The sequence below is a fragment of the Myotis yumanensis genome, unplaced genomic scaffold (genome assembly GCF_028538775.1).
Source record: "Myotis yumanensis isolate MYYU_CA2020_CCGP unplaced genomic scaffold, mMyoYum1.0.hap1 SCAF_2, whole genome shotgun sequence".
Classification (NCBI taxonomy): Eukaryota; Metazoa; Chordata; class Mammalia; order Chiroptera; family Vespertilionidae; genus Myotis; species Myotis yumanensis.
The window spans coordinates 97,971,971-98,044,059 of NW_027223753.1; positions in this window are offsets into that span (position 1 = coordinate 97,971,971).

Genomic DNA, 72,089 nt, shown 5'->3' on the forward strand with positions numbered 1-72,089 from the left:
CTGGAAAGTCTCCTGGTCTAATTAGCATATTACTCTTTTATTAGTATAGATAGATTGTGTTTTGACAATTGTAGAACCACAAACAATTATGTATATTGTGATCAAGGGTCACACTTTTAAATAGCTCAGTTGTTGTCTCAGTTTTCTGCATTTCCAACTTGTCTCAACAAGCTTTAAAAATAAGGTAATAAATGGAAGACGACCTAACTAAGTTTTTCTAGTAAGAAGCCAAAAAAAATATTGATTTCTTAAACCACTCTTTATTCCCAAGAAACTATCACCAACTATAAACTTACCAATTTGTCCAAAATCCTGTGTCACTGAATATGAGTTGCCCTCAGCCTAACGTCCTTTTTCCTTTCCTTTAAAAAAAAAAAAAAAATATATATATATATATATATTTATATTATTGATTTTTTACAGAGAGGAAGGAGAGGGATAGAGAGTTAGAAACATTGATGAGAGAGAAACATCGATCAGCTGCCTCCTGCACACCTCTTACTGGGGATGTACCCACAACCAAGGTACATGCCCTTGACCGGAATTGAACCTGGGACCTTTCAGTTCACAGGCTGAGGCTCTATCCACTGAGCCAAAGAAGTTAGGGCCTTTTTCCTTTTCTATGTGTCCTTCTTTCAAGCTCTAGGTCCACATGAAGCTTCTTTATAAACTCTTGGGGATTATGAGATTAGGGTTAGAGACAGGTCAGCTAGCTGACATGGGAGGGTGGAGATACCACCTACTTATTAAAGAAAAGCTTAGCATTGGAAAAGATAAATGTGGACCAAGAAACAAGAAAAATAACCTACATGGAAAGGCAAAATAAATCCAAGGGAAGTTATAACTTGTCACCAGCACCACCCAGTACTGGGTGCACAGCTCTCTTTTACATTTCTGTCAGCTGCCTCTCTCCTTATGCTTAGCCCCTGGCCCCAAGTGCCAGGAATGGGGAGGCAGGTCACAGCTCTGTAGAGATAATGTGGACTGTACAAGGTCACCCAGATGACTGGGGACAGCAGCCCAGTTGGAAGTAAACTTCACCTCTTTTCTATGTTAGCAAGTGGAAGTTAGCACTGAGAAGCTAACTTCTCAGTGCTAACTTCCTCAGTGCTAAGTGGTTGGCCTGAATCTCTGTCTGCAAGGCTACCTACTTAATAGTCTTTCCCTATTTATAATTTATATCTTAATATTTTATAATACATGATTTGTCAAGATATTTAGGGACTAGATTTTTAATCATATTACTTTGAGTTGCCTGTGTCTTACAAGCACTGTATCTGACAATTCTTATCTTTTTTTTTTTAAGTATCATGCAAGTTGAATTGACCTTGCTTTGGAGCAGAGTGCTTCCATGAGGGGGAAGACACCTTACCACTTCTACAGAATCCAGAGACCTGCTCTCATCACCGCACCAGCCTGTTCCACAGGGTCCTGTCACTCCTGCTGAAGCTGCTGTCAGATCTGCTCTGCAGATGATGGTTTTGCTTGGCTGGGACATGGGCCTCTGTCTAGCTTTGAGTCATTTTGTTCTCAGCTCCAAGTAGCAACTAATGGTAAGCAGAGAAATGCCCCAACACATGCTGCCCTAGGGGCTGCATTTAATAGTCATTAACAGCAGAAAAGGTAAGAATGTCTAGAATTGATGGGGAAACTTTTTTTGTTCTGGCTAAGATGCTGTAGCAGTTTCAAGTTGCCCAAAGCAAAAAAAAAAAAAAAAGAGAGACTTAACCCAAAACTGAACTTACAGCCTGGTCACCAGATAACACACACCTGCTCACAATTTGACCAGTTTCAGAATGCTGACCATCCTGTTCCGGGGCCAGTGATGAAGACATTCATAAACACCCAAGTTCCCCCACAGGGACTCAAATTCCAGGACTGCAAATCACCAGAAACCCCTTTTACTCCCTATGCACATTCTCTTTCCTTGATTCCCCTATATAAACTTTCTCCTAACAAATTTAAGAGGAAGGTGGATGTTACGGTTTGTACCTATTACCTGCATCTGATATTATTAAATGCATACTTATAATTTAATCCCTGTCTCTGCTTTCTGTCTGGGTGAGTACAGGTAACAGGAGCTCTGGACTCGGTTGACCTCCAGTTTTATTAGATCACTAGAGGCCCGGTGCACAAATTCATGCGACAGTGGGGTCCCTTGGCTTGGACTGGAATAGGGCCAAAACTGGCTCTCCAACATCCCCCAAGGGGTCCCGGATTGTGAGAGGGCACAGGCCAGACTGAGGGACCCTACTGGTGCACAACCGGGGCCAGGGAGGGACTCGGGAGGTTGGCTAGCTGGGGAGGGATTGCAGGAGGGCTCCAGGGCATGTCCGGCCCAACTCGCTGAATCCCAATTGGCCGGACCTCAGCAGCAAGCTAACCTACTAGTCAGAGCACCAGCCCCCTGGTGGTCAGAGCATGTCATAGCGACTGGTCGACTGACTGCCCCCTGGTGGTCAGTGCATGTCATAGCGAGTGGTTGAGCAGCCTTAGCATATCATTAGCATATTATGCTTTGATTGGTTGAACGGCCAACTGGTCAACCAAACACTTAGCATATTAGGCTTTTATTATATAGGTTCATATGATAATCTTCTAGGGTAGGCAGGTGTTTCATTGTGATTCAACAGAATACACAATGCATCAGGAGCCTTATAATATTTTCTATTGAAAATATTTTCCCCAGTCCAGCTGAAACTGCAAATGATTGGTTCTCCAACTTTAAAACCTTTACCCTTAGTAGTTATGGTAGCATTTTGTAAACTGTATCTTACTTAACTTTAGGAAGAATGCAGTGACAAAGGAAATTGGGATTAGAAGCAGCCCTTGGGATCTCATACTACCCAGGTTATCCTGGAATTATAGAGCTTAGTTAGGAATATTGGAGACTTTATAGCCAACCTACCCAACCAAACTACCTTTTGGGACTAAGTCAAGAAAGTGGGCAGACTCTACATTCAGCCCATGTCAAACAGGCTATAGGATTGTCACTGAGCTTGACATGCAGCCCAATTATACTTTCCTTATGGAAGACATGTTTTCCACTCACATGGAAGAAAGTAGTGAGCCTCTCTCAGAGATGAGCATCTTCTTAAGCATGTCACTTGAATATATGCTTTGCCCACTCCCTAAATCAGGTTATTTTTGGTTGTTGGATGTCCTTTCCTTCTTATGAATATTTCTGTTATTGCAATAGCGATGCCATTGTACTAACTTGGTTATTATTTGAGGAGAAAGGAGGAAAAGGAAGACCAGATAGAAACATGCCCGTTAAGCAAGTCAGAGGCCAGGATGGGTGTGACCACTGCAAGCACAGGAAACCTGAATATATAAGCTTCTAGACAAAGAAGTGTGCTCTCTTGGTTCCTAGGCGCCAGCCAGGCTCCTGTGACTCCTGTTGCAGGGGTCATGCTCCCCTGTGCCCACACGGCTCATGGCCATGTGGGATACCCATTATAGATTAACTAGAGGCCTGGTGCATGAATTCCTGCACAGGTGGGGTCCCTTGGCCTGGCTGGTGATTGGGGCCGATTGGGGCCTGTCTGGCCCAGTCCTGACTGGGCTGATTAGGGCTGGCCAGCTGGGCAGAGGGACCACAGAAGGTTGGCTGGCCACAAGTGGTTGGCTGTGTGAGTGCACTGACCACCAGATGCTTCTGTGTTGAGCATCTGCCCCCTGGTGGTGAGTGCACATCATAGCAACAAGTCAACTGGTGATCGGTTGACTGGTCGTAATGGTTGCTTAGGCTTTTATATATATATACTAGAGGCCTGGTGCATGAAATTCATGCACGGGAGTGGGGGTCCCTCAGCCTGGCCTGCACCCTCGCCAATCCAGGACCCCTCGGGAGTGCTGGCTTCTAACCACTCACCTGCCTGCCAGCCTGATCTCCCTAACTGCTCTCCCCTGCTGGCCTGATCCCCTTAACTGCTCTCCCCTGCTGGCCTGATCCTCCTAACTGCTCTCCCCTGCCTGCCTGATCACCTCTAACCACCTCTACCTCAGACCTGCCACCACGGCTTTGTCCAGAAGGACTCCAGAAGGTCGTCTGGAAGATGTTCAGTCTAATTAGCATATTAGCCTTTTATTAGTATATATATATATATATATATATATATATATATATATATAGAAAGAGAGAGAGAGAGAGACTTTAATTAGCTTGGATGCTGAACTACACCTGGTGCAACATGGAATGGAAGCTCTGGACACTGGCTTTACTTCTGTCTCTGCTGGAACCCCAGGTGCACCTTTTCCAGGACTGATTTAAGGGGTAGGGAACTTTGGAACCAGAGTGATGAAACTTCATGCAAATAAAGCTTTTCTTTTCCACATCCCATCTTCCGTGGGGGCTTCTGAAAATGCTTATTACAGAGGTATGCCAAGAATCTCATTCCCACTCATGTCTTGGAAGTCTGGCTCATTAATTCCTCCTGCAAAAATAGTAAAGCAAAGCACGATGGGTTTTAATGCATACATCAATAAGGATATTTTAGGACCGTAATCATTTGCCTATAATTCTAATTATTATCTTCACAACTGCAAATATCAAATAAATCACCCTCTCTTATTTTATTGTCACCAAAACTTTCAGAAGGAGGGAAGTAAAAACACATTTATTTACATGTTTACTGAGCAAACCAGGCTTCCTGCGGTAAAATTTGGTTTGATTTTTACTTGGGGCTATTGGTTAGTTTACTGCTTCTGGTTTCTAACTCCCCCATCATGTACTCTCCCAGCTGGTTCTTTAAACCCCAACTTTGTGCCTGCAGATCAGACCCTCTCCATGTTTCCTCCAACTAGGTCTCTCTGAAACAAACATAAATTGTTTTAGGAGAGTGGTTTTTTAAAATACAAGCTACTATTCTCGAGTAATTTAAAATTGAAATATTTATAGAAAACCTTACACAGTTTCGTAGAGGTCTGCACTAAAGTCGGCATGGTTAGATCTGCATTCTTGAGTACCTCTTCTTAGACACCTTTCTGTGGTGTGGGAACTTGCTAAGTAAGATCTGTGGGATAAGCAGGACTAACCCTGTGTACTTTGGCTCTGGTTGGCACTTTTACAAATTTGTTAATATCTGATAAAGTATTGTTGACTTTAAACAAATAAAAGACTAGATATTTCTGCAGCAAAATAGGTTTATTCAGAAGTAATAAAGAACTACAATTCAGGACATTTCGGCTAATGGCAAACAATGTGCAGGTCTGGAGAACAAAGAAGAGGAAACCTTTTCATAGAGTAGAAATGGTAGTTTGGAGAGTTATTGTGAACAGAGCTCTCCCTGTTGGGCCGTGATCCATGCAGGGCATAAGAGCTTCCTCTTCAGGCCTCCTAACTTTATATTAAATGAGATTTCTATTTATTAATTTTTACATTTCCCCCTTTTGATCAAGATCTTTTTTCTGAAAGCATTGCTGTTCAAGAATCATGTTTTTTTCTGGTTTCCCTAGCTTTTTGTTTCTCAATGCCAGTAATGGTTTTTCCTTGGTGTTTTGTCCCACATCAAAATTAAATCGCACAGATTGGAAACCCATTGTGGTCATGTTTGAGTAACAAGGAGGGGTAGAAGGAAGAACTCTCAGTAACTTTTGATCTGAAGTCCATATATTATCAAAATCATAGACAGTGGAGATCTCTGAATCATAGAGTCAGCATCAAAGGTTCGGCAGCCAACCTGCAACAGGTCCGGTCCAGGAATCTTGGGCAAGCTCTCGCATCAGATACCACCTGCTTCAATTTGGGGGAAATCTTCACCTTCAGCTTCCCAGGTGGTGTGCAGGTGCAGTCAGGTTTAAAGTGTTTTCATTAGATGTGTGTCACATGAACCTAGGAGTGTATTTCATGGAGTTTGGCAGCACAGATTTGGTTAGCAGTATCTGATAGAAGCCTTTTCTGCAAGGTTAAAGAGCATCTTTCTGGAGTTGCCTTCTTCAGTAAACAAAATCTCTACGTTGCAAATGTGTTGCTTAAAGTCTTCATCTCCCTGGAGTACACTGTGAAAAAAGGTTGCTCTGCCAGAACATGGTTAATTTTGATAGAAGCAATTAAGCCTTTAAACATTGAGATATGTCTCCTTTTGTCAGCTGTGGGTCAAAAGAGGCAGGATCCATGTGTACTGGGTGTCCTGTGACTATCTCAAAGCATGACAATATATGATTTCAAAAGGGGGTAAATCTGAGATTCAGAGATATGAACAGCAGTGTTTTGGACAAAAGTATTTGGAGAGCCTTATAATTTTTGCCATTTTAGTCTTAATAATTCTGTTAATGTGTATGACTAAATCTGGGGATGAGGGTGATAAGTGCCGTGAAAGTGTTGTAAAACTGGTCAAACAGCAGACTTGTTGAAGCGCCTGACGAGTAAAATGAGTTCCCCACTCACTATGGAGTTGAAGCAAACTTCCCCAGGTAGAGGTAATACTTTCCAAAAGCATGTTAGCCACAAAATAGGCAGTAGTGTGTCTGTAAGTGAAAGCTCCAGTCACTGAGAAAACATACGGACCATAAGTAAAACGTGTTTATATCCATGAAATAGTGGAAGCTGTATTAAATGGTTGATTTGCAAATTGAAAATGTACAGGGGCAGTGCAAACAGGCTTCCTCAGATTGTATGTTTTTGTTGTTAATCCTCACCAGAGGATATTTTTTTCATTGATTTTTAGAAAGATTGGAAGGCAGGAAGGTAGGGAGGGAGAGAGAGAGCAAACTGGTGATCGAATCCAGGTATGTGCCCTTGACCAGGAATCAAACCTATAACCCTTAGGTGCATGGGCCGGTGCCCTAACCACTAAGAAGCACCAGCCAGGGCCCTGGATTATATTTTTGACTAGTGGGACAAATGAGGTAGGCACTTTCGCAGGCTTATTATATTTCCCCACCTATATTGAATAATTAATACTATCATTGTGTCTGTGGACTAATGTGCAGTTTTAGAAGTAGGAATTGTAGTCTCTGGTAGGAATGGGTTGTTATTTGCCCCCAAACAACAGCTTTTTTAATTATTAAACCAATAATTGTTGGATTTTCAATTTTGTTTTTATTTTTCTGAGGTCAATTGTTGGGCTTCACACCAGTTTTTCTAAGTTACCATTTGGGAAAATGTGCCTGTGGATCATGACAAGGTTTTGATTGCTCTTGGTTCTGGTAGGGCAGCATTCCTTGCAGAAGTGTCAACAAGATGATGTCCCTTGGCTTCCAGAGAGTCAAACTGATAATGCCTTGGGATCTTAATAATAGCTTCAGAATGCCTTGGGGTCTTAATAATAGCTTCAGAATAGCTTCAGAGTAGGAGCTCAGATCCAGAGAAAAGACTTCCCTCAAACTCTTGAGTCAGCGAGGCAGCAGTATCTCAGTTGATACTGCACCCACTTGCTCACCAACCTTGGAGCTATCAAGGGTCTTCTCTAGATTCCTGTATGGGCCACCAAATTATGTTGACCTTAATAGGTAGACAGATATTTCTCTGCAAAATGACTTCTTGCAGGAACAACAAAGAATCACAATCAGGCCATGTGGTCTAATGGCAAAACATATGCAAGTTCAAAGAAACAAAGGAGGGGAAACATGTTTAACAGAAGAGAAGAGGAAGTTGGAAAAGCTATTATAAACTGAATTCTTCCTATTGGGCTCTGAGATCAACACAGGATATGAGAGCTCCCCCTTCTGGCCTCTTGACTTCATTTTCAATGAGGTTTCTTTATTAATTTCTGTAAGATCTTCAGATAACCTCGGCAAACATACAGCTTGTGGATATATGTATAGACCAGTAATGAGGGCCCACTACATGTTAGATACCATATGAAGTCCTGGAGATTCAAAAGAATTAAGTCACAATGATGACATTTTGGTCCCCATACAGAACTTTTTTTTTAGAACTCATTAGACTGATTTTGCAATTACTTCTTGAAGTCTTCACTTTTCCTTACGTTCATTTTCATTCGCCTGTGTAACTTTCTCATAGGTGAACCTTGGCTTTTCAACAATATTCATCAAGTTGCTATTTGGGTTTATTTCACTGCAATCTATGTAATATCCTGGGGTTCTGACTACTTTAATCAGTTTTCACAAATAATTTCAATACATATCTCCTCCCATTCCAAAGCTCTATCCCTTTTGGGGCTCCCACTAGGTTCCCATTTCAGGTCAAGAGGCACCCATTTCTAAGTTCATTACAAGAACAGGAATAGTAGCTCTCCTCTGAGTCCAGTGAGAAAGGTCACACTTCTTGACTCAGATTGCCAATTCCACACACTCCCTGTGTTCACATGGTCCCATCTCAAGTGGTCATCTCTTCACCTTGTCTTAGGTATATATATATATATATATATATATATATATATATATACCAACAAAAATAAATACACCAACAAAAATAAATAGAAGATTAATTCTAAAAAATATTTTCTACAAGGATGGCTATAAGACCCCTCTCTACTGGTTATTGAAGGATAAAAGTAATAACCAAACTTCATTTAGAGTTGATGTTTGACTTTGAAGATAATAGGTAGCCATTCTTCACCTCCCTGACAGCATCATATTTTAAGATGCAACATAAATAATTTGAAAATTTCAAATTAACATGAAAGTTTCTGGACACTAGAGTATTATAAAATTTCCAGCATAGTTTAGACTTATCAGTCATTTACTAGTAGAGATTATTTAAATACAGTTCTATCCAGAAATAGATTGGTTCACTATTAAAAATTCTATATATTTTATGCTAACTTGTTTATAGTCATTGGATTCTATTTGCTTGACTCCTTGATTTTGCACTGTTGGGGTTTTAGGAATGGATTTTTAAATTGCTTGATATAGCTCAATATTTGCTTCCCATTCAGACAGATTATCTAGTCAGTGGTCATTTTTTCAGCCATGCTGAAGATTAACCTGACTTAGTGAAAAATAATCTTTACTATTCAATGGCTCTAGGCTGGACCAGAGGTATAAAGGACAGAAAAATCTGAGAATCAAACATCTTAGCAGGAACCAAATACCTCTGAGGGAAAAGAGAAGGTACACTGTTTCCTTAATATTCTGTTGATATAGTTTCTAATATATGTGTTTGTTTCTGGAATGATGAGTCTGGAGGCAGTTCTGAAAATGGATGGGCATCTACATAGAGTATGTGGCTCAATAAAATAGCTTTTGTTTATTTTTGGTGTCTTTAGAACTGTTTATTTTTAACTCATTTTTCTAAAATTGTGAGTTGGAATGTATGAATCTAATTTTTTTTATGCACACATATATTTCATGTATACACATATTTATGTGAATGTATATAATCTATGTAAGTATTTGTATTAGTATATATAATATTTTTCTCACATTGACAACAGCAAGGAATGAAACAATATTTATTGTCTTAGTCATATGTGTGGAAGAAATATAATATGTTTATTTCTCTCATTCCTTCTTCTACCTCTACTGACAATTGTTTTGTTTTATTACAGTCATCTTGAATTCCAGGTCCAAATTGTAACATGAGATTATGCAATTAAAGTATTTAACCCATTATAAACCCTTAACAAATGGCATCATTATTGATATCAAATTATGCATTTGTCTTTCAAAAACATTTTATTTGCACAATTTTCTAAAAGGGAATATTCATAATTTATTCTTCATATAACTGACTTCATTTGCTCCTATTAATTTTGTTCTACTGTATTTCCCCACTCTTGAATTGATTATTTAAGTTGACTAAAAAATCACATTTTTCCAAGAGGGTCCATTGTTAATATATTTTATAAACCCTCTGTTGGGAAATATTGTTTCTCTTATGATTTGCATATGAATAACAATGTGAAAATTTTGAGTTGAAATAGGTAAATCAATTTATAGCAATATAGGACACTGTTTGGTAATGAAGAAGGAAGGACTGTTCCATTATAATTGGATATCCATAACACATTTTTAGCTTAAAATTTAAATATTATAGATTGGAAATTGCTTACTAATTTATTTATCTTAATTGGAACTTATTAAGTTTTTGCACTCTGTACTGGAAAGAGTTCTTCTATTAATCTGGAAGGCCTATAAAATATTGATTTGTATTTATAAAATCTGTATATCTCTCACCTTTTCTCTCATTTACTTTACTTTAAATTCTCAAATTTTGTCCTAGGAAAAGTAATTCCATATTACTTTTAATGCAGAATTAATTTTTAAATTTTCATTTGAATTTCTTTGATCTCAGAATTATTTCCCCTGAAAAATGAGTGCTCTTTAATATTTTTGGTTGAAGAACTAATCAACAATTGTTAAATTTTTCTCCTGTTTCTTAGTGTAAATCTGTATCAGAGGGAATTATTTACTATGAATTTTCATAATGTTCCCCTCCTTTGAACTGCTATATCTCCTCATCTGTATAATGATTATTTTTTTCTGTTTGCTTCCTCTTGTTACGGAGATCTATGAATGTCTCTAGTGTTTTCCAACCAAGTAAGAGTTAAGAGAGAGTGCCAGAAATTGTTGACTGGTCTCTGCAGATCCAAATGAGGAGACCTGTGGTCCTGTTTCCCACTCATAGTAACTGACAAATGGGGGAAAGCACCCTGCACTGACATTTTTGCTTCTAGTTGAAGTCCATTGCATGACTTATTATCATCTCTGCTTTCTCCCTTGGTCTCATGCCCAGGAGGTAGACTCATGAAGAAGGAACATTGATTATGAAGAACGTTCTTGGAGAGGAAGCAAGATGGCGGCGATATAGGCAGACGCGTCCCAGGTCTTGTCCCGGAGCAAACGGAGTAAGCAGCTGAAACTAATAACACCCACCCCGAATTGGCAAATTTACTCAGCTGGTGAGACGGCTTGCAGCCTGGAAGGGCAGACCTCCCCTGGAAAGGTTAAAAACCAGGGATCTGGGCAGGAAAGTTTGCCAGACCTGAGCCCAGAGGGTCGGAGGGAGACCGCATGGCAGACAGCCGCGTCTCTTGGGACAGACACAGACCCTGACCAGGGTAAGGAGTTCCGCGGGTTTGCTGGCGCCAGGAGATTTGAGATTTGGATTTTGTGATTGCGGAGAACTGAGACTAAAGGGGGCATCCTGAGGAACTGATCAGACCGTGCAGTGCCCATAAGAGAGGAGCGTTTCCCAGACCATGCAGTGCTGGTAAGAGGAGCGTTTCCCAGACCGGTAAGAGGAGCGTTTCCGCGGCCGGCCGGCGTTTGTCTGTTTCTTTGTTTTCACTGAACCCTGCTCATAGGACAGTTCGGATACAGACACTCACCTGTGCTGAAGAGAGGGTGAAGGTGCAGACGAGGGGAATCTGGGGAGAGGCTGAGGAAAGAGGGGGAGCCGGAGGAGGTGGCAGCGAATTGAGTGCTGAGACCTCCCTGGGCCCAGGACTGGGGCAGCCATTCCTCCAGAGGGTGGAATTCCTCCCCCCAGCCCCCCAGGCAAGGAGCACAGCCACACCCAGATTCCACCCTGTATGAGATAAAGGACTAAAACAAGCTGATTAGTCCCTGGGAGTTACCAGGGTCTGGCCTATAGAGGGATTTTCAGTCCCACCAACAACACAGAGCAGGGTAAGGATTAAAAAAGGATAGAGAAGCTGTATAGCCTCAGAGGCCAACCCAAAAACACTGCCACCCAGAGGTTGAGCCACAAACTAACTCTTAGGGGAATACAAATTAAGGCAGACTGGACCACAAATACGGCCTGCTTTAAAATCAGGACTGTGATTTACAACACGGAGGAACAGTGTAATGCAGGCAACACTCTCCTAAATACCTGGCAGGACCAAGGCGAACCAGGCTGAAGAGTAGAAGAACCGAAAGACCATCACTACTGCAAATTCTTTCTTTTTCTTTTTCTTTTTAATTTTTTCACCTTTTTACTAAGAAACCAATTTTTTTTTCTCTTTTTCTTCTTTTTCCATCACCTGATTTTACCCTTTCAATTACCACATTTTTATTTTTAACCAGTATTATTACTCCTACCATTTTACCATTTTTTAAAGTGCCATTTTATTTTCTCTTTATTTTCTTTTGGGATTAGTGTTCTCCATTCTATTTTCATCGTTCCTTTAGCATTAATTTTCCCTATCTCAATTCCACCTCTTTGCTAAAACCCTCTTCCTTACTTTTCCCCTTTTGGTGTCCTGTTTCTCTTACCCTATTCCTGCTCCAGACCTTCCCAATTCCCTCTTTTTACCCCCTGTCTAATTCCACCCTACTTATATATCCTATTTCCAATCTACTGCTCTAAATCCTTATACACCTATTCTTTATCCTTCTTCACTTTCCAACCATTTTTTTTTTTTTCTCTCTTATCTTTCTATTGTTTTCTTGATTGTTGAATATATTGGGCTTTTTTTTTTTTTTTTTTTTTTTTTTTTTAAATTTGTTTGTTTGTTTTGTTTTGTGTTTTTTCTTCTTTTTTAGGACTGGTTGTGAGGTTGTTTTTCTTTTTCTTTTTCTTTTTCTTTTTTTTTTCTGCTGGTTTTTCCCTTCCCTCCCCCACCCCACCCCAGCTATTTTTGTGCTTCTGTTTTCCCTTACCCCTCTGGATATTATTGGTGGTTTGTAGTTTGCATTCATCTCCAGGGATCTGTTGCGGGAATTTGTTGAGATTAGTGGCAGTTCCATTGGAGTTTGCTCCTCATACGGGGAGTCTCTTCCCCACTTCTACTTCATTCTCTTTTTTCGCTCTCTTTTTTCCCCCCTCTTTTTTCCCAATTCTATTTTTGCACTCCTTTTTTGTTTGTTTTTTTCTTATTTTTCTTTTCTGTTCTCTCTTTTATCTTCTTCTCTTCTTTCTCCCTTATCCCCTAATTCTCTTAATTCGGTTGGTCACCTTTATTTGGAGTTATTAATATTGTGAATATACTTGTGTTCAGTGCCTGGTACGTTGTGCCTTGCTCTGTTGTATTTTGTGCCTTTAAATCAACGCAGCAGATCCAAGCAACAGCAGCCCCCTGATCACCGCAGCCTCCTGATCACCACAGCCTCCTGATCACCACACCCTCTGTCTGTGGAACAGCAACTGTACGTGAAGCCTCCCCCCACCAGCCAGAAGAGCCAACACAGCTGTGAACAACACCCACCAGAGGAGCTGCTGCCAACTGGAAAGCAGCTGCTACCGCAACCGTCTGAGCAGCAACCACAACCCAAGGAGCCCCTGCCACCCAGGGAGCAGCCACTGAACACCTCAACATCTACATATGTCAGCGAGATCAAACATGGGTAGGCAAAGAAACCCCCAAAGGAAAGAAAAGGAGGACTCGCCAGAAAAGCAGCTAAGTGAGACAGAGATATGCAACATGACGGAAAAAGAATTCAGAATAAGGTTCCTAGAGTACATGCACCACATGTTCAAGAAGCAAGAAGAAACAGATGAAAAACTCAACTACTTATGCAAGAAGCTAGAAGAAACAGATGAAAAAATCAACAACTTAAGTAAGTCCCAAGAAGAAATGAAGAGTGACATAGCTTCAATAAAAAACTCCATTGAAAGTATCAACAGTAGACTGGGAGAAGCGGAGGACCGAATTAGTGAATTAGAAGACAAGGAAGCAAAACACACTCAAACTGTACGGCAAATGGAGAAAAAAATTAAAAGACAGGAGGAGAGCCTAAGGGAGCTTTGGGACAACATGAAACGAAACAACATACGAATAATAGGGGTGCCAGAACAACAGAAAGATGAACATGGATTAGAAAACCTATTCGAAGAAATAATATCAGAAAACTTCCCTGAGGTGGGGAAGAAAAAAGTCACACAAGCCCAGAGAGTCCCAAACAAGGTGAACCCGAAAAGACCCACACCAAGACACATCATAATTACCATGGCAAATGTTCAGGATAAAGAGAGAATCTTACAGGCTGCAAGAGAGAGACGGAAAGTAACATACAAGGGATCTCCCATTAGATTATCAAATGATTTCTCAACAGAAACACATCAGGCCAGAAAAGAATGGACGGAAATCTACAAAGTGATGCAAAGCAAAGGACTGAATCCAAGAATACTCTATCCAGCAAGGCTATCATTCAAAATTGAAGGGGAAATAAGAAGCTTCACAGACAAAAAAGGGCTAAGGGAGTTTATCACCACCAAGCCAGCCATGCAAGAAATGCTAAAGGGACTGGTGTAAAAAGAAGAAATATCAAGCTCAGAAAGAAAACAGCCACACACACACACACAAAAAGAAATGGCTACAAACAAATACCTTTCAATAATAACTTTAAATGTAAATGGACTAAATGCTCCAACCAAAAGACATCGAGTGGCTGAATGGATAAAAAAACATGACCCATACATCTGCTGTCTACAAGAGACCCACCTCATTAGAAGGGACTCACACAGACTGAAAGTGAAGGGATGGAAAAATATCTTTCACGCAAATGGAAAGGAAAAGAAAGCTGGGGTAGCAATACTTATATCTGACAAAGTACATCTCAAAGTGAAGGCCATAACCAGAGATAAGGAAGGTCACTTCATAATACTAAAGGGATCAATACAACAAGAAGATATAACCCTGGTAAACATATATGCACCCAATGCAGGAGCACCCACATACATAAGAAAACTTCTGGAAGATATCAGGGGAGAGATCGACAACAATACAATCATAGTAGGGGACTTTAATACACCACTGACATCACTGGATAAATCCGCTAGACAAAAACTCAGCAAAGAAACAGCAATCCTAAATGACTCACTAGATCAGATGGACTTAATTGACATCTTCAGAACACTTCACCCCACAGCTGCGGAATATACATTCCTCTCAGGTGCTCATGGGACATATTCAAAAATAGACCACATATTGGGTCACAAGCAAAGTCTCCACAAATTCAAGAAGATTGAAATCATAAAAAGCTTCTTCACAGACCACGATGGCATAATGTTAGAAATAAACTACAATAAAAACAACCCAAAATACTCAAACACTTGGAAGCTGAATAGCATGTTATTAAATATTGATTGGGTTACCGATGACATCAAAGAAGAAATTAAAAACATCCTGGACACTAATGACAATGAAAACACAACAATCCAAAACCTCTGGGACACAATGAAAGCAGTCCTGAGAGGGAAGTTTATAGCTCTACAGGCCTATCTCAAAAAACAAGAAAAAATGGTAGTCAATCATCTAACTCTACAACTCAAAGAATTAGAAAGAGAGCAACAAGAAAACCCCAGAGTGAGCAGAAGGAAGGAGATAATAAAGATTAGAGCAGAAATCAATGAAATAGAGACCAAAAAAACAATACAGAAAATCAATGAAACCAAGAGCTGGTTCTTTGAAAGGATAAACAAGATTGACAAACCCCTAGCCAGGCTCACCAAGAAGCAAAGAGAGAGGTCCCAAATAAACCAAATCAGAAATGATAGAGGCGAAATAACAACAGACCCCACAGAAATACAAATGATTGTTAAACAATACTACGAGCAACTCTACTCCAACAAACTGGACAACCTGGAGGAAATGGACAAATTCCTAGAAAAATACAACATTCCAAAACTCAATCAGGAAGAATCTAAAAACCTCAATAGGCCAATAACTATGGAAGAAATTGAAGCAGTCATCAGAAAGCTTCCAGCAAACAAAAGCCCAGGGCCAGACGGCTTCACAGGGGAGTTCTACCAAACATTCAAGGAAGAACTAAAACCTACCCTCCTCAGACTACTACAAAAAATTCAAGAGGAAGGAACGCTTCCAAGCTCATTCTATGAAGCCAGCATCACCCTAATACCAAAACCAGGTAAAGACATCACAATGAAAGAGAATTACAGGCCAATATCCCTCATGAACATAGATGCCAAAATCCTCAACAAAATCTTAGCAAATCGGATCCAGCAGTACATCAGAAGGATCATACACCATGACCAAGTAGGATTCATCCCAGAGATGCAAGGATGGTACAACATCTGTAAATCAATAAATGTGATACATCACATAAACAAATTGAAAGAAAAAAACCACATGGTCATATCAATTGATGCAGAAAAAGCATTCGACAAAATCCAACACCCATTTTTGATAAAAACTCTCAGAAAGGTGGGAATAGAAGGATCATACCTCAACATAATAAAAGCCATATATGACAGGCCCACTGCCAACATCATACTCAATGGACAAAAACTAACACCATTTCCCCTAAGAACAGGAACAAGACAGGGATGCCCACTCTCACCACTCCTGTTCAACATAGTACTGGAAGTATTAGCCATTGCAATTAGGCAAGAAGAAGGAATAAAAGGCATCCAAATTGGAAAAGAGGAAGTAAAACTGTCCTTATTTGCAGATGACATGATATTATACATACAAAACCCTAGAGACTCCATCAAAAAGCTACTAGACTTAATACATGAATTTGGCAATGTAGCAGGATACAAAATTAACCCCAAGAAATCTGAGGCATTTCTATACACCAACAGTGAACTTTCAGAAAGGGAGATCAGAAAAACAATCCCATTTACCATCGCACCAAAAAAATTAAGATACCTAGGAATAAACTTAACTAAAGAGGTTAAAGACCTCTACTCAGAAAACTACAGGACGTTGAAAAAAGAGATAGAGGAAGACATAAACAGATGGAAGAACATACCATGTTCTTGGATTGGTAGAATCAACATCATTAAAATGTCCATACTACCCAAAGCAATCTATACATTCAACGCACTTCCCATTAAAATACCAATGGCCTTCTTCAAAGATCTAGAACGAACTCTCCAAAAATTCATCTGGAATAAAAAAAGACCCCGAATAGCTGCAACGATCCTGAGAAAGAACAAAGTAGGTGGGATCTCAATGCCAGATATCAAGCTGTATTACAAAGCCACTGTTCTCAAAACTGCCTGGTACTGGCACAAGAACAGACATATAGATCAGTGGAATAGAATAGAGAGTCCAGAAATTAGCCCGAACCAATATGCTCAATTAATTTTTGACAAAGGAGGCATGAACATACAATGGAGCCAAGATAGTCTCTTCAATAAATGGTGTTGGGAAAATTGGACAGACATATGCAAGAAAATGAAACTAGACCACCAACTTACACCATACACAAGAATAAACTCAAAATGGATAAAGGACTTAAATGTACGACAGGAAACCATAAAAATTCTAGAAGAATACAAAGGCAACAAAATCTCAGACATATGCCAAAACAATTTCTTCACTGATACAGCTCCTAGGGCAGTTGAAACTAAAGAGAAACTGAACAAATGGGACTACATCAAAATAAAAAGCTTCTGCACAGCAAAAGAAACCATCAACAAAACAACAAGAAAACCCACCTCGTGGGAAAACATATTTGCCAACGTCATATCGGATAAGGGCTTAATCTCCAAAATTTATAGGGAACTCATACAACTTAACAAAAAGAAGATAAACAATCCAATCAAAAAATGGGCAAAGGATCTAAATAGACACCTTTCAAAAGAGGACATTCAGAAAGCCAAGAGACATATGAAAACATGCTCAAAGTCACTAATCATCCGAGAGATGCAAATCAAAACAACAATGAGGTACCATCTCACACCTGTCAGAATGGCCATCATCAACAAATCAACAAACGACAAGTGCTGGAGAGGATGTGGAGAAAAAGGAACACTTGTGCACTGCTGGTGGGAATGCAGACTGGTGCAGCCACTATGGAAGGCAGTATGGAGGTTCCTCAAAAAATTGGAAATGGAACTCCCATTTGACCCTGTGATCCCACTACTAGGAATATATCCCAAGAAACCAGAAACACCTATCAGAAAGGATATATGCACCCAGATGTTCATAGCAGCACAATTCACCATAGCTAAGATCTGGAAACAGCCTAAGTGCCCATCAGTAGATGAATGGATTAGAAAACTGTGGTACATCTACACGATGGAATACTATGCTGCTGTTAAAAAGAAGGAACTCCTACCATTTGCAACATCATGGATGGAACTGGAGAGCATTATGCTAAGTGAAACAAGCCAGTCAATGAAGGAAAAATACCACATGATCTCACTCATTCATGGATAATAAAGACCATTACAAACTTTTGAACAATAATAGATACAGAGGCAGAGCTGCCTCAAACTGATTGTCAAACTGCAGTGGGAAGGCCAGAGAGAGTTGGGGGGCAGGAGGGAGGGGAGTAAGAGATCAACCGAAGGACTTGTATGCATGCATATAAGCATAACTAATGGACATAAGACACTGGGGGGTAAGGGAGGGTAGTGGTTTGTCAAGGGCGGGGGGGGGGGGGAAAGGATACTTATGTAATACCCTTTGTAATACTTTAAGAGGAAAATAAAAAAAAAAAAAAAAAGAACGTTCTTGCCAAAATTCAGCACTTGTATATAATTTTAGAAAGAACCCAGGAGGTTTTAATGTGCCAAATTATCCCTGTTACACCTGTTAAAAATTAAATGTGTCACACCCCATATATATATATATATCTCGAGAGAGAGAGAGCCCCAAAACCTGTGAATGTGACGTTATTTGGAAATGGAGACTTTGTAGATATTATCAAGTTAAAATGAGGCCATACCGAATTAGGGTGGCCGTAATCCCATGACTAGTGTCCTTACAAGAAGAAGAAATTTTGGACACAAAGACTCAGAGAGATGGAAGCAGAACTAGATGTGATACATTTACAAGCCAAGGAATGCCAAGAATTGCCAGCAACCTGCAGAAGCTAGAAGAAGCCAGGAAGGATTCCTCTCCAGGGCCTTCAAGAGGAAACACAGCCCATCCAAACTTTGCTTTCAGACTTCCAGCCTACAGAACTATGAGAGAATACATTTCTGTTATATTAGGCCCTACCTAGTTTCTTCCTCTCTGTCTTGAAACTTTTAACTTTTCTGGGAAAAGCCAGCTGTCGTAACATGCAGCAGTTTTGTACAAAGTACCTCATGACAAGGGACCAAGTGCTGTCAATAGCCGACCAAGTCAACTCAAAAGCAGACATGCACTACCACACGACAGTCTTCAAGGAGACCATAGCCAAGGTCAACAGTGTGGCTGCAACCTCATGGGAAAAACTGAACCAGATGTATCCAGCTAAAGAACACTGGAATTATTGACCCAGAAAAACTGTCAATAATAATGTTTGTTATTTAAAGCCAGTATGGTTGGGTAACTTGTCATGCAGCCATGTAGAATTAATATATCTAGGTATATCACTTGGACTGCCCTCACCATCCATCTATCTCTATGACATAGACTTGGGATAAGAGCAGCAAGTGTGAGTCATTCATTCATTCATTCATTCATTCTACTTCCTCCTGCCAAGTGTACTTTTTATGGTATTACAGCAATGAACATCTCTCAACCCTTACGGTGCTTAGAGTCAAGTTATTCTGTGTGCTATAAAACTTAGCAGGCTCCTTTTTGAGGAAAGAGGAATGGACAAGAAAGGAAGGAAAGGTGCAGAACCTAATATTGAATGCTGACTTTGCTAAGTACTATTCTAGGCTTATTCATATATTTAATTCAGTTAATACAACTTCTCAAGATTTATAAGAAAATTTTGTCTTCTTTATATATAAGGAAACTCATTAAGTTATAGTTGCTTGTACATGTTTCCACAATTAATAAACAATGTACTTACAAGCCAAGTCAGGTCTGCCTTATTTATTTCTACATCACTAATTTGCAGAATGCTACTAAATTAAAATTCTACATTTTTGTTAATAATATCAATACTGCCGAACCGGTTTGGCTCAGTGGATTGAGCGTCGGCCTGCGGACTCAAGGGTCCCAGGTTCGATTCCGGTCAAGGGCATGTACCTGGGTTGCGGGCACATCCCTACTGGGGGCTGTGCAGGAGGCAACTGATCGATCTCTCTCATCGATGTTTCTAAGTCTCTATCCCTCTCCTTTCTTCTCTGTAAAAATTCAATAAAATATATTTAAAAAAAATAATAATATCAATACTAACCATCATTTTCTGAGCATGTACTACATAAAAGACATGGAATTAGAAGTTATGCACATACTATTTCACTAATAAATTTAATTTTTAAAATTGTAGCATGGCTAGGCAGAGATAAGGAAAATAATATAGTGTGTAGAAGTAATTCTGGTGAAAACTGTCTGTGCCAAGTTAGCAATTATGCTTTTATTATTATGGGTTTATAAATAGGACTTAAAATAAAATAAAAATAGAGTAATGTATTTTTACATTGCTAAAATGTGCATTGAAAATATGCCTACAAATCATACTTCTTCCCCTCTGCCTTCTGATTCTACAACAAGCACCTGTCACGTTGTAGCAGTTCCCATTTTGGAATGCATATGACAATAAATGTCTCATCATAGCCAAATGGGCAACATTAATTTTTTTCTTAGTGGTGCATAAAGTAATGGCATATCTTAAAATTGATGGCATCTTAGAACTGATAAAAGATGGTGTATATTTGAGAAATGTGTACAACACTTACTCTGTTTAGGGGAATTTCTCACATATATAGACGGCTAACTACTGCTTACTCCAAACAGAATAGAGAGAGCACCTGACCAAGGGGAGGGTTCTGTATAAGCTAATGCAAAATATGCATGGCCTTGCTCAAAATAATAAACTGGAGAAATTATCTTTCCCACTAAATTAAAATTGGTTGTCATCAAAGCTAATATTTATTTGGTATGCACCATTATTTACATACCATTTTCCCAGAACTGGTTAGTAGCTATTCTAACTTGTGGTACCCATAGCTCCTAGTTGTGAAGTATTTTGAATATCATCCCTTGTGTGGATATTAACGGTTGCATATTCTGCCTATTTTCTCCCACTTGTATGTCCTTCCAGCAGAGTCCCTTTTCATTCTCTCCCTCTGTTGTAATGTCATTAATATTTGCAGCTGCCAGACTTCACTTTCTACAATCACCACTTCCAGAATTGAGGTGTCACCGTAACTTAGGCTACACTTTTATGCCCGCTCCAGGCCTCTGGGTGACCTAGTGGTAGCCCTCTGTCATCTGGCCTAAAGCTCTTCCAATTGCCTGTGAGTACTTATTTTCTATTGACATATCTTTTTGCTGGAAACATCTGGCATAGTATATCAGTTTCCTGTGGCTGCTGTAAATAATTACCCCAAATCTGGTGGCTTCAAACAACAACAATTTATTCTCTCACAGTTTCTAGTGAGCAGAAGTCCAAAAGCAAGGTGTGGGCAGGGTTATGCTCCCTCTAGACGCCCTTGAGAAGATCTGCTCCTTGCCTCTCCCAGCTTCAGAGGGCTGCTGGCTACCTTGTTTCTGGCTGCATTGATCTAGCCTCTGCCTCCGTCTCAGACCCTCTTCTCTCTGTGTGTATCCAATCTCCCACCTTTCTCTCACAAGGAAACTTAGATGGCATTTAGGGCCCTGATAATTAAAAACAATCTACTATATAAAGATTTTTAATCTCTCTATATAAAAGCCTAAGTGACCATAGACCATTCGACTGGTAGCTATGATGCACACTGACCACCAGGGGGCAGATGTTCAATGCACAGGCATGGAAACATGGAACAGACTGATGAATCTCAGAGGGAAAGGGGGAGAAGGAGGGTGGGAAGAGATTAACCAAAGATCATATATGCATACTAGAGGCCCAGTGCACGGATTCATGCACCGGTGGGGTCCCTCAGCCTGGCCTATGGGGATCGGGCCGAAACCAGCAGTCCAACATCCCCCAAGGGGTCCTGGATTGCGAGAGGGCACAGGCTAGGCCAAGGGACCCTACCAGTGCACGAATCCATGCACAGGGCCTCTAGTTTAATTATATCTGCAGATACCTTTTTCCCCCAATAAGTTAATTTTCATAGGTCCCAGGAATTAGGACATGGGTATATTTGGGAACAGTTATTAACCTACCACAAGTAGCCTCTGCTTTCTAAACTGAATCCTTATTTTTAGCAGCTATGTTAGTTTCTAAGAGTTGCTATAGCAATGTCCCACACAGTGGGTGGCTTAAAATCATGAGAATTTATTCCCTCACAGTTCTGAAGTCTGGAAGTCTGATATCATGATGTCAGCAAGGCCCTGGTTCCGCCGAGGCTCTACAGAAGGCTCCTTCCAGGCCTCTGTAGCTTCAGATGAGCACTGGCAATCCTGGCTGCTCCTTGGCTGTGGCAGCATAATTCAAATCTCTGCCTCCACATTCACATGCTCATCTTCCCTCTCTAAGTGTTTAGGTCCAAATTTTCCTCTTTTACAGACACTAGTTATTAGGTTAGGACCCACCTTGATCCAGTACGACCTCATCTTAAGATGTTTACCTCTGCAAAGACCCTATTCTGAATAAGCTCACATTCACAGTTCTGGGTGGACATTGGTTTCAGTGGACACTGTTCAACCCAGGATGGAGTTACAAAAACTCATGTGACCTTGGGAGTTAGGGAAAGCATTATATTCCATGGCAAATTGGTAAAATCTGTGCCATTTAAGAAAATAATAGCTTTGATCCCTTTTAAATAGCTTGAAGCTTGGTTGCACTTTATTTTGCATCTTTTTATCCCTGTGAGGTTCTGATACCCTCAGACCAACTGGACTTAAATGGTGTCTCTTCCATTTACTGTGACCTTGGTCAAGTTACTAATCTGACCATGCCTTAGTTGCTTCACCTCTAAAATGAATGAATTGTGTAAGAGCACCTGCTTCATATGGTTGTGAGATTAAATTAGTGCATACAGTAAGCACTACTTTCAAAGAGTAAGCCTCCAATGAATGTAAGCAGCTAATTTGGTTGTTCCCTTAATTTGAAATGACTTAATTTGGTCTCTCTCTCTAGTAATAAAAAAAAAAAAACTTTGACAAGATTACTGATGGAGATTGTCACCCCTGTGGCAATCTTTCAGAGACATACAACTCAACATTTTAAATTACAACACATGCTCACTTTGTAAGTGTATAATTATTTAGATTTCTATGCTGAAAACAGCAAAGGGGGTGCCTATATATATATTTTTTTTCTGAGTCTGTTTAAGCAAAGGCTCAGTGTGAAACTGGGGGCTGTGGAGTTACAGGAATACATATGGGTGAGTTAAGACATCTAAGTGATGAAAGGAGCTTGGGAGATTGGGGACATAGAATTTTAAGACCCCATGCTGGCTGGAAGCACATCAATATACAATGTTTACATAACCATTTTCTTTAAAAAATATCTCCATCCTTTCCATTGGAGACATCAGTTAGACAACAAGGTTTCATCACTTTCACACTGATTTCAGCCATAGCTTAGTTGAAAAAGAGAAAAAGAGAAAGAATAAAATAGAGAAAGGAAGAATGGGAAAAAGAAGAGAAAGAAAGAGCAATGAAGAAAGAAGCTGAATGTGCAATACCTTTTATCTTTATAAATCAGGAGTGTAAGGGAGTGAGGGGATACATCCCCTTTAGATTTTCTTTAAGAACTTGGCAAAAACAAGTAGGATTTCTGGGAGTGTTCCCCATGCCCCCTCTTTGTGTGTGGCAGCTCAGAGTGGTGATGCCTTTTGGTACCCCAGTGTTTGAATGTGGAAAACATGGTCTGACACAAACCTTAATGGAGGCTTTCCAGAACCCCAGGAGGCTGTGCAACCACTTCTGCTCAGCGAAAGAAACAGGCAATACCTTCTGAGAGCTGAGACATTGTTAGTTTGCCTGGCGGAAGTAAGGAACATTTGCTGGGAATAACAGTCCTCTCCCCCCTAAAGTAGTCTTCCTATTTCACCTTCAGATGTTTTTAAATCCCTTCCCATCTCCAAAAATAGCCTTTCAAACCCTTCTAGAACACAAGGGTTTTTTGTTTGTTTGTTTGTTTGTTTGTATTAAAGAAGATTTAAAAACTAAACTATTTGGGTTAAGGGTACAGTTTGGCTACGAAAATTCCTGTAGAGCCCCTTTTTTTTAGAGCCCATTTTTAAATCTTCCTCTCTCCCTTTCTCCTAGAAATGTGAGACTCCGTGGACAGGACATTAGTTTGTCTTCAGAAGCCTCACCAAGAGAGGGGAGGGTCTGTGTCTGGGAAGGAATAAAAAGTCTTTATTTTGCACCTCATCCAAACACCCTAGCATTCTAAGCTCAGTTACCTCTATTATAGAGACTAGAGTGCAAAACTGAGACCAGAGCTGTTACAAAAAAAGCAAGACAGAACTTAATACTCTCCAAGCTTAATATTCTTTGGCCACAACTAACTATAGAGATTCTGACAATCTCCCTTCCACTTAAGGACCAGTGATTATTACTTTTGTGTCCAGTTAAATTCTCCTCTCTCTCTCTCTCTCTCTCTCTCTCTCTCTCTCTCTCCCTCTCTCTCTTCACACACATACACTCATATTTTCCTTGTCCTTTTCTCTAAGTCCCTGTGTCCTGTCATATTATTCTTTGATGACCTATCTCCCCCTCCTTCACTACCTTCAAAACATGACACAATACCCTATAGAATATCAGATTCATGATGAATACACTCCTAACACTTCAAATTCCTTATTAAATGCTCCTTTTAGCTTCCAACCTCAGCAAGAAACCTGCTTCTCTTTAGAAGAAGGCTCAATCCCTGGTGATAAGGAGGGATTATCAGGTAAAAAGTGGTTTCACTCCTTTTATGGTATCTTTGAAGACAGTGCTTGGCACAGAATGTCTTTATGTAATCAGTCTTTGCTATGCAATAAAAAAGGGTTACATGAAGAAACACTGGAAAGTTCCATCTTGGGGGAATAAAAGGCACCTCTTGGTGGCCCGTGCAGATCCGTCACTGTGTCTCTTTCATCATGAGCCTCTTATGATTCTCATTCACTGAGGACTTAGGCCCAAGGTTTTACAGTCTTTCTCTGCACCTCACATACTGCCATTAATAGAGTGATGTCTGTGCCCACAGGGTAACACCACCTGACACACAGACCTGAAAGATTCTTGAATTCTTCATCTGCAGTGGCCTTGTCAACTCAAGTGTAACACTAACCTCACTCCTCTGCCCACCCCCAGCCACAGGACTGAGAAGACTCAGCATAGAGGAGAAAGGGGAAAGGGCTGATAGTCTCCTCTTGAGACTCAGAAGTGGAGAACGCCCAGGGCTAAGATCTCTCTGTATTTAACATAGATCATGGACCATTATGCAAATTAAGCCCCGGTATTCATTTGTGAAATTCCAGATTTCCCCAGGGAAGCATGCAAATAGGCTCTAGTCTGTGGTGAGCAGTATCTATGTATTTAGTTTATTCTAAATATGTCAAAAGGAGGAGCATCAGAAAGTAAACTGAGAGTGAAGCTATTTGATGTAGACAATATAATTTACTAGCTGAGAACATAGGTTTTATATGTAAGCAGATCTAGGGGTGGTGGGTAAATCCCAGTGATAAAAAGCTCCTTCCAGGAGAAATTGGTATGATTTTAAAAATATGTATATTCATTGATTTCAGAGGGAGGTAGGGAGATGGAGCGAGAGATAGAAACATCAATGATGAGAGAGAACTATTGATTGGCTGCCTTCTGCATGACTCCCACCAGGGATTGAGCCTGAAACCTTGACATTTGCTTGGACCAGGAATCAAACTGTGACCTCTTGGTTCATGGGTCAATGCTCAACCACTGAGCTACACCAGCCGGGCAATCAGTATGATTTTTTTTTAACTTACTTAAGTTTTGTTCCTCTTCTGTAGGATGGAAATAGTGGTACCTACAGCTGAGTAGTATTCCATTATGCAAATGTTCCACAACGTTTGTTTTTATTTTCCACTCATCTACTGATGGGCACTTGAACTGCTTCCAAATCTTGGCTATTGTAAATAACGCTGCTATGAACATAGTGGTGCATACATTCATTTGAATTCGTGTTTCATTTTTTAAAATAACTTCCCAGAAGTGGAATCACTTGGTCAAAAAGCAGTTCCATTTTTAATTTTTTGAGGTAACCCCATACTGCTTTCCACAATGGCTGCACCAATCTGCATACTCCCCAACAGTACATGAGCTTTCCCTTTTCTGCACATCCTTGCCAGCACTTGTTTGTCAGTTTGATGGTAGCATTCTGGCAGGTGTGAGGTGATATCTCATTGTGATTTTAATTTGCATTTCTCTGATGAATAGTGACTTTGATCATTTTTTCATATGCCTATTGGTCATCTATACTAGTATATCCTCTTTGGAGAAGTGTCTATTGATGTCTTCTGCAATTTCTTCATTAGATTGTTGGGTTTTTGGTGTTGAGTCTTAGAAATTCTTTATCAAATTTGGATATTAACTCCTTATCAGATGTATCATTGAAAAATAATCCCAGTCAATGGGGTTGTCTTTTTATTTTATTGATGGTTTCCTTTGCTGTGCAAAAACTTTTTAAAAAAATATATTTTATTGATTTTTTACAGAGAGGAAGGTAGAGGGATAGAGAGTTAGAAACGTCGATGAGAGAGAAACATTGATCAGCTGCCTTCTGCACACCCCCCACTGGGGATATGCCTGCAACCAAGGTACATGCCCTTGACCGGAATCGAACCTAGGACCCTTTAGTCCCTAGGCTGATGCTCTATCCACTGAGCCAAACTGGTTAGGGCTGTGCAAAAACTTTTTAGTTTGATGTAGTACCATTTATTTATTTTTTTTCTTTGGTTTCCCTTGCCAGAAGTGATATATCAGAAAAGTTATTGATATGATAAATGTCTAAGATTTTACTGCCTATGTTTTCTTTGAGGATTTTTCTTTATTCTGAGTATAACATTTAAGCCTTTATTCTATTTTAAGTTTATTCTTGTGTATATTGTAAGAAGGTGGTCTAATTTCATTTTTTGCAGATATCTGACAAATATTCCCAACATAATTTATTGAATAGACTATCTTTACTCCATGGTATTTTTTGCCTCGGTTTTTCAAATATTAATTAACTATAAAAGTGTGGGTTTACTTCTGAGCTCTCTTTTCTATGCCATTGATCTGTATGTCCATTTTTATGCAAGTACCATGCTGTTTTGATTACTGTGTCCTTGTAGTATAGTTTGATATCAGGTAGTATGATTCCTCCAACTTTGTTCATTCCCAAGATCTCTATTGCTATTCAGGTCTTTTGGGGTTCCATATGAATTTTTGCAGTATTTGTTCTAGTTCTGTGAAATATGCCTTTGATATCTTGATAGGAATTGTGTTGAATCTATAGATTACTTTGAATACTATGAACATTTTAATGATGTTAATTCTATTTCTGAACATGATATATGCTTTAACTTGTTTGTAATGATTTAATTTGAAATGCTTTAAAACTTCTTAAATTTACTGAGACTTGTTTTGTGTTGTAACATTTGATCTATCCTGGGAAGTGTCACATGTCCATTTGAAAATAATGTATATTCTGCAGCTTTGTGGCAAAATGATCTGAAAATATAAATTAAATCTATTTGATCTAGTGTGTCATTTAAGGTCGCTGTTTCCTTGTTGAGTGTCTGTGTAGAAGATCTATCCATTGATGTCAATGTGGTATTAAAATCCCCTATATGACTGTAAAATCCCCTATATTACCATCAATATTTACTTTATATATTTGGTGCTCCTATGTTGGGGACTTTAATGTTTATAAGGATTATATCCTCCTGTTGGATTGTTCCCTTTATCATTAAATAATTTATTTTGTTTCTTACTATAGTCTTTCTTTTAAAGTCTATTCTGTCAGATATGTTTTGCTACCCCAGATTTTTTTTCATTTCCACTTGCATGAAAATTCTTTTTCCATTCCTTTATAATTAGTCTGTGTGTATCTTTTGTTCTGAGGTGGGTCTCTTGTAGACTGCACATATATGGGTCTTGTTTTCTTATTCATTCAGCCACCCTATGTCTTTTAGTTGGAGCATTTAAGCTATTTTATCTATGATCCTCTGTTTCTTCTTCTTTCTTTCCTCTCCTCCTCCTCCTCCTCCGTTTTCTTCTTCTTCACCTCCTCCTTCCTCTTAAAGCAGGCCCTTTAACATTTCCTGTAATATGGGTTTGGTGGTAACAAATTCCTTAGCTTTATCTTCCCTGGAACCTCTTTTTTTTTTTCTATTTTAAGTGATAGTATTGCTGGGTAAAGTAGTCTTAGTTATAGGTCCTTGCTTTATATAATTTTGAATATTTCATACCAATGCCTTCTGGCCTGAAATGTTCCTGTTGAGAAATCAACTGACAGTCTTATGGGAGCTCTCTGATAGGTAACAAACTGTCTTCCTTTTGGATTTGTTGCTTGCAAAGCATATTGGATTTTGCTCTGATGTTGTCTAAAGCTGGCCACTGGATGAGTTGGTTTGGGGCCTCCTGGGATGGACTCAGATGTAGGCCAATGTAAGATGCTGCCTGTGAGTGACCCTCCTGTTTGGAGCTACAAGTGATCCACAGTTAGTGGCTGCCTCTGCTGGGCCTGAGTGTATGTGTGAAGGACCAAGCTGTGCACAAAGGTCAGTTTTTACCAGTACTGGGCCCAGGATCAGGTCAGCAAATGTTTCAAGATACCCTGAGATCCACCTCTGCCTGCCTCTGCCTGCTGGCTTCCTGTTAAGCTCAGTCACTCACATTTTCCCTTATAATCAATAGAAAAATTGTAAAACTAACAACAGTCTTGGCTTTGTTTGATTTTATGTTTTGGCTTAAATTAATAATTTATTTGTCTCTTGATATATATACAGAGATTGTGAAATGACACTATTATCATGTCTTTAAATCTACCTATTTTCTTATTCTTATTACTAGAGGCCTAGTGCATGAAAATTGTGAACAGAGGAGAGTTCCCTCAGCCCGGCCTACACCGTCTCGCAATCCAGGACCCCACAGGGGTGATCCCTGCAGGATCTGGTCTACTAGTAAACTGACAATTGGATATCCCTCTTGCAATCCAGGACTGCTGGCTCCTGACCGCTTGCCTGCCTGCCTGCCTCATCTTCCCTAATGACTCTGCCTGCCTGCCTAATTGCCCCAACCATTCTGCCTGCCTAATTGCCCCAACCATTCTGCCTGCCTGCCTGATCACCCCTAACTGCCTCTGCCTCAGCCCTCGCCACGTGGTTTCATCTGGAAGGATGTCCAGAATGACGTTCAAAGGTCATTTGGCTGTCCAGTCTCATTAGCATATTACACTTTTATTATTATAGATTTTTTTAATCCTTACTAAAAATATGTTTTTATTGATTTTAGAGAGAGAGGAAAGGGGGTAAAGAGAGAGAGAGAGAGAGAGAGAGAGAACCATTGATTTGAGAGAGAAACATCAATCAGTTGCCTCCTGTATGTAATAAACAGGGGATCAAACCTGCAACCTAGGTATGTGCCCAGACCAGGAATCAAACTGGCAGCCTTTTGATGTACAGCACAATGCTCCAACCAACAGTCACCCACCCAGGGTTATTTTCTTATTATTTTGAATGAGATGCTAAAGGGGTTTAGATTTTCAACCAATTTTCTTCTTATTGTTAAATTCTTTGGCAAAAGAAAGTATAAAACTTAAATTTATTATTTACTAAGTGTTTATCCTCATCCTATTAGGTATTTAATATTATTTATTTGTATCCCTTTCAGGTACTTACTTAACCATATGGTTTCAAATGGTTCCCATCTCAAACTGTTGGTCATTAATCAGTTTGTTACTCCTTACCTCTTATTGCAACTCTTTTAAAATCTTCTTACCCTGGCAATAGATGGTCTTCAATTGTCTTCTGGTCAGTCCTCTTTCTTAGCATTCCTGTTCAACTTTAAATATATTTTATATTGAATAATCAAATGGAAATTAAGGAATGATGGACTATGTATTGAATTATTTGTGGTGGTTGTGTGCAAAGTACTTTACTGGCCTAAAGCATTTTATGACAGGATTTCTCCTTCCCCTCTACTCTAGACAAGAATTATTATTTCCTTACCATGCACCAACGAGTGGGCACACAGAGATTAATAAGCTATTCCAGCTTTCAAGGTTGGTCACAGTTTAAAGAACAAGATATGCAAAAATTGCAGAACAGTATGATAAGTTCTAAAGCTAATGTGTGTCCAAAAGATTAAGGCACAAGGAAAAAATAATAATTCTCAAATGTGTTACTTGAAAGTAATATTTGCCCTGGGTCTTAATGGATGTATAAGGATTTGTTAAATGAGAAGGTTGAAGAAAATGCATCTGACTAACCCATTTTGTCTTTTAAAGATACTGAAAGACAGATTTATCAAGTGTAAACTGGAACCACCTAAGAAATAGGGCTTGGAATCATTTTAAGAGTAGAAATATAAGTACTATTGAATTTTTGTTTGCTTGTTTATTTTGCAGCATATCTGCACATTAATGAGGGATAAACAAGTGATTTTGTCTTTTGTATAAACCTAAGTTATGTATGAATCAGAAGTTCCCTGGATTCTTGAACATTTTTCACAAAATTGTTAAATCCATAAGAACCAGGTTTTTTATGTTCAATAGATGATTGGCCAAGTTTTTTGTCTGTATTTTCTTATGCTTTAACTACTGATAAATGTTAATCAGCCTCTCCTGTGAAGCCACTAGAACATAATGATATATTCTGCATTTGAGATAGAAAATTGTAGGCGAAAACTAAAAGGTACTTTTTTCAACTGTGTAATTTATATGAAGCTGGCAAGAATTGTCAATATGTTGTAAAAATTAATGAATATCTCGAAGCATCTCTGTGTGTTTGAACAATGAAGCATGTGTTGTACTTGTAATTAAAACATGAATTCTTGAAGAAAGAAAAAATTATATTAGTAACAATAATACTAGTTATATTTATAGAAACTTGTCATATGTCAGGCACTGTGTTATATGCTTTACTTGAATAATTTATTTACACACTGTACATAAAAAATACTATTGCTATTTTTCATCAGTTTGATAATGAGAAAACTAAAACCAGCAGGTGAGCCAAAATTCATCCCAAACATTCTGACTCCACAGTCTTAGCTATCAACCTCTGACTTAACTCAACTGCTGCATGATATATCCTATATAATAAAAGCATAATATAAAATCGAGCTAACAGTGGAACAACCAGTCAGCAGGGTGCAGGGCTGGTGAGCAGGCAGCACCAAGCCAGCCAAGGTACATGCCAATGGGCAGGGAAAGAGGACAGCGACTGGGGGCGGCAGTGACCAGTGGTGGCGGAGGGGCTATCAGGGGGCAGGGCCAGCTACTCACCAGCCTGCGCAGTCCCCTGATTGGCCCGCCCTGGTCGCCCCCTGTAGAGGCCATCAGTTGGACATCCCCGAGGACTCCAGGACTGTGAGAGAGTGCAGGCTGGGCTGAGGGACCCCCCACCCAAGTGCATGAATTTTCGTGCACCAGGCCTCTAGTAGATATATCAATTTAGGTATAATGTAGGTTTAAAATTAATTAAAAATAATATAGCTACCTAAAAGAGCTAATATACTAGTAAAATACTCTTACTGAAAACAGGGGTAGAAGACTGGGGTTAATCCAGTTGGGATTGATCTCAGACTTCTCTGTGTGAGTGGGAACAAAGTTGAACTGCTCAAGTTCTCAGAGTCTCATTTTACAAAATGGAGCCTATGGAGGCTGCTTAGGTTCTTAAACACAGCTTTCTAGATGACACTGCAGATTACAGGTAAGATTGTACCTCACCTTGGCCAATACCATGTCCAGGAACCAATTTGACACTTGTGTATGTCGCCACTTATGAGTGTCAGGGTTCCATTTAGAAAAGTCAAATTCTTTATACACCTGTCCTTCCTGGTTAGCACAGGAAATGAAAGCTGCTGCCCTCCTCAGCTCTGTGGTCTCTTTCTTGTGTTCTTGTGTCTACCCTGCTTTGCATGTCCTCTTCCTTATCCCCTTTTCCCATGGTGAGACCTTCCACTGCCCTGCCCTCCCCAGCACCATTTCTACAGAGCCCTAGGGCCCATATTCTATAGTAGCCAAACAACAACTCAGATTCTCTCTCCTCCATCTCTCAACCCAAATCCATTTCTAACTGGTGGGATTTCAGGCTGGGTCACAAGGAGGAAGAATGATCATTTTCTGATAATCTGGAATCAGCTTCTCTAAAGTCAACAGGTTTTTAATAGTTTTTCCTCATTTCCCAGGATTGAAAGCACAGGTGCTATGGGAAAACTGTGGGGTTTTTACACTGTTAACTTACAGCACCCTTGTTATATAACTGGGCTGCACAGGAGGCACATTTATTTCCCCTTCATCAGTGAAATACTAGGATCTAGACAGATGCCGAGGAAGTTAGGGGAGGTGGAGCTACTGACTAGAAAGGTAGTGAGGCTTCTTAATGGGACCTCTGACTGTGAGCCCCATAGGGTAGGTCTTCAGTACCCAGGCAACAACTAGAACCTGAGATTTAAGAATCTCTGTTGGGCAAGAACAAAGAATACATAAAAGAAACCATTTTATTCAAAGCTAAAATAAGTTTTTTAAAATTATTTTAATATTTTATTTTAGTAAATCACAATTGTTTTAACAATGAAAAAATACAGAATTCTATAGAGTCAAAAAGTATAAATCACTCTTCACAACCCCATCACCAATACCATTAACTTCATAAAGTTTATTACTATTTACAGTTTATTGTCTATCCTAAATCTATTTTCCTAAGCTTCAGATTATATATATATATATATATATATATATATATATATATGATATATAGAATTGTTTAAAACTGGAATGTATTATTCTGCAACTCAGAAAAAATATTTAATCAAAAAACAATATTTTAGAATAGATAATGTCTTACTGTTGAAACATAACCAAATGACAATTCTATTTATATATGCTAAATAAAGACCCTTTCTAAAATAGATGTGAAGTTTCAGATATTTAAAATATCTTGAAGATAGGTTTTATTTTTTAATAAAATGGATATAAATTAATGTCTTAAAATAAGGTAAAGTTGTATGGACTTTCTGTTTCCAGTCTGACACATATGGAGCTTGGAAGCTGTCACTGCCATTCTCACAGGAGAGGAAAAGCTAAAAAAACGGAAAACCAACAACTGTTCTTAGAGCCATCAAGAACTGCGTAAGCCGCCCCCGCCTCTCCAGTTGATGAAGCAGAAGGACAGAGCTGGAGAACCATGACTTACCAGAGCAGGGCCCCAGGAGTGGAGGCCTCCATGGGCACTGGTCCTGGAGGAGGCCCACAACCAGGGGGTCAGGGGGAACTTCAACTTCATCGATGAATGAGGCTTGGTGCTGACAAGTTTGAGAGTTAAAAACTTGCAAACTTTGGTGAGCTTTCTTCCAGGAACCCTATCAGGTTCATTCAGTGAAGATGAGAGAAAAATTTCCTCATGTTTCCACCAAAAAAAGTGGAAAAGCAGTTTTTATAAATATACCCACAGCATTATGTTCTAGTTAAAAGGCATGAACTCGATGCCCTGGCCAGTTTGGCTCAGTGGATGGAGCATCGACCTGCGGACTCAAGGGTCCCAGGTTCGATTCTGGTCAAGGGCATGTACCTTGGTTGCGGGCACATCCCCAGTTGGGGGGCGTGCAGGAGGCAGCTGATCGAGGTTTCTCTCTCATCGATGTTTCTAGCTCTCTGTCCCTCTCCCTTCCTCTCTGTAAAAAATCAATAAAATATATCTTAAAAAAATAAAAATAAATAAAAGGCATGAACTCAAGAAATTATTTTAATGAAGAGGGACTAACTGGGGTTTCACTAGAGCCTAAGCAACATGGCAGAGGAAAATACAAAAATCCAGCATCCCTGGCCTTCCTGTTATCATTAAGAAGGGGACCAGGCAAATCTGAGAAGCACTTATAAGGGTTACAGCCTAGAGCACTGGCTCACCGAAAAACTAAGACCTAATCAGAAAAATAGAACACTGCCCCTGGCCACACCTTAACACTACTTCAGTAGGGCTCCAGGATAATGACAGGGTAAGACAACTAGGTAATGCAGGAAAACCTGCACAGCTCAGGTTTATTTAAGAAGCTCTAGAGAAGCCCAAAGGAGACAGAGGAGACAAAAACGATAGCAGGGAGCATTTAACCTATGAAATCTACAGCAAAAGCAAACAAAAACACAGCCTAACATCAAGGCAAAAACCATGCAACATTCCAGTCTTATTTATCTCAATTCCTTTACTCATTTGTCATGTCTGGCTTTCACGAAAAAAATTACAAGGCATATAGAAAGGAAAATAAAGAATCTGAGGAAGAGAGCAAGCACCAGACCAGACTCACATAGGACAGAGATGCTGAAATAATCAATCCAGAATTTAAAATAACAATGACTAATGTGCTAAGGGTAGTAATAGAAAACCTGGAAAACATGTGAGAACAGATGGATAATGCAAATAGAGAGATGAAAAATCTAAAAAAGAATAAAAAAGAAATGCCAGAAATAAAAAACACTGTAGAGAAGTTAAGGATGCTTTTGGTGGGCTCCTTATTAGATTAGACACAGCCCAAAACAAACAAACAAACAAACAAACATGAAACTTGAAGAAATTTTCTTAGAAATATATAAAGCTGAAATGCAAAGAGAAAAAGAATGAAGAAAACAGAACAGAATATCTAAGAACTATGTGACAATTACAAAAGGTGCTAATATACACATAACAAATGTAACAAATGTACGAATCTAATGCAAATGTAAATAGTGCAAAGAGAGGAGGCACATAGAAGAACTCGCTGTACTTTCTGTTCAGTTTATCTATCAATCTAAAACTGCTGAAAATGTAAAGCCTATTAATTTTTAAAATAGCAATAACCAGAAAATATCACATTGACAAGTAAATAAAATTGTAAATGGAACAGTTTAATGGCTAAAACAATAGCAGTGAGAATCTTTATAATATCACTTTGAGTCTAATATCTCAAGAAAATAAAATTATGCATACTATAATTCATAATTATTTAATAAAATATATGACACTTGTATTCTATAAATGAGAATACACATTCTTTTCAAATGTTTATGGGATATTTACACATTACTGTGTACCAAATTACAAAGATAATTTTACTAAATTGGTCATAGAGGTATAGGCCACATTCTTTAATTAAAATGTAAAAAAACTAAGAATTTATCATACAAATTTAAAGCCCCCAAATTCTAACCATTTACCAGTAGAAACTATAAAACATATATAACTCTCCTAAATAGCCTTATTTACAATTGCAGGCTCTTTGAATATTAATATGAAACATAGACAGATGTACTCAGAGGAATAGTCATCATCATACTTACAGTCTTTGCATTCCCTTCTGGATCAGCACACAGATTTCCTAGGAACATTCAATGCATAAATGGCTAGAAATATATTGAGATATTTACAAAAATAGTTTTCAGTAAGAATTAATATATAATATTTTAGAAATGAAATAAAACAATGTAGGTTTCCATATATTATAGTAAACAATGTATCTATTTGAAATTGTGGAGAAAAAAAATAAAGGTTCTTAATGAAAATAAAATTAGGGCTCGGCTACATTCATGAGAATGATTTTATTGTGCAATGAGACCATGTGAGACCAGCACACGTTTTTACCTCCTGTCTCTTTCCCATGAGCCGGTCGTCACAGACCTTAGCCTCCACAAGTCTGAGCCTACTAGAGATTCCTGTTGATCGGTGTGCTGTGTGAGGAGGGGTGAGGAACCAATGGGAAGCAATTTTAGACCACAAAAGCAGAAAGGGTGCTGGGCCCTTCTCTGGAGCTCAGAGAAAAGGAGGAAGTGGCTCTCAGCTCATCCATGCTAGAACAGTGTGAGCTTTCTAGAGACAGTGAGGCCAGGGCTCCACTATTGCCACTACTGACCTCGCCTCCAGCACTCAGCTCTCCCTCCAGCACTGCCCATGACAAGCAGTCCACAGCAGCTGGAAAGAGAGGTATGTTTGGAAGAACAGCTTGCATCACTGCATAGAAACTGAGAGAAAGTAGAGGGAACCCATGGGGTGGTGGCATAAAGCAAAGCCTGTTACAGCACCTGGAGACAGTGAGATGGCTGAGCAGCTTCACGGAATTTGATACACGACACAGGGAGTCCATTTTCTTTCTTTATAAAAAATATTTAAATGAACTTTATTGGTGCAAGGGGGCCCTATGAAGCAAGGTTTTATGAACTGACATATGTGGTCCCAGGAGGTCACAATGGAGAATCAAAAGGCCATGACTGCCAAAGAGGTCACTGTAGCAGAAGGACACAATGAAGGCAGACTGGCTCGCAGTGCAGCAAACACAATCAGGACAGGCCAGGGTGGGGAGGTGACAGCGGAAACAGAAGACAGTCCCTTTCCCTCCAGCTTCTTGTAGCTCTCCAGGTGAGAAAAGACCCAGCCTGGCTGTAGGAACATACACAGAAAGCAGGAGAGGAGCCCAGTGACTATGATCATGGTCCCAAGCTGCTCCCATGGAGGCTTAAAGTGGACCTGGGCACGTGGCATCAGTAGTCTTGGCCAGGCCAGTTAGACCCATCAGCATCAGAGGCTGAGCACAGACATGATGCACAGAATGGACTGTAGACAGCTGTCAGTCAGAGCTCAAGGTTGGTCATCCTCTGTTAGTCCAGTTTCCATAGGGATCCTGGGCAAGGTTGACCACATCACTGCACTCTGTTCTGAGTGATTGCTTTTTCCTGACATGACAGTTGTCACCCCCTCGAGTGTTTAACATTGGAAGTCAGCATAATCAAAGAGAATTTCATGAGTTCAGTGCAGGACTGAATAGCTCTGCTCATGCAAAATGCAAAAAGCTCTCTGGGGTGAAAGACTGGAAATTTGGAAAGAGGAAGGGTGCACTACAGAATTCTCAGAGTGAAAGATTTGGCATCTTGCCTCCAGAGACATTTTTCTTTTTCCCTTTTTTTGGGTCTGGTCCCAGCAAACCCTTTTGCAAGATAACACACTGAAGTAGAGAAGGCAGCATTACTGAAAAAATGTCCTTTCCCTCAGCCAAGACTGAGACATAAGCGCCCGGGCTTCCACATGCTGAGAACTGGTGAGAGCCAGACTTGCTGGGTTTGTTCAGTGTGAAGGGTGGTGCCGGGAAGAGAGAACATTCACAAATCCTAAAATGAAACCAGACAAAAGTGCTTGCAAAGCCAAATTTGCAATATCAAGCACACTTCTTATTACCCAGGGGAACCTTCAGAAAAGATAAGCTGCTTGGATTTTAGACAGAAAGATTCAATTATTGCAGTTGGCCTGTCCCCTGAGGCCCAGATGCCCTGTGTTCTCTCCAGCAGCTGTTCCCTCCCACCCAGGCCCATTGACCAAGGGAGGTGAAGACAGTCTTCTTGTCATAATTCACTTGTGTCTTGGCGTCTCCTAATTTTTGGCTCCACTTGTACTTATAATCAGATAGGAAAAAAGAATTTGTAATCAGACAGAAAAAAGGAATTAAAGGGAGAGGTTTAAAAAACAAACCCCATTATCTTGCATATCCTGACTGGGATTTCATGTCACCCAGAGTGTCCCCAGTTCACTTAAAGGAAGTATAAATGCTGAGAGCAAACAAGTGGAAATTCACTTTTATTTTAAACAAAAATATATACCCAGTATCACTTTAATACTTGGGGAAGGAGAAAAGGGACTGGTGGAATCAACAAGTAACAATTAAATATCATAGGTGATAAATGCAGCCATATTCTAAAACATTTGGATTGGGGTGATGTTTTGAAAAGTAAAGAAATCACTATAATAAAGAGTGGGGAAATAGAGCAGAACAAATATATGATCTGAACCACAACCTAAATCAACTATTTCTTTAAAAGAGAGAGAGAATAACATTTCTTCTGCAAAATTTCAAGAATGTTTTCTCTTCTGTTCAACTCCCTTATGGTTGTTTACCTTCTTGGTTTGTAGATACATGAATCTTCTGTTTAAGTCTGATGGTGCCTGTAGATACAAGGGGTGGTTTTGACAGCATTTGCTCAAAGCAACTCTGAATTGAAAAAGCCTTGGAGATAATTTGGAAACTACACTAAGGTTCCCAAAGGAAAGACCATCGATCTGGAGCAAGAGGACAAACCCTCCAGCTGAACACACAGGACATTCCCAGCTCCAAACTGGCAGTGAGAGGGCATGTGGCTTCTCAAGCTCCCCCCAGCCAGAGGAATAAACATGCCCAGTGGCTCCCCCTATCAAATGCACAGCGAGAATAACGCATTGCAAAGTTGTCCTTTAGGAACATGCCACATGTTTCTTAAACTGTGTCCCCAAAGCAAATTTAACAAAATAGAGTGAGCAGCTCCTTCAGCCCCATTTCCCCTTTTCTCTGCATCTCTCCCCACTGTTTAAATCCCTCTCTGTGCTGGATTTGCCTCATCTTTGTAAGTGTACTGTGGTCTCTGAAGTGAGGAGAAGGCAGTGTAAAGGAAAGAATTATTTGAGCAAAATGGAATTTTAGAGCTGCTGGCATGACAGGAGGCTTGTAGGGAGTGAAGCCCGTTGTAAAGATTTGCAAAGATGGACTGATTCACAGGATTTGGCTAATTGCCTTCCAGTTGTTCCATTATATCAAGCTCCAAGCTGATGCATGGAGTGGTCCAAGTTCAAAGCAAAACATTTTTCATCACATCAGTGTTGGCAAAACAGTGCTAGCGTATAGCACTGCAATATTAGGGTCCTTATTCTGAAATCCCATTAAAGGCAGGAACAATGAGAATTTAAACAAGGAGAATGCTGGGGAGATAGAGAAAGGAGCATAATAAGAATGTGAATTTGAGCAGATATAAGGGTGGCTGGTTATATAAGTAAAAGCAAGTGCCATTCTCCAAGAGAAGGAGGGAAGGAGGTGCCCAGATTAATTTCCCAGTAGCGGCAGCGATGACTTCAGGGGAAGGCCACTATGCCACATGCCCTGGAAGACTAAGAGCCCCAAATCTTAGTCACAGGGAGAATGGCTATGGAGCCCAGAGGGGAGGCTGCACCCCACCCTCCCCAGGGAAGTCCTCTGGAGCCTCCTCTCCACCTCCCTTACTACCTATGCATTCTCTTTCCACCACCACAGCCTCCCTCCTGACTGCTGCCAATCCGAGTGCACATTGAAGCTGACACACATCACCTTGCCAAAATGGCAAGGGTTCAAGATTCTGCCTGACCAGTATGTTCACTCTGACTCTTCCATTCTCATTGCCCATAAAGTATGATAGAAAAGGAGGTACAGCCATGGGACTGGGGGTAGGTAGACACAAGTACGCTAAGGCTAGAAATCATGGTTCTCACAGTGTGGTCCCTGGACCAGAAGCATTGGCAACACCTGGAAACTTGTTAGAAATGCATATTTCCGGGCCTCACCTCAGATCTATGGAATCAGACAGCCATCTGTGTTTTGACAAGCCCTCTGGTTTAAATTCCAAAATCACTAGTCTAAAAGTCCTTTTATAGGCTCATATCATCCCTGTCCTAGTCTCTCCCTAGAATGTGCTGCCCCTATTATATGTCTGGAAAAACTCCTCCTGGCCTTTCAAAATGCAGCTCAAATTTCAGCTCTAATTGTTTCTAATTCTTCATCATCTAGTCTCATGATGACTTTCTCTCATCGTTTTTAAGAATGGTTTTGAGAGCTCCTGTTTTCCTGCCTGTATGCTCCCCCATATCCTCAAAAACCTACCACATAGATTGCTTACTTTATAACTGGAATACATTTTAAATAAAAACTGATCCTATAAAATACTAGAGGCCTAGTGTATGAATTCGTTCATGGGTGGGGGTCCCTCTACCTGGCTGGCAATCGGGACCCATCAGGGCCACAGTAGTTTGGCCAGCAGGGGGAGGGGCAGCAGTAGGTTGACTGTGGGAGCTCACTGACCACCAGAGGGCACCTCCTGCATTGAGTATCTGCCCCCTGATGGTCAGTGCACATCATAGCAACCGGTCTTTCAGTCGTTTGGTTACTTAGGCTTTTATATATAGAAAGGAGCAGTTGTATTATCTTTTCTTGATGCCATGATTGGAGTTCATACTTTGAAGGAATAAATAAAGGTAAAACAGATTAAGCAAAAGAAGGAAAAAGGTAGGTAAAAGGATAAGAAAGAAGGAGAAATTTTAGAATGTCACTTAGTAGGTTACATTATTGAGAGTATTAGAAAGAACTGTTCACACAATCAGAGTTGATAGTAGAATGAGCTCTCTTGAGATATGATAAGCTTGCCTTCACTTAGGTGTCCTAGTGTGAATAGTGGATGACAAATATCAGTTGGAACTGGAGATTAAAACCAGCCAATTGGAGGAAATCAATTGCAGTGCTGTGTTAAGAGGTATTATTATCAGATCAGGAACAGGCTGGACAAGTTCCAGGTGGTTTAGTAACATCTGTTTTGAGTGTAAGAATGAGGACAGGGATGTCATAAAATCAACTTCTCTAGGCCAGTGATGCTATAGCATACTTTACATGGCATCTGGTAGGAGTATATTAAATGACCTCTTGGAAATATAAATCCCATGTGTCTATAATGAAAACAAGAATTTTTAAATGGAAGGCACCATGGAAATACTAGGTACTATTGTCCCCTTTTCAGCATATAGAGGCACTGTCAATGAAGATCTATGCTGAGGATGAGTGACTTAAGCCAAGGAGGGACCAGGGCAAACCAGCTCTGGTTCTCATTGGCCAGACTTATAATATGACATACATGGGCTACTAGCTAACAAGCAAGCACAAAAGCACATGGTAGTTATCTACACTAATAAAAGAGAAACATGCAAATTGGTGTCACTCCACTACACCCACCAGCCAATCAGGCTGAGTATGCAAATCAACCCAACAATTATGGCAGTTAATTTGCATATGCAGGCACAGAGCGAAGACTGAAGACTGAAGATGACTGAAGACTGAAGAGGCTTGGTTTCTCCGCTGCGGCCGGAGCGAAGGCCTGGGTCCCGGGTGCCGGAGGAAAACTGGTGCTGGCAGCTAGGAGAAGGAAGGCCTATTGCACAAATCCCTCATGCAATGGGCTTCTAGTAAATAATTAACAGGAAATTAATTAGAGGTCTTTATAAAGAATTTATCTTGATTAGTACAAAGATTTTAAATGAATGGTTCTTTGTAAGACCAAATAATCAATGTTTCCATCATTACCACTGTTCCTGCTGTGTTAACTCCAATTATTTATAAGCCATAGAAAGATTGAAAAGTTTTGGGTGGCTTCTTTGAGCTAATAATACCTTGAAAATATATTTTAATAAATAATTCCCATTCAGCTTATTTTCCTTCTTTGAGGGGAGGTCAAGATGTAAAGGTGTTCAGATTAGGGATGGGGTGGGGAGGAGTCATCATTTTGTTTCAGAGTCAGTTATAAAATGGAAACTTTCTAAAATGTGATCTGGAGACCTCAAGAACCATGTTGATGATTTGGAAGCTTATTTTCTGAGCTGAACTTAAAACTACTCACACAGTGGTTCCCAGGCTTTAAGTTACAAAACCACCATTCAATGTTTATAGACACCAGGATCTTCAGCGTCAGACAGGGCCCTAATTCATCCCAAACAGACATGATTTATTCCCTGACCACAGTGACTTATTCAGGTTATTTTAGAATATAACTATCTCCTTAATGCAATACAGGTAAAATGTTCTTTGCTATAAATCAACTATAATCAGTGGTGAGAAATCTTTTAAGTGCTCATTTGAATGCATGCCCTCTGGATCTAGCATTATTTAATACCTTCAAGAAAGAAGCCTTCCTTATCTGGCCTGGTCCTATATAATAAAGAGGGAATTTGCTGATTTGTCCGTTATAGTGTCTGAGTCATGACCAGTCAAAGGTGCGCACGCGTGCATAGGAGCTGGGGGGTGGGGACAAGGGCAGGGCCACCAGGATGTGAGGCTGCCTCCAGGAGTGGCCCCCCAGCGGAAGTGTGCACAGGTCCGCTGCACGGAGGGGAGGAGTCAGGATCGGGGCAGAACCTTGGTGGAGAGCTCTCAGCACTCCTGCGCTGGGGTCTGAAGGCGTGGAGAGGAAGGGAGAGCAGGTGGGCAGTTAGGGGGTTTAGGCCAGGAGGGAAGAGCAGATAGGCAGTTAGGCGGATCAGGCCAGAAGGGGAGCAGTTAGGGGCATCAGGCAAGCAGGCAGGTGAGCGCTTAGGAGCCAGTGGTTCTGGATTGCGAAAGGGATCCCAGATTGGAGAGGGTGCAGGCCAGGCTGAGGGACCTGCCCCCCCCACCCCCCCACCCCCGCACATGAATTTCATGCACTAGGCCAGTAGTATCATAATAAAATGAATAGCTTCATTTCAACAGAAATGTGTACAGGTAAGTACCAGAAGAAATTATCTTTAGAAACCTAATTCTTCTTTTCATAGAAAGAATATAAAGAGAACCATTTAATAGATTTTGTGCATACTTCAAACGTGGGTCTCAATTTCCTCATTGATAAGGTAGGGAAATAGTAAGTAGCTCACACAGTGATTATGAGGATTTAATGGGGAAACATTTCAATAATTCAGGGATGCATCTGTCACAGTGCAAGGACTTAATAAATAGTAGTTATCCCCTTACTTTCCTTTCCATTCCTAAGGTGCTACTCATCCCACCTGGAGGCCCACCCCTCATCTGATCTTTAGGGGAGAGTATATATGGCCAAGGCCAACACTGGGGCTCAGCATGAGTCTCCCTCACTGTGGAACCATGACTTACTTCAAATTTCAATTCTAATAACCTGATTTCTGCTCATTACTCAGATTCTATCTTCATTTTCTAGCTGGTATCTAAATTCCTTTTTATGAAGAGTTCTTACCCTTTGATTAGGGTGCTAAACTTTTAGTTCTAGTAGTGAGATTGTTCATCTATTTGGGACATATGCCCTCCATTTCTTTATTGATTTACCCACTTCACCCTCTTACCTGCATCCTAGAGTCCTAGTTCTGGAACTTGCCCAGGAAATGAGGGGTGTCGGGTGCTGCCATGTCTCCTTGCTGCAGAGTATCTTCCTGGCCCTCTAACATGACCACTACCCTTCCATGAAGACAACCCCACTACTTCGCTTGCTAACCTGATATCAATTGTCCAGACTATATCTGTTATCATGTGTTTGTTTACTCTTTGACATCAGGTTCTAAGGGATGGAATGGATATATTCCTAGAAACTGACTTTACTTAAGCCTCTTAAGCAGTTGCTGCATTTCAGTGAGGACCAAACTGGAAGCAGCGCTCCCTAGCCTAGCCTGGCCTGTTTCATCAATTCTACCATGCCTTAGCCAAATATATTTACTTCTTCACCAAATGTTTATGAAGCACCCATATATGGCAGGCATTGTTCAGGGCTGCAGATAGAGCAGTGAGCAAAATGAAATTGCTGCCATAATGGAGCTTATATTCTAGTGAAGGAGACTGACTCTGGCCCAATGTATTGGGTATTTTCCATTACCCTGTCAAGTCACTATCCACCCTCCCCACCCATCCTGTGCTTCAGTGCTGAACTCTGTGGTCTCCTTCAACAGGTTCCTTTGACCCCAGGCTTCCTGTTGGGTTTTGCCACTGGGAAGCACAGACAAGAACATAGAGAAATAAGGGAGAGATGGGGTATTTATTTCCTCAGCTCCCTCCTTGACACCCTCTTCTTACTTCAGCCACAGCTTTTTGTGGACAGCTGTCTCCAACAGCCATAGTTTGCTCTGGATCCTGGCAATTGCTCCCTCCCTGGCCTCTGACTATAGTGACAATGCCTCAGTCTTCCTGCTTCAGGTTGCTTGTTCATTCCATGGTCTCCTTTAATGCTGCCAACATTTTGTAAATAGTCTGCTATTAACACTTACATTTACTCAACTGAAAATGCCATCTACTTACTGTCAGCATCGCATCCTGACTACAATACCAAATGAAAAAATACATAATAGTTTACCAAGTAATGGTAAGTATTATGAATTTAAAAATGAAGACATAACAAAGTAGACATCTTCTAGGAAATGCTCTTCTAGATTGAGAGGGGTCAGCAAAGTAGGTGACATTTGATGAAGACATGAATGACTTCAAATAGGGACCAGATAAAATATAGGATGCCCAGTTAAATTTGAATTCCAGATGAATAACAATTTTCGGTTTAAGTATGTCCCAAATTGTGTGGGACATAATTATACAAAAAATATTTGTTTATCAGAAATTCTAATCCAAGTGGATGCCCCATATATATTGTGTGCAATCCTAATTTGAAGACATAAGCAATATGAATGAACAGATATCTGGAGAAAAAACATTTCAGGAAGAGTAAATACCAATTACAGAAGCCTGACGAGATGGGTTCATAGTTGGCTATTTCATGACATATTAAGAAACTACAGCCTGATGTGTTAGTTGTTGAATGTTATTAATGGGCCAAAGGGCATTATCAGAGGGAGACAGGAGCAAGATTTAGAAACCTGGGTCATCCTGTGGCCTGTGCTTTTCCTCCTCTCTCAATTGCTCTATTCAGTTCTGTATGTTAATTACAGTCACGGGAGGAAAGGAAGCCAGGGCAGAAAAACAAGATGCCAAAGCCTTCAATGCAGCAATAGCAAATGAACCTGAAAATTACTTGCAAGTTGCCAATATCATTTTGTGAACAAATAACAACTCTTATGCAAATCACATGCAAATTACCTCCATGCTCTTTTAGCTCATGCAGCTGAATATAATTTGTGGAAAAGCCTAGGAGATCTGTGCTGTTTGCTATGCTCCTGCTGGTAACTGAACTGCCAGTTAGAGGAAGGCAACACTGCCTATACAAAGCCATAGCAAATGAAAACTCTTCACGAATGATAGGGTTCATAGCACTGTCCTCTGGCCCAGAACCTGATTCCAAGGAGACTCCCATGCATGTCTTCTCATCCTATTCTTCCAAAAACTTTAGTCAAGATGGTAATATCCACATTAACAGGAAAGAACAAGCCCTGGCTAGGTGGCTCATTTGGTTGAGCATTGTCCTGTGCACCAAAAGGTCATCAGTTGGATTCCTGTGGGTCAGACACATGCCCAGGTTGTGGGCTCAATCCCCAGTAGAGGGCATGCAAGATCAATAAACAAGGCTTTGCCCATAGCACCAAGTCTATGGGTTGATTTGGGGCAGAAGAAAACCTGTAGTTTGACTTGATGTACTTAATGGAGTTGGCAAATTAGCATGAACACTGACTCAGAGTTCTGTGTAAATGCTTCAAACAAGATAGGTCCAAGATGTTCTTAATGCATTTGTTACAAGATGCTCTTAATGTCTTTGTGTTATGTAAACAAAATAAATACATAAGATAGGAACAAAATTACATTAAAATAATGTTATTTAAATATTTTTTAAAAGAGATTGGCACATATATTTCTTATTATTAATGCGCTAAATGAGAGCTAGCAAAGAGTTAAGAACTAATGGTTTTAAAGTGGTATTGAGTGTAAGTAATATTCTGAGAGATCTGCTGCACTATAATGTGATATAAAATTATCTCTTGTTTCTAATGGTGACAAAGTAATGTCTATCACAATACTACTGTGATTTATTGCCCAAATTTGTAATTGTATTAATAACTACATTTCATATAGAAATGGTGAAAAGAAGGGTGTAATTATTTCCCCATTCAAGTTCACAGATGCCCTGAATTCTCTCATGGACCCATGTTAAAGATAATGTATTAGAGATACAGAACAAAGCTGAATGAGTTTTTCCTAAATCTGAGCTCTGAAATATCTATTGATTTTCTTTCATTCTATATGTGAACAGGAATAATTGAGGAAATGATGCATATAAGATCTAAGACATTTCATAAAGTGAGGACTTGATCCAATATGTGCTTACAGCTTTTTCTCTAAGCAGGATAGTAGCTACAGCTTTACTATCTCCTCTATTTTTTTCTGCTTTTCCAATGGAACTCATTTTATAGTCAGCCATGCAAAATAATTTATTTTCAAGCATTTGTTTTCCAATATCTATATATGCAGGTATGTTGGAGTTTCCTCTATATTCATTTTTTAAAAGAAAGATACCAAATTTGCATTTTAAACAAACTATATCTGAAGGAGGAACTGGAGTATATGACAATCACTTATCACCCATTGTCTCCCAGGTACTGAAAGTGTTTTTTTCCATTGAGGCTTTAAAAATATATATTTTTAATTACAGAAAAAAATCATTCCTCATAGACATAGTATATTTTTCAGGCAGCACCTCAAAACTCTGAACTGTAGTGTTTGCTCTTCTACATTTGTGTACACTAAATAAGCATATGCCATATGAAACAAAGCATGCTGAACAGGGCCCACAATAAAATGTCTTTGCACAATGAAATAAGACTCACTACCTACAGATGATTTTTAGCATTTTTTAAGATATATAGTAATGATTTTGAGGAATAGTATCTCTCTCTTGACATTTTTCTCATGTTCCAAAATTGCTTCTAAAAATAAATAAGGAAAATAGAAAAACAGTATGAATTGATTTCTTCATGGTGTGGTGTTTCAGGTCAGTGGGAGGAGCAGATGCCTTGAACTTCAGTGTGCAAGTAGGATGTTTATGGTGAGTGCTCTGAGGATCAATGTGTATGGAAAAGCATTGAGACTCCATGCCACCTGTCACCGTTAGGGTAGGCAGTTAGTTATTAACAAAGCAAGGAAGCAAATGGAGGCAGACATCTAATTAAGCCCAATTAACTAGGAAGCTAGATCTTCCAAATACTCCAGGGTACAGCTGCATTGCACAGCCCAGGGGATTAATATCCCTCGTGGCTTTCCAATCTAAGGGACAAACTGGCCCATTCCTCCAGATTATCAAGGGGGCGGGGCAGAGAAGGAAGAACCAGTAAAGGGAGTAAAGGGGAAGGGGAAATTCCTCTGCAGAGGTACAGGTGCAATAGAAACCAATATGGTGCAGGGGAGAGCCTTCTGCTCTGAGGCATGCGCGGTAGGCGCCAAAATGGTCACTATAGAGGGGAGGGGTCCAGTCTAGGAAAACCTGGGAAAGTAATTCAATTAGATAAAGGCACGAAACCCTGGAAGATCCAGGAAAGGAACTGGATAAGGGGGAGGCCCAGCACAAGCCCAGGAAGAACCAGGGAAGAAAGTGGTTAGTTTACTAGTAAAGAAAGCTTACCCCTTCCCAAACCCAAGAAGATATAATCAAAGTGGATCAAAAGCCTAAGGTTTGTTCATTCAAGGCTCATTTGTATAGCAGCCCCACGGACCCGAGTGCAGAGCCAGGGAAGCTGGGGTGCCCTAGGGCCTGGGTGGCAGACGTGCAGATGGGAAATAAGATCCAGAGAAGTTGTGCATCTCTGGCCCTGCACAACTTCTGGGCTTGCTGAGGAGGTTGCCTTTATTTTATAGATGGTTTCCTTTTTTGAACAGAAACTTTTTTAGTTTTATGTAGTCTCACTTGTATATTTTTGATTTTATCTCTTTTATTTTCAGTGTCACATTTTTAAAAATCATTACTAAGACCTATGTCAAGGAGCTTAAATTTATGTGTGTGTTTTTCTTAGAGTTGTATGGTTTCAGAGCTTATGTTCTAGTCTTTAATCTATTTTTTAAGTAATTCTTTATTGTGGAAAGTATTACATATGTCTTTTTTCCCCATTGACCTCCTCCAGCCTGCCCCCAACCCCTACCCCAGGCCTTCACTGCCCGCTGTCTGTGTCCATGTGCCATGCATACCTGCATACAAATTTCTTAGTTGATTATTTCCCACCTATCCACGCTACCCCGCCTTCCTACCGAGGTTCCGCACTCTGTTCCATGCTTCCATGACTATGGATCCACTCTGGTCATCAGTTTATTTTATTACTTAGATTCCACCTATGAGTGGGATCATGTGATACTTGTCTTTCTCTGACTGGCTTATTTCACTTAGCATGATACTCTACAAGTCCCTTCATGCTGAATCAAAGCGTAGATATTCTTCTTTTTTACTGTAGCATGTATTCCATGGTATACATATAGCATAGCTTTTTTATCCACTCATCTACTTATGGGCACTTGGGCTGTTTCCAGATCTTAGCTATTGTAAATTGTGCTGCTATGAACATAGGGGTGCATACATTCTTTCTGATTGGAGTTTTGGTTTTCTTAAGATATATTCCTAGAAATAGGATCACTGGGTCAAATGGCAGTTCCATTTTTAATTTTTTAAGGAAACTCCATACTGTTTTCCACACTGGCTGTACCAGTCTGCATTCCCATCATCAGTGTACTAGGGTTCCTTTTTCTCCACATCCTTACCAGCACTTGTCATTTGTTGATTTGTTGATGGTATTCATTCTGACAGGTGTGAGGTGATACCTCATTGTCATTTTAATTTGCATCTCTCTGATACCCAGTGACTTTGAGCATTTTTTCATATGTCTCTTGGCCATCTGTATATCCACTTTGGAAAAGTATCTATTTAGGTCCTTTGCCCATTTTTTGATTGGATTGTTTGTCTTCCTTTTGTTAAGTTGTATGACTTCCTTATATATTTTGGATATTAAACCTTTATGGGATGTATCATTGCCAAATATGTTCTTCCATACAGTGGGCTCCCTTTTCATTTTGTTAATGGCTTCTTTTGCTGTGCAGAAGCTTTTTATTTTGATGTAGTCCCATTTGTTTCTTTTCTCCTTAGTTTCTTTTGTCCTGGGAGATGTAAACATATTGCTATGAGACATGTCTGATTTTGCTGCCTATGGTTTCTTCTAAGATTTTTATGGTTTCCCCATTTACATTTAGGTATTTTATCCATTTTGAGTTTATTCTTGTGTATGGTGTAAGTTGGTTGTCTAGTTTCAATTTTTTGCATGTATCTGCCCAATTTTCCCAACACCATTTATTGAAGAGACTGTCCTGACTCCATTGTATGCTCTTGCCTCCTTTGTCAAATATTAATTGAGCCTAATGGCTTGGGTTGATTTCTGGGGTCTCTGTTCTGCTCCATTGATCTATATGCCTGTTCTTGTGCCAAAACCAGGCTGTTTTGTTTATGGTGGCTTTGTAGTATAACTTAAAATCTGGTATTGTGATTCCTCCAACTTTGTTCTTCTTTCTCAAGTTTGCTGCAGCTATTTGGGGTCTTTATTGATTCCATGTAAATTTTTAGAGTATTTGTTCTAGAACAGTGAAATATGATGTTGGTATTTTAGTAGGGATTGCATTGAATCTGTTGATTGCCTTGGGTAGTATGGACATTTTAATGATGTTGGTTTTACCAATCCATGAACACAGTATATTCTTCCATTTGTTTATATCTTCTTCTATCTCTTTTTTCATCATTCTGTAGTTTTCCAAGTACAGGTCTTTTGCCTTCTTGGTTAAGTTTATTCCTAAGTATCTTAATTTGTGTGTGTGTGTGTGGCAATGGTAAATGGGATTGTTTATTTTAGTTTCTCTTTCTAAGAATTCATTATTGGTGCATAAAAAAGCCATTGATGTTTGGGTGTTGATTTTGTATCCTGCTACATTGTCAAACTCTTTTATTAAATCTAGTAGATTTTTTGTGGATGCTTTAGTGTTTTCTATGTACAATATCATGTCATCTGTGAATAGTGAGAGTTTTATTTCCTCCTTTCCAATTTGGATGACTTTTATTTCTTCTTGTCTTATCGCTGTGGCTAGGACTTCCAGTACTATGTTGAATAAGTGTGGTGAAAGAGGAAATCCCTATCTTGTTCCTATTCTTAGGGGAAATGATTTTAGTTTTTGCCCATTGAGTATGATGTTGGCTGTAAGTTTGTCATATATGGTCTTTATCATGTTGAGATATGCTCCCTCTATTCCCACTTTGCAGAGACTTTTTATCAAAAATAGGTGTTGGATTTTATTGAATGCTTTTTCTATGTCTATTGATATTATCATGTGATTTTTGTCTTTCAATTTGTTTATGTGCTATATCATGTTTATTAATTTGCAAATGTTGTAACAGCTTGCATCCCTGGAATAAATCCCATTTGGTCATGGTGTATGATCTTTTTAATATATTGCTCAATCTGATTTGCTAATAATTTGTTGAGGGTATTAGAATCTATGTTCAGGAATATTGGCCTGTAATTCTCTTTCTTTTTAGTGTCTTTATCTGGTTTTGGAATTAGGATAATGCTGGCCTCATAAAAAGAATTTGGAAGTATTCTGTCATCTTGGAATTTTAGGAATAGTTTGAGATGTAGAGTTATTAGTTTTTCTCTGAATGTTTGGTAAAACTCCTCTGTGAAGCTGTTGGGCTTTGGTTAGCTGGAAATTTTTTTGATTACTGCTTCCATTTCACCAGTTGTTATTGGCCTATTCAGGTTTTCTAATTCTTCCTGATTCAGATTTTGGAGATTGTATTTTTCTAGGAATTTACTCATTTCATCCACATTATCCAGTTTGTTGGCATATAGTTGATCATAGTATTATTTTACAATCCTTTGTATTTCTGTGATGTTAGTAGTTACTTTTCCTCTTTCTTTTCTGATTTTTGTATTTGGGTCCTCTCTCTTTATTTCTTGGTGAATCTGGCTAACAGTTCATCAATTTTATTTATAATTTCAAAGAACCAGCTCTTGGTTTCATTGATTTTTTTGTATTTTTTTAGTCTATATGTTATTTATTTCTGCTCTAATTTCCTTCCTCCTACTTACTCTAGACTTTTCTTGCTTTCTTTCTAGTTCTTTAAGTTGTAGGGTTAAATAATTTATTGTTTACTTTTCTTGTGTTTTATTTTTTTTTCAGGTATGCCTATAGTGCTATGAAGCTCCCTCTCAGGACTGCTTTTGCTGTGTCCCAAAGATTTTGGGTTATTGTGTGTTCATTTTCATTTGTTTCCAGGAATTTTTTTATTTCTTTCTTGATCTCGTTGGTAAACCATTCATTGTTTAATAACATGCTACTTAGCCTCCATGTGTTTGAATGTTTTTGGGTGTTTTTACTGTAGTTGATTTCTAATTTCATTCCACTAAGATCTAAGAAGTGGCTTGAAATGATTTCAATCTTCTTGAACTTGAACAGACTTGTTTTGTGTCATAACATGTGGTCTATCTTTATTAATGATCCATGTGCACTTGAGAAGAGTGTATACTCTGTTATTTTGGTGTAAAATGTTCCATAAATGTCAATTAAATCCATCTGATCCAGTGTGTCCTTTAGAGTCACTGTTTCCTTTTTAAGGTTTTGTCTGGAAGATCTATCCAGTGAAGTCAGTGGGGTGTTAATGTCCCTTACTATGACTATATTGTTGTTGATCTCTCCCTTAAAAATCGCCTAGAAGTTATATATATATATATATATATATATATATATATATATGCTCCTATATTGAGTGCATATATGTTTACTAGGATTATATCCTCTTGTTGATTTGATCCCTTTAATATTATGTAGTGACCTTTGTTGTCTCTGATGATGGTCTTCATTTTGAAGTTTATTTTGTCAGATATGAATATTGCTATGCCAGCTTTGTTTACTTTTTCATTTGCATGGAATTTTTTCCCATCCTTTCACTCTCATCCTATGTGGGTCTTTTGTTCTGAGGTGGGTCTCTTATAGACACATATAATTGGTTCGTGTTTTTTGTATCCATTCAGCTACCCTATTTTAATTGGAGCATTTAATGTATTTACATTTAGGTTATTATTGATAGGTACTTATTTATTACCATTTTTTAAAAATATATTTTATTGATTTTTTACAGAGAGGAAGGGAGAGGGATAGAAAGTTAGAAACATCGATGAGAGAGAAACATGGATCAGCTGCCTCCTGCACACTCCCTACTGGGAATGTGCCCGCAACCAAGGTACATGCCCTTGACTGGAATCGAACCTGGGACCCTTCAGTCCGCAGGCCGATGCTCTCTCCACTGAGCCAAACCAGTTAGGGCGACCATTTTAATTCTGTATGCCTAGGTTTTTCTCTGTTTCTTCTTCTCATTACAGCAGCCTCTTTAGCAGTTCTTGTAATGCTGGCTTGGTGGTGATATGCTCATTTAACTTTTTTTTTTTTTTTTGTCCAGCATGCTCTTTATTTGACCATATATTTTGAATGATAGCCTTGATGGATATAGTAATCATGGTTGCAGGTCCTTGCTTTCCATTACCTTGAGTACTTCATGCCATCCCCTTCTGGCCTGTAGGGTTTCTGATGAGAAATCAGGTGTCAACCTTATGGGAAGTCCTCTGTAGGTAACAGTTTTCTTTTCTCTTGCTGCCTTTAATATTCTCACTTTGTCTTTAATTTTTGGCATTTTAATTATGATATGTCTGGGAGTGAGCTTTTTTTGGTTCTTCTTGCTTGGGGCTCTTTGTGCCTCCAAAACTTGTGTGACTTTTTCCTTTACCAGGTTAGGGAAGTTTTCTGCCATTATTTCTTTAACCATGTTCACTATCCCTTTTTCCCTTTCTGCCTCTTCTGGCACACCTGCTATTCTAATATTGTTATGTTTCATGTTGTCCCGCAGCTCCTGTAAGCTGTACTCCTGTGCTTTAAATGTTTTTTTTTTTCTTTTTGTTTCTCTGATTGAGTGATTTTTTTCTCCTGTCTTCTAATTCACTGACTTGATCCTCAGCTTTCCCTAATCTACTGTGTATTCCTTCCAATGTGTTCTTTATTTGTGCTATGTAATTCTTTATTTCTGTTTTCATAATTACTATATCTTTTCTCATACTGTTGATCAACTTTAACCATCATTACTCTAAACTCTGTTTCAAATAAATTTCTTATCTCCATTTCATTTATCTCTTCTTCTGGAGAATTAACTTGTTCTTTCATTTGGGGGTTGTTTCTTTGTTTCCTCATTTTGGCTGCCTGTTTGGGTTTGTGACTATGTGTTAGGTAGATCTGCTACACCTCTCAATCTCTAGTGCAGGACAGTATCAAATGTTGTATCTGACTAACGAGATCAGGCAAAGTCTCAAAGTCTCCAGAGACCACCTCTGTCCTCAGACTGATAGGATTCTTACTTGGATTGCCCTCTGGCAATCATCTTCAGGTGTAGTGAGAGTTTTTGTTTGTTTGTTTGTTTTTTTCAACACATGGAGCAGTTGCTTCTGCCTGAAGGCTAATTTTATTTTTTAGTCTCTTAAGTGGCCTCAGGGCGAGGTGTTTTCCAATAGGGTGGGTCAACTGTCTTCCCCCCAAACAAAGCCACCAATATAGCAAATGTCTGTGTGGGAAAGATGTCCTCTGCTGCCTGAGGGAATGGCTCAGCACAGAAAACTAGGAGTGTCTGCCTTCTGGGCTCTAAACCCTGAGCCCCCAATCCTGGCTTCTGTTCACACAGCTCCAGTTCACTCTGCCCTCCCTCTGCCATAGTACAAGATGGATGGCTCCACAGGGAATTCTGTTCATTGGCCCTTTAATTTCCAGCTGTCTCTCCCAGCAGACAGCAAACCTGCTCCTTTTCACAGCCAGATAGTATTTGGGTGCCTTTCTGAGCTCTGGTGCTCTCTGCTGGGGGCCCAGCTTGGGGATTAGACCCCAGAGTTCTCAGTGGCAACCCCTGACAGCTCAGATATTTCTCCAGAACTTCAGTTGCTGACTGTGGGCTCCTGGCCAGCTCTTTCATGCCTCTACCCCTCCTACAAGTCTCTCTGCCATCTCCACTTTTGGTCCTCAGGTCTCAGGATTCTCTCCAGCAAGTCTTCCATTGATTATTAAGGAAGTTTTTCTGTATTTTCATTGTAATTCCAGTTTGTTCCTGGGAGCATGTCCATACCGCATCCATTTACTCTGCCACCATTTCTAATCTCTCTCTTTAATCTATTTGGGATTAATTTTTGTTATTGTGTAAGGCAATGGTCCAGTATCATTCTTTTGTATGCAGCTGTCTAGTTTTCCCAATACCATTTACTGAAGAGACTGTCTTTTCTCCATTTTATATTTTGGCTCATTTGTTGTAAATTAATTTACATATATGCATGGATTTATTTCTGGACTCTCTATTTTGTTCCATTGATATATGTGTCTGCTTATATGTCAAGTAGAGGCCCAGTGCATGAAATTCATGCTCAATGGGAGGGGTCCCTCAGCCTGGCCTGCACCATCTCCAATCCAGGACCCCTTGGGGGATGTCCAACTGCCAGTTTAGGCCCGACCCCTGTGGGATAGGGCCTAAACTGGCAGTTGGACATCACTCTCGCAATATAGGACCATCTGGCAGTTGGACATTACTCTTGCAATCTGGGACCACTGGCTCCTAACTGCTGGCCTGCCTGCTTGCCTGATAGCCCCTAACCAACTCTGCCTGCCAGCCTGATGCCCCTAACTGCCTCTCCCTCAGCCCCTGCCACCGTGGCTTTGTCTGGAAGGACGTCCAGATGTCTGGCCTAATTAGCATATTGCCCTTTTATTAGTATAGATACCATTCTATTTAGATTATTATAGCTTTATAATATATGGTTTGTAATCAGGGAGCCTTAAACATTTAGCTTTGGCCTTCTTTATTATGATTACTTTGACTATTTGGGGCCTTTGGTGGTTTCATACAAATTTTAGAATTATTCCATTTCTGTGAAAATGCCGTTGTAATTTTGATAGGGATAAACAATAATAATTCATATTGATAGCATGTACCTTTAATATAATGTCAAGGTCCAACAACAAGGAAAATCTGAGAAACTATGACAACCTAGAAAAACCTAAGGGGACAAGATGACTAAATGCAACGCAGTGGAACAGCAAGAATAAAAATATATATATTAAATGTAAAATAAAAAATATGAATAAAGGATGTACTGCAGTTAAAAATTATGTATCAATATTGTTTCATTAATTGTAATAAATGCACCACTCTGATGTAAAACACTTAATAGGGGAAACTTGACATGTAGTATATAGAAACTCTGTACTATCTTCACAAGTTTTCTTTAAATCTAAAACAAATCTAAAATTAAGAGTTTATTTTAAAAATATTATTGGCCTTTCCCAGCTCATGTGGCTCAGTAGTTGAGTGTCAACCCACAAACTAAGAGGTCACCAGTTCGATTCCCAGTCAAGTTAGATGCCTGGGGTTGTGGTCTCAAACCCCAGTAGGGGGTGTGAAGTAGGCAACCAATTGATATTTCTCTCTCTCGTCATTGATGTTTCTGCCTCTCTATCCATCTCCATTCCTTTCCCATATATATATGTAATGTCAATATATTATTGGCCTTGAACACGGAAGAAACAATTGGGAGTTCTGTTTAGGAAGAAAACCTGGAATACATGTATGAGATTTAGGGTGAGATGAAGGGTGTGGAGAACATGAGGAAGGAGCTGGGAGAAGGTATAGAAACGCAAAGGGAGATATTGGGGTAGAGCTGAGGTATCTATGCATACCTCCAGTGGAAAGTCAACGTGGCTCACTACTGGATTAGGGATGGCAAATGACAAAGAGATGATTATAAAATATGCTTTAAGCCTGTGTAACTAGCAGATGTATATAACATTATCCAATTTGTGGTGTAGTCACTGACTAACCTATTTGAAGCAGATTATTTCAGAAATATGAAAAATAAATGGGACGGATTGTTTCCTTAAGGGTAAGGTAATGAATTCAGTTTGGTTCATTTTAAAATCTTGGGAAATTAGTAATGGTTTAAGAAAGAAGGTCCGCAAATAATTTTGACGCACCTATTTCTTCCTAGAAGCTTCTTGAAAAAATACTAAGAAATTGTGGCTTCACTCTCTTTGGCTCATGACCTAAGATATACTGAATTCCTGTATAGCAAAATAATTCAGAAATGCCGTCTTTAAAGGTGATTAAGACTTCTAGATAGTAATGTGAGATAAGTCAGCTTAGTGTTTAACTTATCAAATGAAAAGTGAATGAGTGAAACATGATCTAAATCTTCTCAAAGTTCATGATTGAGTTTGTCTATGTGTTACTGTGGTTTCTTTCATCTATTGGGGCATTTCATCTGTTTTATTCTGCCCATAGCTTTACCTTCTCTTTTCTCATTTGGGTTCTCCTCCAAATTAATCACTGAGATAGACTGAGTACAGCTCACATTGCCAGGTCAGGAGGTTTCCTCATAGAGGTGCACAGAATAAGTAACCTCAAATATATCTTTTTTGACCTTGCCAATTCAAGGATAAAGTTATACAAATATATAAGAGAAGTTCTTTTAGTCTCCTTTGCTTGAAAATTATATCATCTTAGGGAACAACTAGATCAAAGAAAATTAGTTAAGAATGGGAGAACATACTCGCCAATGATACATCTGATAAGTGATTAATATCCAAAATTCATAAAGAACTTCTAAAACTCAATACCAAAAAAAGAAAACAACCCAATTTAAAAATGGGCAAAATAGACACTTCTCCAAAGAAGATATACAGATGGCCAAAAGACACCTAAAAATAATGCTCTGCATCACTAATTACAAGAGAGATACAAATTAAAACCACAGTGAGATATCACCTCATGCCTATCAGAATAACTATCATCAATAAATCAGCAAACTGGTGTTGGTTAGGATGTGGAGAAAAGGGAACCCTTGTGCACTGTTGGTGGGAAGGCATATTGGTGCAGCCACTGTAAAAAGCAGTATGGAATTGCATCAAACATTTTAAAATAGGCCTATGACCCAGCAATTCCACTTTTGAGAATTTATCCTAGAAACCTAAAACACTAATTCAAAGAAATATATGCACCCCTATGTTCATTGAGCTTTATTTACTCTGGAAGAAGCCCAAGAGTCTATCAGTGGATAAAACAACTGTGATACATTTACACAATGGAATACTACATGGCTATAAAAAAGGAAGAACATCTGCCCTTTGCAACAGGATGAATAGACCTTGGAGAGCATTATGCTAAGTGATATAAGCCAGTCAGAGAAAGATAAGTACCATATGATCTCACTTATATATGGAATCTAATGAACAAACTGAACTACCAAGCAAAATAGAGACAGACTCATAGAGAGTATGCAGACAGCTCACGGGGGAGGGGGGGGGGGGGTGGGGGCGGGGGGGGCTGCAGATGTTAGGGGGTAGAGGGACTGGCAAAAAAAAAGAAAAAATAGGAAAGAACTCATGGACAAGGACAACTGTGGTGGTTGCAGAAGGGGGACAGAGAAGTGAGTGGAGGTGGAAGAGGGTATAGGAGAGATAAATGATAATGAGAATGAAATAAAATAAAAATAATTTTAAAATAAAAAACAAGAAATTTGAATTAGAATAGGTGAAACAAATATATATATATATATATATATATATCCATAAGCTAATAAGGTAGTGTAATGAGTGCGCAGATAGGAATTTATAAATCTAAAATGAATATTGTCCAAGTAGAGGGAGGAACACATCCTGAGTCAATTATCTGATAGTTCCAGAGTCCTTGACCTCACTTCCACACATAGCATTCCACATATCCAACCAGGAAAAAGAAAGTTTGTAACGAACTGACATTTAATAAAATGGGACAATTAGGAATACTTGATTTAGTGACACAGGGTGAAAAACATAATCACAGTCTATTTAGGAGCAGTGCACAGTCACTATGTGACAGCAGAAAATGGCTGCAGCAGGGTCGGCCCACTCTCTGGCACAGAGTCTGCCTGGTTTAAACTCAGCCTTAGAAAGGAGCAGTGTTTCCCACCCTGCATGCACCCTGTCCCTGGGGCAAGAGAGAGGATGATGCAGTTGGTCTGGGGTAGAGGCCCAAAGTGGGCCTTTCTTACACTTTCCCTCCCCAGTGATGTAGTACAGATTGGTCAGGGCACCCATTTCATCTGGGGGATTTGTTAAAATGTCAGTATTGGACCCACCCTGTAATTTTGGACCTAATAGATCTGGGGGTGGAGGGGGTGGAGACAAGCAATCTGCATTTCTTTTTTTCTCTTTTTTAAAAATGTACCTTTATTGTAGAGAGTATTACAGGTGTCCCTTTTTTCTCCCATCGTTGCCCATACCCCCCTCCCCCTTGCACCAGGTTCCCACTTCTCCTCAAGCCTTCACTGCACTATAGTACTATTGTGTCCATGGGTTATGTATATTTATACTAATAAAAGCCTAGGTGACCCTCACACATGATGTCGCCACAAGACGGCCACCACAAGATGGCGTGCACAGTGGAGGCAGGGCCCGGTTGCTGCTCCACAGGGTGAGGCTTGTTGGTCCCATGGTTTAACATGATGCAGAGGAGGCTGGTCCTGGCGTCTCCACCACCTCGCACAGAGGAGGCAGGTCCCGGTGGAGCAGGCGAGTTGTGGCAGGAGAGGGCAGTTGGGGGTGATCAGGCTGGCAGGGGAGGGCAGTTGGGAGCGATTGGGCCAGCAGGGGAAGTAAGTTGGGGGAGATGAGGCCAGCAGGGGAGCGGTTAGGTGTTGATCAGGCTGGCAGGGGAGCGGTTAGGGGGGATCAGGCTGGCAGGCAGAAACGGTTAGGGCAATCAGGCAGGTGAGTGGTTAGGAGCCGGCAGTCCTGGATTGTGAGAGGGATGTCCGACTGCCAGTTTAGGACCAATCCCGTCAGGCCTAAACTGGCAGTCAGACATCCCCTAAGGGGTCCCAGATTGGAGAGGGTGCAGGCCGAGCTGAGGGACACCCCCGTGCACATATTTGAAAGGGAATTGCACTTCCAGAGCCAGAAGCCAGCTGACTTATATAGACAGAAATTCCACCCTGGTCCCTGTTTGGTCCATCCTCAGGTAAATGAGGACTCCAAATCTTCTCAGTTTGATTGGTCCAAAGGCATTGTCCTGATTGGCCAGAAAGAAGCCACTCTGATTGGTCAGTGAAGAAGCTGATGGGGATATAGCTGCACAGTTCTGGGTGGATGGGGAAAGCCTCAGTCCTCTTGGTTGACATAGGATTTTAGAAACTCCTTTATAAAGGCTGGCTCAGATGCAGGCAGTTCAGAGCAGAGGCAGGCAGTACAGTGCAGGCTTCTCCCTGAAGTGCAGTTTGCACATCTGGTGTGAGACCCCTGTGTAGAAATGACTGATAGGCTATGTTTTTAAAAGTTTGAGCTTAGTTAGCCACCAGGAGCCCTTCTTAGTAGGTGTCTTCTTTCTCAGGGTCCACAGCATCCTCCAGGAACCTTCGGTGCTGGCCCATCATTTGCTGTCAGTCTGCGTGGCTCCAGGCCAATGGCATGTATTAGAGGCCACAGCCTATAGTGCCACATTTATAACTCTTGGGGGAGGAGGAGGGGAGGCTTTAGGCAGGAACTTTTCTTAATATGCAAAGAATGTACACTGATGTAAGGAACATTTATAGTCCTACACATCATCTTCGTGCCACAGAAACTAAATATGATGATTTGTGGGTTAACTTTCTTTCAGCCAAGTTGCTAGTCAATCTAGTTCAGTTAGAATTTATATCAAGTAATTTCAAAAAAAATTTGCTTTTTTTCTGTTTGTTTCTTTTGGTGGCAAGCTCTCTCTCTCTTCCTCTTTCTTTACTGAGAATAAGCTTTCTTGTGTAGCTTGACCTGACCATAAATTCATTCTTGTGACTTATTTGTTTTTTCAGATTACAAAGTTCTGTGACTTTTTGTAATGAGGCAAAAAGTCAAAAGAAATCCATGATTAGCCAATGAGCTCCCAAAGTACAGTATGGCTTTATCAATGAGAGAGAGAGAGAGAGAGAGAGATGGTTTAAAGCACATGAACCTCTTGAGTATTTGGAAGTAGTAGATGGAATTGGAATTACAGGGGAAAATACCATTCCAGAATATTTCTCTAATCACTTAGACTTGTTGCCAGTAAACTCCTGAATAAAGGCTGACTTCTGGGTTGCTGGCCTCTGAGAGCTTTGGAGATAACAGGCATGAATGAATAACGCTGTGCTTTGGCTGAGCAGTTTGGAACTAACGAATGGAGGGGAAGATGAGAACCAGGCAGCAGCAGCTTGAGGTTGTGCAGATGCTCCACCTCATCTGGTGATGCTTTTTGCTGTCCTAGCCTCTCGTCCACCATTCTCCTAGGACCAAAATGGTGGTTTGTGAGCTCCGCTCATGGAGACCTGGTGACTACAGGTCTCTCACCTCAGGATACAAGTAACTGAAACCTCTCTCTCCCAGTCCCAGTTCTGTATGTCAGTGACAAGCGTACCTACTGGAGCAAAGCACCTTGACAAGAGCCGTGCAATCCAGTACCCAGAAAATAATCTCCTCTGAAGGCTCAGTCTGAGTCCACTTGACATAGAGACGTCCTTGGGTCTCCTCCCCTTAAAAGGGCAGTTGCAGACCTGTCCAACACACACGCTGTCTGAGAGCTACCTGATTACTTTTGACCCTTGTCAAAATTCAGATCCATTAGCTAGAAAAGAATCTACCAAATACTTTTAAATTGTTTCTCAATTCCAATTCTTGGCAAAATTACCATCACAGAGCCAAATCCATAATAACAGGACTGAAATGAATTTTAATTCTCTGCCCTCAATTCTGTAATAGCAAAGCCTATATTTTTAAAGCATTTTATTGTTTGGAGTTTTTTGACTATGTTATAATTCTAATTTGTTAGTTAAGTATGGAATAAAATATAATGCAGTTTTTAAAATGTTTACTTCTAGCACATATTCTGAACTGAATGAATTTAGCAATCATGGCTGAATTCATAAGATGATTACAATCCCCATACACTCAAGTCTCCTCACAGAATCAAAAGAGCAATACAAGGCACTGAACACATCTCCAGTCTATAAAATACAAACCTGCCCAGGTAACCAAAGACCACAGCTGTACTTGGAGCCTTGCACATTTTTGACAGAGCTGTGGGAAGAGCCATGCATTCCCCCACTTTAGCAAACCAACACCCCACAGAACATAGCAGTGGAAGACTAAACAATTCCATGTTCAGGCCCAAGTTCAGGTTTCATCATGTACCCCAGGGAATGGCCAGAAAAGGGCTTTGAGATAAGGCCCCTACACTTTTCTTTCCTTTGAAAGGTAGAAAGGCTACTTCTACTTTTTACAAATAGCTAAGTGACAAATATTCCAACTTTATCACTCTTCCTTACACTTGTTATCACACACACATGCACACACACACACACATGTTTATGCATCACACACATATACATATACACCACATATATGCATGCACACATATACATACATAATCATTTACAGACACACATTGACACATACATTTTTTGAAAAAAATGCAGCAATTGCCCAGCATTTCCAAACTAGAATCTAAACTTCAGGCTCGCCCACAACCACACTCGACCACTAGCAAGGACATCCTCATGCTGGACAGTGGAGGTGGAGCTCGTGGAGGAGACAGGTGAGCCAGGCTGTTGATGAAGCATTAACTTACACTAATGAAGGAGAGAGTAGAGGCATGCACACCCTGGAGAGATATGTTGCAGAACATATAACTGACAAAGGATCAATGTCAGATTGTGAAGAATACTTCAACAAGCAAGAGAGATTCTGTTTAGAGTTCAAAAACATTCCAATGTGAACTATCCTATATAATAAAGAGGTAATATGCAAATTAACCCTCACACCCTCACAAGATAGCTGCCTATGACCAGGCCAGCAGGGGCGTTGGTGAGGGATGACCAAACGACTGAACAAGCAGGCTGCTTGGGGCGGCCAGGCTGGCGGGGGTGACCTGGATGGCATGGGAGGCAGTTGGGGGTAACAAAGCCAGCAGGGGGGAGGACAGTTAGGAGGCAGTTGGGGGTTATTAGGCTGGCAGGGGGTCAGTTGGGAGCAACCAGGCCAGCAGGGGTGGCAGTTGGGGGTGACCAGGCCGGCAGGGGGGAAGGCAGTAAGGGGTGACCAGGCTGGCAGGGAGACAGTTAGGAGCAACCAGGCCAGCAGGGAGGGGGCAGTTGGGGGTGACCTGGCCAGCAGGGGGTTAGTGAGGGATAACCAAACGACTGAACAAGCAGGCTGCTTGGGGCGACCAGGCTGGCGGGGGTGACCTGGATGGCATGGGAGGCAGTTGGGGGTAACAAAGCCAGCAGGGGGGAGGACAGTTAGGGGGCAGTTGGGGGTTATTAGGCTGGCAGGGGGTCAGCTGGGAGCAACCAGGCCAGCAGGGGTGGCAGTAAGGGGTGACCAGGCAGGCAGGAAGACAGTTAGGAGCGACCAGGCCAGCAGGGAGGGGGCAGTTGGGGGCGACCTGGCCAGCATCTGGAGGCAGTTAGGGACAATCAGGCTGGCATGCAGAGGCAGTGAGGGGCAAACAAGCTTGCAAGGGGGTCAGTTAGGGGCAACCAGGCAGGCAGGTAAGCGATTAGGAGCCAGTGGTCCAGAATTGTGAGAGGATGTCTGACTTCTGGTTTAGGCCCTATCCCTGGGATCAGGCTTAAACTGGCAGTCGGACATCCCCCAAGGGAACCTGGATTGGAGAGGGTGCAAGCTGGGCTGAGGGGACATCCCCCCGCATGCACGAATTTTGTGCACCAGGCCTCTAGTATATTTTAAAGGAGATAAAGTTATAAATAAAAGGAGTAATAATTCTAAAATCCAAGGTGTGATTGTCTCTGAAGGAGAGGGAATTGCTATTATCCTATTTTTACAATTTGGGAGTTGAGCCCCCAAGTCAGTGGGGCTGACCTAAAGACCATACTATAAAAAGGCAGGGTTAACAAAGGTGAGGATGCTGAGCAGAGCATTTGTGTTATGAAAAGGGCTGCTGGCCTGAGAAACTGAGTGTGCCAAGAATAGGATGAGCTATATCTATGGTTGTGTCTGAATCTCAGGTCCCTGGTGTTTCCAAGATGTGGTAATGTTGCCTCTCCTTGGATATTTCTGAAAGCAGCCCAAGTGATTAAAAAATTTCATGAGTCAAGCAAGCTTCAAGAATAGTCACACTTTGCTGTTGGCATTAATGCATATTGTCACACATGGTTTTCTTGTTTGGTAAATAGAAAAAACCCACTAGGTATTCTGAAAAGTTTTACTTACATGCCTTTTTAAATAATCAGTTGAGGGATGAATTCTGTATCACAATAGCATAAAGACATAGGTCATGATTCTGTGCTTTCTTGTTCCAAAATGAAAAGTTAATTAAAACTTTTATTCATGGGGAGCATTGCCCTTATCTGTTCTGGAAGACTTCACATATTACCAGCTTAGCTACAAAACCAGAAAATACTTCTTCAGAAGTGTTACTTCCAAGCTTTATTTTCTTGAAAAATGGAAACTTTTCTGAGTATGGTGTCAATAATTGATTTAAAAAGCATTAAAACCTCTCCTTCTCTGCCCAGCCAGCATTGCTCAGTGGTTGAGCACTGACCTATGAACCAGATCACAGTTCGATTCTAGGTCAGGGCACATGCCCAGGTTGAGGATTCGATCCCTAGTGTGGGACGTGCAGGAGTCAGCCAATCAATGATTCTCTCTCATCATTAATGTTCCTACCTCTCTCTCCCTTTCCCTTCTCCTCTGAAATTAACAAAAATATATGAAACAAAACAAAACAAAAAACTTATCCTTCTTTTCCAGCAGCTTAAAAATTAATGTAAGACTAATAATTTCTTTTTGCTTCATTAACTAAAGAGCCTGCTTGATTCTCCAAAACCTATATTTTTATAGCCCATACTACATATTTCTCATACCCCTTTATGGGTGCTGTAGTAAAGGTGGAAATGGGGAGTAGATAAACAGTATAACTTCTTGCAAGTGTGTATGAGACACAGGCCTCAGGTCTGTGTGAAAAATTGTCATTCAAAATATAGAGCAACAGTCTTAAGAATGGCCACCACTTGGATACAGCCTGCCTATTCCTAGGAATGTATCATTAAAAAAAAAACAGAAATGTGATTAAAGATTTGTAAGCCAGCATATGTATCATAGGTTTATGTACTAGTAAAAATAGAAAGAGCTAAAATATGCATCAAGTCATACAAATATATACTTTTATCCACTAAAAGTAGCCTTCAAGGAATATTTAATGACATGGAAACAGCAGTAATCACCCAAATGATCCCAATTATGGAAAAACATATCTGTACAAAACAACAACAAAAAGACCATACATTAAAAAATATATGTAGTCAACTAGCAAAAACATCCAGGTAATGAAATTATAGTGATTTTGACATTTTCCATGATTGTTTCTCAAAATTATATGGAGAGTATTGTTATTTTTCAAATAAAATCATTATTTTTAAAAGTTTCATTGGTAGACAGTGAAGCAGACTTCTGCTGTGTATTAAAGGGTAAGCATTAAATCTAAAGTAAAACCTAGTACTCTGATACTGAAATTCTTTAGTACAATGCCTCGCTTGAGGCAAGCTTATAGTCAATGGTACCCATCAATCTGAATTGGAGAGACCAGAGCCTTTTAGTCTAGTCTCCAATTTCTCATCATGGGGGATGTGATGAGGTGTCAGTGCAGCCCGAAACTCCTCCTCACACCAACACCTTGATGAATGTTCTCATTTGAGACTTTTTCCCCTGCCTTGACTTTCTCCAGGAACCACAGGGCTGGGCCTTTGAGGCTGGTGTGGAAGAAGATGGAGAAGTCAGGACCAGCCCCTGGGGAATTCCTACAGCAGAGCTGCTCCAGCTCTCAGGATTGCAGGAGGACCAGGAAACACACAGCCACCAAGGCTCCAAACAAAACCAAATTTACAGATGAGACCGTCAAGGCACTAGGAATTTGAGGAATCAAGGATAGCTTTAAGAATACACATGAGTAGATTTGTCCACTAGTGAATGAAGCAATCAATGTATCAGCATTCTCAGCCACATGAGCTAAAACATAAATTATACATAGAACCCCTCGCCAGTGTAGCTCAGTGGATAGAGCATCAGCCTGTGGACTGAAGGGTCCCGGGTTTGATTCTGGTCAAGGGCACATGCCCAGGTTGCAGGCTGGATCCTCAGTAGGGGGCATGCAGGAGGTAGCCGATCAATGATTCTCTCTCATCATTGATGTTTCTATCTCTCTCTCCCTCTCAACTTCCTCTCTGAAATCAATAAAAATATATATAAAAAATATACATAGAAGAGGAAGACTAATATTTCACTAATTGGAAATATAGATATCTTTATATAACTCAATATTCCTTAAGGATCTATAAAACATAATAAATACCTCTTTTATGTATGTAATCATATATCTAGAACTTTAATTATAAAAATATAGAGTATCCACAAATGCAACTTCAAGCACAATAAAAATGCATCCCCAAATTTAAGTCCATGGATGGATATTTATGTAGTTTACCATGAACTCATATGTTAGACACTGTGGATAGAGACTTGGGCTTCTGATGAAGAGGTGAGCTGTCAGAGCACTCCAGGACTGAAGCCCCTCCCTTAAGATGCTGGCAGCTCAGCTAGCCCAGAGCTTGAGTGCCTTGCCCAAAGTCAAACTTCTGTTCAGGGTCAGCCAGCGAATGGTCCATCAGAGTATACAAAGGTCCAGCCCCCTTGACCCAAATAAGGAAAACTAAAACATGTGCTGTTCCTGAGTGCCCTGTAGATCCCTCTGCGGCTCAGTGTGACTGTACTAACAGCCAGCTTCTCTCTCTATCCCTCCATGCCCTCATTTTCTACACATTGATCCAAACCCCATCCTATATAATCTGTACTAATAAAAGGGTAATATGCTAATTAGGGTGGACGTCCATCCAGACAAAGCCACAGCAGCTGTGAGGCCCAGGGCTCAGGCAGCCATGAGCCTGGCAGCTGCAAGGCCTGGGGCCCAGGCCTCACAGCCACTGTGGCCAGCAGTGGCAGCAGAGTGGGATGATGGGGGCAGCGCCTTACCCTGATCAGCCTGGTCGCCTCCCACAGAGGGAGGCCAGACTGTGGCTTAGGCCCTCACCCCGTGGAGTAGCCATCAGTAGGACACCCCCCTGAGGGCTCCCAGACTGTGAGAGGGGGCAGGCCGGGCTCAGAGACGCCCCCTGCAGTGCACAAATTTTCATGCACCAGGCCTCTAGTAAAAGCCTAATATGCTAAGTGTCCAGTCGTCCAGTCGTCCATTCAACCAATCAAAGCATAATATGCTAATGATATGCTAAGGCCACTCAACTGCTCGCTATGATGTTCACTGACCTCCAGGGGGCATACAATCGACCCATAGACCAGTTGCTATGTTGTGCACTGGCCACCAGGGGGCAGATGGTCAGACCGGTAGGTTAGCATGCTGCTGGGGTCCAGCCGGTCAGGACTGAGCAAGACAGGCTGGACATGCCCTGGAGCCCTCCCACAGTCCCTCCCTGGCTGGCCAACCTCCTGTGTTCCTTCCTGGCCCTGATTGCACACCGGTGGGGTCCCTCAGCCTGTCCTGTGCCCTCTCACAATTTGGGACCCCTTGGGGAATGTCAAAGAGCAGGTTTCAGCCTGATCCTGCAGGCCAGGCCAAGGGAACCCACCTCTATTTTCTAAACCTCTAGTTTCTCAATAAATTTCTTGCACAGGGAACTCTACCTCAGGGCCTGGGACACCTAGCCTGCAACTTCTCATTTACAATCCATGTGAAATTAGAAGTAGCATATTAGAATGGTACTTCTAGAAGTGAAAATGTCAGCTAGAGTCCTGGTGGGTAAGAACAGGACAGCAATTAGTACAAAACTATGAAAAATGGTCATATGACATTTTTTGAATGCTGCATTTTGTGCAGCTACAAATGGCTTTATATAACTCAATATTCCTTAAGAAGTTATAAACTTTTATTGGTAATAAATATTAATCCTGAGATATAAAAATGATTTAATTATCCTCATTTATTTGTTTATATTTTCTTAGAAAGTAGTTTATAGAAATTGTGCAGAGTGAGACTATGGGGCAGGGAGCAAGGATGATGATGTCTAAAAATTCTGGGTTCATTGTATGTTTATACAGAAAAATATAATTGTCTCTACTCCTACATCACACTATACTCAAAGATCAATTTCAGATTAATTATAGACCCAAAAGTGAAACAAACAAATACAGCCATCTGAGGAAAACATAGGAGAGCTTCATGACCTTGAGAAAATATAGAAATTACTGAATTAAGGTATAAGTGCTAACCATGAAAGAAAAGTAAATTTAGAGCATGTTAAGATCAACTACTTGATTCAATATAAATAATATGGATGAATCTCACAAATATGAAAATTGCAAAAATAAGTAAAGCTAATCTAAACTATTAGAATCATAGTCTCCTTGGTGGAAAGTAGTGACTAAAGGGGATCCTAGGAGGATTTCTGGAATTGCTGATAATATTCTGTTTTTGATCTTGGTGCTGCTTCCATTGGGGACATTATATTTGTGAACAGTTTTTTTAGAATATGTGCAATTTTTTCTACATGAAACACTTTAATAAAAGGTTAAGGATGTAATGACCCTTAAATGATTAGAATTTGATTTCTCCAAAACTCATTGAGAATGAGATGTTATAGTTAACTCAAGAAAGAAAGAAGGATGGGCTAAGAGGTTCAGCATGGTTCACTGTGAGATCCATGCTTTCCCTCCCTTCTCCAGTGCTCCCATCAAAGGCATTCTGTTATGGTTTGGAAGGTCACTGAAGGACAAATGTCAGAAATGCATTTTCACAGAGAAAGCCTGGGGAAAGACAAACAGGTTTATCTGCTCAGCAAACTGAAGACTTTCATTTGGACAAGAAACTAAGAAATTTGAAAAGTAAAGAGAAAATTAACGTATGCATGAATTATTACTATAGAACAGTGATGGCGAACCTTTTGAGCTTGGTGTGTCAGCATTTTGAAAAACCCTAACTTAACTGTGGTGCCGTGTCACATATAGAAATTTTTTGATATTTGCAACCATAGTAAAACAAAGACTTATATTTTGATATTTATTTTATACTAGAGGCCCGGTGCACAAAAATTTGTGCACTCGGGGGGAAGGGGGGTCCTTCAGCCCGGCCTGTGGCCTCTCGCAGTCTGGGACCCCTCAGGGGATGACCACCTGCTGGCTTAGGCCCGCTCCCAGGGGGGATTGGGCCTAAGATGGCAGTCAGACATCCCTCTGGCAGCCCGGCAGCCCTTGGGGATGTTCACTTGCCAGCGGGGAGCAGGCCTAAACTGCAGTCGGACATCCTTATTGCTGCTGAGGAGGCAGGAGAGGCTCCCACCACCACCGCTGTACTGGCAGCCGTCAGCCTGGCTTGTGGCTGAGCAGAGCTCCTCCCATGTGAGAGCGCCCTGACCACCAGAGGGCAGCTCCTGCATTGAGCGTCTGCCCCCTGGTGGTCAGTGTGTGTCATAGTGACCAGTCATTCCCAGTCTTTCTGCTGTTAGGGTCAGTTTGCATATTACCTTGTTACTATATAGTATAGAGGCCTGGTGCACAGGTGGGGGCTGGCTGGTTTGCCCTGAAGGGTGTCCCGCATCAGGGTAGGGGTCCCGCTTGGGTGCCTGCCCAGCCCGGATGAGGGGATGATGGCTGTTTGCAGCTGGTCACACCCCCTTCAGGGTGGGGGTCCCCACTGGGGTGCCTGGCCAGTCTGGGTGAGGGGCTGAGGGCCGTTTTCAGGCTGGCGGGTGACTGAAGCTCCCAACCTCTCCATTTTTTCTTTTTTCTTTTTTTTAATTCTGGGATTTATTTACCTTCTATGGCTATCACTGGAGCTGAGAGCCGGCTTTAGCTCTGAGGCTCGGCTCCAGCTCTGAGACCTCGGCTGCTGAAAGCAGGTATCTGGGCTTTGGTTAGCTTCTATAATTGAAACACTGTTGCAACTCCAGCTCTGAGGCCCTGCTGGCTGAAAGCAGGTTTCTAGGGATTGTTTAGCTTCTATAATTGCAACATAGTTGCTTAGAGTGCAGCTCAGAGCTGGGCGGCAGCAGGCGGGGAACCTTGGCTTCCTCAATCACTGGAGCAAGCAAGCCTCCTGTTCGCTTCAGCTGCCTGGCTTCCGGCCGCCATCTTGGTTGGCAATTAATTTGCATAGCGCCCTGATTAGCCAATGGGAAGTGTGTCGGAGGTATGGTTAATTACAATGTTTGTCTATTATTAGATAGGATATTTAAATGCCATTTAACAAAGAAAAATCAACCAAAAAAATGAGCTCGCGTGTCACCTCTGACACGCGTGTCATAGGTTCACCATCACTGCTATAGAAACTATGAATTGATTTAAATGTCACACTAAATGCTTCACAACTGCTATCCTCTTATTTTTTTTTAATCGGAGCCAAGTTTGAGATTTAGTAAATTATGTTTAAAGGGTGTGCGCATGTGTATGTGCATGCACACACAAGTGTATGCATTTGTGTATGTGTGTGGACATATATGTGTGCATGTGAGTGTGTGTGTGTGTGTGTGTGTAAATCTCTTTCTTTGAATACACCTGGGTCACAGTAACTCTATCTTTTTCATTGTTGTTTAGATGACAAAGCAGGACAGATGAGCTCTCCTGTTGTCAGCATTTTGGAGAAATCCTGAGTGGATTTTCTTTACAGTGTCCTGCTGGCCCAGATATTGTCATTCACAAAGGACAGGGCACAGAGGCCAGGTTTGCAACGTGAAGCAGAGGCATCAAGCATTCAGCAGGTGGAATGCAGTGAGTGTTTCTGGCCCAATTCCCAGAAATCATTATCTGCCCTTGTTGAAGTGAAATTTGTCAGAATTATTGTCCACATCAGCACTTTATAAAGCTTAGCTTTGGAGCAAGAAAATGGGTGTGGTGTTGTGATTTTCCCAGAGTCCTGGGCAGAGCTGTAATGAGGAAGGAGAGTGTCTGCAGTTGGCTAGATGCTGCCCTGGTGGGAACTGTCTCAACGAAAAGGGAAAACTTACCCAAGTGCACCCAGGGCCTTTGCTTGCTGTTGCTCTATTCCCTGTCTCCACCATTGCACAGCCGCCCCAAACACTTAGAAGGCAGCTCAGATCCGAGGCGCCCTGTTCTCTGAGTGCCCTGGCCATTTTACACTCTAAATCAGTGGTTCTCAACCTTCTGGCCCTTTAAATACAGTTCCTCATGTTGTGACCCAACCATAAAATTATTTTCGCTGCTACATCATAACTGTAATGTTGCTACTGTTATGAATCGAAATGTTAATATCTGATGTGCAGGATTGTCTTAGGTGACCCCTGTGAAAGGGTCGTTCGACTACCAAAGGGGTCGCGACCCACAGGTTGAGAACTGCTGCTCTAAATTATCTCCCTGTCAGAAAGCATTCGCACCTCAGAGTGTGCAGCAAATCTTTTCTCTTCTTTTCTTTTCTTTTCTTTTCTTTTCTTTTCTTTTCTTTTCTTTTCTTTTCTTTTCTTTTCTTTTCTCTTTTCGTTTCTTTTCTTTCCTTTTTTATTTTCTCTTCTCTTCTCTTCTCTTCTCTTCTCTTCTCTTCTTTTCTTTTCTTTCTTTCTTTTTTTTTTTTTTTCCTGAAAGGCCTCTGAGAAAAGAGGTAGTAAAAATCCACTCAAGATGACTGGAAAGGCAATTACCTCTCACTTTCCCAAGCTCCCATCTGGACCAAGATATTTGGAATTGAATCTTAGAGAAACTGCCAAACACTGCTCCTGACAATGGCTGGTGTCCCGCCCAGTCATTGGAGGTGCAGGGGAGGACTCAGTTCTGCTCGCAGGTGTGTACCAAGTAGAGTTGCTCACCTCTTCAGAGCACTGCACACCTGTTCCCCCTTCACCCCCACCCCCCAAAGAAGATGGCTGTGTGAGGTGGACTCAGTCTTCCTGGCACAGATGTGACCCGCTATCCTGTGCAGTTCAAGTGTGGACTCAGAAGGCTCCCTTGATGGCATCAGCACTTTACACACATTGCTATACCTTAATTATATAGTTCAAGAGTTCTCTAGGGTCAAAAATTTATTTCAGTGGCTACTGAGAATGTTAAGCTCCCAAAGACTTTCCAGTTGGTCTTGTTTCATTAAAACAGCTACTTCCAAGGGTAGTATGCCAGTCACATGGTAGAAAGCATGGAAGGAATGCAACGTTTCTCCAGATCTTCAAAACTCAATTTCCTTTATTCTCTGTGGCGTCCAAACTATTGATAACACCTTATGATTTGACAGCACTTTACACTTGAAAAAAATGCCCAAGTTCCTCCTTTGGTTGGGCTCTGGCACAGGTAATGGAGCTGCTACTCCTGTCCCCGCCCCCCCCCCCCCCCCCGAACCCCAACACCCCTGGCAGATGCTGAGCTCAGGCTTAGGGAAAGTACATGATTTGTTGAAGGTCACATAGAAGAGCTGATACCCCAACTCAGACTCAGGACTAAAACTTGGGTGTTTTTGTTCTATTCATGGCCATAGACACACATGCTGGATGTGAACTCTGCCTATTTAGTGTTAACCATCTTGCTATTGGTATCTGTCCTTGTCTGCCCTTAACACCGCTGTAGTAGAAGGGTTCATGGAAAGGCCAGCTGTGCCAGCTGCTCACTCCTCCCTCTCTCTACACAGGAGCTCAATTCCCATAGACCCCAAACTCCTCCCCTGTGTGCTCATCAACTCAAACCAAGGAAAAAATAGCTTCTCCTCACTGAGGTGGAGCAATCTAAGTTCCTAGCTTAGCTGCTACCCTCAACGCCAAGTGGACTGCAAAAGATAATCTGCTCATGGATCATTTATTCTCTTAAAACCTTATCTGCTTTCCTGCTCAATGTCTAATACTTGAGGGAAAGCCTTTCTTAAAAATTGAGAGCAGAGAAGACAGAGGAAAAGGAGGAAGGAGGAGAGGGAGAATTAACTGGGTAAAGTAATAAACCTGAGAGGTAATATATTTGTGTTTTTATTGCTTCATTTTGATTCTATGTTAAATCATTAAGCATAAGATTTACTCATTTTTCTCTTAAAAAATAATTCAATATAGTGATTCAACTGAAAGGGAAATGCTGTCTATTTTATTCATTTTGTGCTCTGATGAAAAATCATAAGAAGGATCCCTGTCTTCCTCAACTCTAGAGAACCTGAGAGCTCAAATAATGATGATGATTTTTCTAGATTGTATAATAAAAACCAAATTTATACCATGGCATTGTGGTGTTGCAAGAGGCTATCCTGACTTCCAAATCTGTACAAGAAGATAATGGTATTAAGTACCTCTTTAATTCTAAAATGCATGTTTCTATATTTTAAATTTTTGAATGTTATCAATCTCTGTGTAGGAAAAATTCCATTGTATTGCTTAGTTAATTAGAAAATGTGAAAATAAGAGTGCTAAGTCTGGAAAGGAAGTCATGATTTCAGAATAAGTCAGTAGTGTGCTAGTCACTTGGCAGGTGGGAGGACCCTGCTTTGTAATTTTGCCCATTTCCATAAGGCAAATATTCCAACCTTGGAGATTCCAGCAGCTAGACTGACCCACTGAGTGCAGACCAGGAAGAGGCGCAGAGCCCATGGCTGAGCGGCATTGATCCACACATACAATACACATTATAAATGTGAATGACCTCAAGGGCAGAGGTAGTGATAAAATGTAAAATTATGAGGAACTAATGATTTTGTAGTATTTATTACCTTTGTGTTTAATAAAATGCATTTAATTGTAAGTTCATATCATTACGTTTTAGTAA